At 34.4% G+C, this 72,089-nt stretch overlaps 2 protein-coding genes across 2 annotated transcripts; one reads left to right on the top strand and one right to left on the bottom strand.

The window, feature by feature from the left end:
* Positions 1-4,099: 4,099 nt before the first annotated feature.
* Positions 4,100-7,290, bottom strand: LOC124358692. Its single transcript, XM_046810993.1, has 2 exons — positions 7,073-7,290; positions 4,100-4,333 (listed from the first exon to the last, which is right to left on the bottom strand). Exons 1-2 carry the CDS (start codon positions 7,235-7,237, stop codon positions 4,160-4,162), a joined length of 339 nt encoding a protein of 112 aa, XP_046666949.1. The 5' UTR covers positions 7,238-7,290; the 3' UTR covers positions 4,100-4,159.
* Positions 7,291-32,789: 25,499 nt separating this feature from the next.
* On the top strand, positions 32,790-65,677 carry LOC124357204 (neurotrophin 1). Its single transcript, XM_046808743.1, has 12 exons — positions 32,790-33,030; positions 43,738-43,901; positions 45,344-45,461; positions 46,217-46,444; positions 48,730-48,808; positions 54,196-54,355; positions 56,116-56,235; positions 58,287-58,451; positions 61,270-61,393; positions 63,520-63,735; positions 64,114-64,289; positions 64,506-65,677. Exons 1-12 carry the CDS (start codon positions 33,004-33,006, stop codon positions 64,933-64,935), a joined length of 2,007 nt encoding a protein of 668 aa, XP_046664699.1. The 5' UTR covers positions 32,790-33,003; the 3' UTR covers positions 64,936-65,677.
* Positions 65,678-72,089: the final 6,412 nt, after the last annotated feature.

Genomic DNA, 72,089 nt, shown 5'->3' with positions numbered 1-72,089 from the left:
TGTGTAGTACACAATGTGTACTATTTTATAGAATTTCTTTCATGAGTGGTGGAATTAATTTTAAATACGTTCAGTCAGTAGACTGATGACGTCATTTCCATAATGGAACATTAGAATGACATAAAAATTAAGTTACGTAGTACATTTGAAATCTTGTTAATCACCCTTAAATGTTTTATTGAAATAATAGCAGTTACTTTATTTAATCACTTTTAATACAGATTAGTGTTTGATGAAATACTATTTTCCTGTTGATAGTGAGCGAATCTTGCACAGTTTAACATCGCATCCTGAAAAGGCATCCTGATTTCCTATCTTTGAGATACCAATTCTTCCAAAAAATCGAGGTCGCATTGTAATCAAAGTTTTCTCATCTTAGCTGTCTAATTTGCATAATTTAATTGTCTAAGGAATCAAATGCCAGAGAATAATCTAGAGTAACCAGTGTATTAAATCACTTTCTCTTTTGCATCATACAAATCACTAAATGAATTCAGAAGTGTTGTACATGTGCTATAATAATTAACTAAACCTAGACGGCAACTTCGAAAGAAAATTATTTATTTCAATTTACGTCATACATAAAAATAAATCTTTTCCCTAAAAGTTTGATATAATGACAGCCTTTTAGTTGGTGCCGGAGAGGATTTACTACCGTGGTCTTTAATCCTCCAGGAAACACGCCTTTAGTGAGAACAAAATTCACTAAATAATGAGTTAAAGCTGTTACCACAAATGGACTTGTACTTTTAACCATGTGTATGAAAATGGTGTCTAAGCTTGCCTTACATTGTATTGAGTTCATAGCTTCCTTTTAAACCATTAATCTGAAACTAATGACATATTCCTAAGCATTTTTTTAGCTTCTAAAAGTTTAAATATTTACATTATATTTCCCTTACAGGTCAACTCCATTTTAGCTTAATAATTTGTACAACCCATTCAGCACCATTAAATGTTTATACATTATTTTATTATTTTATTTTTATATGTTTTGGCCGGTATTCATGCATTAAATACTTAATTGATTGCAATATGCATTGACTTTTGATGTTATAAAAGTTAAACGAAGATTTTAATAGTAAATTTCCTAACATTCAATCTGGAGTAGTATCTAAAGGAATTATTCAGGCTCACTCTTCTTCCTGCTAGATCTCAATAACAACATAAACAAACTCTTGGTCTGATATACTCGTACTTATCCCTCTGTGGCGTTTTATGATGAGGATGTCAATTGCACCGATCCTCTCAACTACAGCTGACCTGTCCACAATGATGTGGTCTAGCAATGTCACGTGTCCACAATGATGTGGTCTAGCAATGTCACGGGATGGTTTGTCAGTCTTGTGAACTCACATAAGCTGGGTTGCATCATGTGTCTTTCCACATGATGACTGCGGCAGACGCACCAATGCCAACTGGATGGGTAACATACTCCAGATCACTTTATCACTGAAGGTTTTAACCACATTTATAGCTAGACTACGTATAATACCTGTATAGCTATAATATAAGTAGTTAAAATTGTAATTTTCCATGTAGTTTTAACGACAGTTACAATTTGAGAGAACTAGTCAGCGTCAATTAACAGTCTGGCCTGCATATCTGTGTGGTATTCTGGTTTAACTTGAGTAAAACACTCGTATATGAAACCTACTATGATCGAGATATATGTTTCTTCTTACTACAACTCTGTGTTTCCCAACATTACTTTATTCCAACGTGTAAACTTCGTTGATGGTTTAAAAGTAATGAGTGCTGAAGCAAGTAAAAGTGATCAAAGGGCTGCATCAAAGCAAACGTAGGCCTATACATTGTGATATTTTATCACTTGCAGATTACACTGATGGTGTAAGGTAGTGATGTAAGAGCATGACAGACAACTTCCATAAAGTGATTTGCTTGCAGCTAGGAAGCTCATGCTAATGCAAAAATTAACGAAGACCTTTTTAACCCTTAATAGGGCGTTCCATCTTTAAAATAACCAAATCACAAAATGTATTTTGATCAACGTTTTTTTACATATTTATGTGTCTGTGGCGATTTTATCATTAATTACATAGAATTTAACGGTTTTCTCTATAACTTAAGTATGAGTCCAGCCTTCATATCCCACATACGAGAGCCAATGAGTTACATATATGTCGAGAGCTTGGTGAATCTGAACTGTGAGTATGATGTCCAGCCTTCATATCCCACATACGAGAGCCGATGAGTTACATATATGTCGAGAGCTTGGTGAATCTGAACTGTGAGTATGATGTCCAGCCTTCATATCCCACATACGAGAGCCAATGAGTTACATATATGTCGAGAGCTTGGTGAATCTGAACTGTGAGTATGATGTCCAGCTTTCATATCCCACATAGGCGAGCCGATGAGTTACATATATGTCGAGATCTGGGTGAATCTGAACTGCGAGGAGTTCTAACATCAAGGCTCCATTATGAGGTCCAGCCTTCATATCCCACATACGAGAACCGATGAGTTACATATACGTCGAGATCTTGGTGAATCTGAAATGCAAGGAGTTCTAACATGAAGGCTCCATTATGAGGTCCAGCCTTCATATCCCACATACGAGAACCGATGAGTTACATATACGTCGAGATCTTGGTGAATCTGAAATGCAAGGAGTTCTAACATCAAGGCTCCATCATGAGGTCCAGCCTTCATATCCCACATACGAGAACCGATGAGTGACATATATGTCGAGATCTTGGTGAATCTGAACTGCAAGGAATTCTAACATCAAGGCTCCATTATGAGGTCCAGCCTTCATATCCCACATACGAGAGCCGATGAGTTACGTATATGTAGAGATCTTGGTGAATGTGAACTGTAAGGAGTTCTATCATCACGTCTTCTGATGAGGTCCAGCCTCCATATCCCATATACGAGAGTGAGTGAGTTGCATTGATGTTGGTGCCGTGGTCCCGTTCCTTTTTATATCCTTGCGTTACTTTCCTGCATGTTACTGGAGATGTACGAGTAAAATATAATAGTAAAACTAAACAATGCAAGATGTACTTGATACCGCTGGTAACTATGCCACCCTTTCTTTCTATGCCAGGAGCACTTTAATTGATTACATTAACATTTAATGTACACTTAATCACTTACACTGTATAAGTTTTCATTCTTATTAAATTTTAATACAAACGAAATTAAAGGATACTAATATTCTGGCATTAGCCATCGTTATATGTTGCTTGAGTATACAGAAAAATTTGTAACATTTTAAAATGCAAAAGCCTATTACTCTTTCAAATCATACAACGCCATTAACAGGCACATATGAAATAGACACGAATGGAATGTCAGGAGTTGATACGGAATGTTGGCTGTATCTTTTTATCTAGGCCTTAATTTTTTTAAATTTAGTCTTAATTATGCATATTAAAAAACGCATAAGAAATACAATGTTACGAGAATCATTAAAAGTATTCGCTTATATTAACTTTAAAAGTATTATCTGTTTTAGATGTCGATAATACTGCAACCACTAGATTAAAGTGTAGCGTTACATTTTAGTGAACACATTTCATAAAATGATGTCATTTATAATAGCGTTTATTGATTTATACACAGGATTTATTGGGAAGTAGGCACGCTCGCTATGGCACGCCTCGTGGGCAGTGCCGGCCGGTTCCGGCTCGGAACTAGGTTAGCCAAATCCGGTTTTCAGTCAGAGTCGATCTCATCGCCCATCGGATCTCTGAAGCCGCGAGTCTTTGGTGTTGACTATCACTCTTTATCACCCTCTCTACATACAAGTTTTTAGAGACAACACGGAATCTGGTGTGTTAACGTAACGTTCATCACAAACAAGAACATGAAATCCGGGCAAGAAACTTACGTATAGCAACTTACTCTTAAATATTTATAACATTTTCATGTTCACGTTGTAAGTGTGTATATGAACAGTACTTTCAGTATAATACACAACAGTATATACTGTAAATTTATAATTTTTTGTTTTGTTTTACTCCTGGGTAGATGTATACTACATTAAAACAACATTATCGATTAGTCAGGCACGCAAATTAAGAAAAACCAATATGAAAATCATATCCCCAATATTTTTATTTTTATTTTTTTTATTTTATACGAACAAATAGGGAAGATGTATTGCCCAAATTTACAAAATTACTCTTTATTAATTACTCTTGTTTATTTTAGGCTTGTACGTCTGTCTAACATTCTTGTTGATGCCTATCGCCCCCATCTTCTTGCGACGCCGCAGTTTCTCCGAGGCGAGCTTCTCCAGGCCGACTATCTCGCAGAAGAGCGCCAGACAAGACCCGGAACAGCAGTCAGCATCTGTTCTACACTGTACATACACAAATAATACTCTGTACTGGTCAGCTTGGTCATGTCACTCAGTGTTGGACTAGATATGATTACACTTACTGAGCTACTTACATATACAATAACAATAACCATATAAAATTACGACAGTGATGTGGGTTATTTAACAGAATCTAGAGTAGTACAGTTCTTCAGTTGAATTTATTGAAAATAACTATATTTAATTTGGAACTCTTTCAAGATGTATGTTTCTTATTTCTTGAACAAAACATACGAAGTTTGTAAGTGCTACATGGAGTTTATTTTATGATTTCAAACAGTTAATTTATGTTGATTGACAGTTTCCAACAGTTTATGATTTTGTTAAGTGTAGAGACTTCTTTGTACAACGACTGTGTAATTGAGATATATAGAACTTGATATAAACTAAACGCAATGAAAATTTAATCAAGCTCGGCGTAATTGTAAATTAACTAAAATTACTGACTCCTGATTAGAAGTTATTTCTGGAAGATATTTGACAATAAGATGTTTTAGAATTTAACGGGAGTATTTTCATGACACGTTAGCATCTTGATTTTTTACAATTATAATGAAGTAAGATTTTCAGAATTAATACGCGAATTAGTATTCCATATTGAAATTATAATGTGCATAATATTTGGTACACCGCTATAGAAGAATTCTGCGGATAAGCAAAGAGAGAGAAGAGTTGGAGAAGAGGCTACTCACTAAAACGTATGTCGAGATTTTTTAGAAATATGAACTATTCTGCACTTAGTAAGCAGATGCATTTTCCTGGACTCCTTTTAGAAATAAACGGATATGTGTGTGGTTTCTACCATTTGAATCTAAAATTAAAGATCAAACTGTTGACATGGCATCGTATCCTGAAATCGGATCTGTCAAAGCACAAACAATCTCCTGATGCAAATACCGAGAAGTTATTAGTTATGCATCAGAAAGGAGTAAAAGGCAGGTGGTCTCTGTACTGTTACTGCGTTAAAAATGAATTATTGAGCAGGAAGTATATTACTTAAGTAAGACATTTTCAAATAGTTTTTTGACGAAAGACAAGCGCAACAAGCATGAAACAAGTTAGGCTGTCTTTATAAAACCAAATGGTTCAATCTAAAAAGTTGTAAAGAGATACAATTTTAAGCCATTATATTATTTTAACAATTTCCACAGCAATATATAGTGCAGTAGTAATTTCTACAATAAGTTTTTCTACTGACATAAAATATTTCACCAAATGAAAATACATACATACGTAAAAGCTGGTAGTGAAATGATATTGCGCCAACTCGCTTAATTTTTTATTATGTACTAGCAATTTCATTTTGAAAAGCCGGGACAACACAAGCATATTCTTTTTAAATAGCATTAAAAACAATCCCAAGTGTTAGACACTGAAAGATATAGCATTGTTTTGCTACACTTTATATTTAAGTTTGAATATGGCGCCCTGAATTTGGAGAGTGACAGTCTCCTGTAAAATGTATAAGTACCTGTAAAATATTTTAAATTTTTCTCCAATAATTATTTTATGATATTTTATTGAATAGCTCCAACGATTTCAGTAATAAGTTAACTAGCTTAGGCCAGAATGAAGAAATCCTACTGTAAGTCTAAATAGAGTCTAAAGTCGAAGTCATAAGCTTTTCAGTTAACACAATTATAATGTAATAAATGACGAATATTTAGTGTAGTTCATTAAAATTAAAAAGAAATTAAATTTAAAAAAAAAACAGGAACTTGAAAGCTTCACACGTAACACTACGTTTATAAAGTGTAACTGCTTTTAACAGATGAAGAACCGAAAAATTTAATATTACCTGTTTAAATAAGTACATATTTATTAACTTGGTAAAAAAAAATTTCCTATTTGCTAACTAAGGCAAAAGGGAGTTTTCTAGACCAGTGGGGCGTAGCCCGAAGGTATTTTCGAAATAGGAATAGGGCAATATATTTTTTGAAATAGGATCAGGTAAACTAGGAACCCTAAGAATGTCCATGTAAAATGGCAGTACAATTCGTACCGTAATTTTTACATAATTGAGTAGCACAGAGAAATACAATTAGACTTTTACATAATAGTATAGATTTACAATACTTTATTGTCAATAGAGTAAAATGCCGTCATAAACAATACCGATGATACTAATTAGATTTATACTGTTAGTTATTGCACGTATCAATAATAATACAACCGATTCACAACTAGCAGCTAGACGTCAATGAACATCGCGACAGCGCCTGCCAACATGACTGTTAGCACGATACACATCAACTTGACAGGCTCTATAGAAACAACCTACGACAATTATGGATCAGAGCATTGTGTTGCAGAACACGACTGTAAGTGCGTGGAGGAGAGACGAGTTGAAGCTTTCCATGTGCTGGCTCGGAGTTGTCGTGCAAACCTTGTATTTTATTCTATATTTCATTTTAATATACTTTTAATAGCCTTTATTATTATTATTGTTATTATTTTAATATACTTTAATACTCAGCCTAATACGCTAAGAAACCTTTAGGATGTTTCAAAAAATAAAACGTCTAAAATTAAAAATTCCCTTTTTGTCAAGTATGGTCGGAAAGATTATTGAAGATCCGAACAAAATAAAAGAGCATTCTAAACTGAAAATTCTAACTGATAACATACAAAACTATTGGAATATGAGGAGTCCTGGCAGAAACATCACACAGTACGTGGGCTAAATGAGAGGCCTAAGAGCAACTATCTGAGGTTACTCACTATTTTGTTCCAATCCTCCATGCAAGGGTAGACCTTGGGTGAGAAGTATCGCCTAGTGATGACATCCTGTCGCTGTGAGATCCTCTGGATGTGGGACTCCCCGAGACAGAGGTGCGCGACTAGCAGAGCGCAGAGAGCCAGCTGAGCAGCGTGTCCAGGTGCCATGGTAGTGTGCCAGGTAGTGAGCTGGTCAGGGAATATATTCGTATATCTGTACTTACACAATGGCAACCGATTCACTGGTGTTACTCATGAATAATTTGGTAACAGAGTGAGTAAAGGTCTACTGAACAAACCGCTTGTAGATACCGTACTTGCTATCAGTAACTATGGTTGTACAAGAGATACAGTCCAGTGCTGAGCTGTCCATTTCAGTGAGTGTAAAATCCATACCCAGGACTGTAACAAACAGCAATAAACTGTAATTTTTTATCAGGTTAAGTTTATTTCTATCACTTCTTGTTATAGACATGTCGCCTAGAAAAAAAGTATTTATTGTATGAATCTATAGTAAATTTATCGAAATAGCCTCGATACTTATCTCGTGTCGACACTATAACCACACGAACGAAGTTAAAGTTTATAGTTTGAACGTCTAACTATGACGAAAGGCAATTTTTATGGGGAAAATATAGAAAACAAAAACGTATAGTGTCAACAATATATAACATTGCGCATTTAAATTGTAATTTCATCACAAGTTTAATACCTAGATGTAAAGAAAATAAATAAATTCTACACTACAGAAAATATTACTGAATGTCAATGAAGTATCAAATCACAAATGAGTACCAGTTTATATAAAAATATAACTATCAGTTGAAAGAACTAGGTACGTTATGCGAGAAATTGAGTGTTAATAAAGTAATTCTTAGAGACTTACATGTAATATATATCTTTGAAACCGTTCGAGATGCAAAAGTTTTATTAGTAAAAGTTTATAAAATGTTATAAGCATACCAAGACACTTTTATTTTACTATAGGATCTTAAACAACTAAGTTGTGAATTTTTTAAATATTAAACGGCCAACATATAGATATGAAATGGGGTAATGGGCAACGAACGTAACCGAGAAATTTATAAGACTGATTTATTACATACATTTTACCAACTTTCAACCTCTTTTGTGGGTTTTTAGGGACTATTAGCATTCTATAAGACCCGTTATATATAAATAAACTTCGGATTTCGGGCGTGACTTTGAGTTTGGGTCATTTTCAGTAACGTTACTGAATTTAAACATTTCCTTCAATGGCTATTTGAGGACAATTGCAGTGGACTAATTTTGTATACAAATTTTAGCTAAAAAGCAATTATATATTTGTTGGGACATTATCACCACTGAACGTCCAAACAAAAATGTATAAGAAATTCATTAGTAAAATTAATAAAGAATTAAGCACAAAGAAGCGACCAAACTGCGTGAGATTTTACATTTTAGAAATATACTGAAAGTCCTAAAATGGTTAAATGGGCTTTTGAATGTTATATGAGTTCAAATTTTCAGTTATGATTCTGGAGAGTTTCATAATAAGATTTTAAAGAACTAAGTGTGATACCATCCTTTGAAACTTCATACAAATTTTAATGTATATCATAATGTTGAATTTTGTTTATTGCAATATTTTTCCCTCCTATTTTCCCTATTTTTAATCATTTTATTAAAGTGAGCTTAAACCAATGTGGAGACACAATAACGAACAAAACCGCCCTAGCAAAACACTGGACTAGACTTTGGTTTCCTTTTACTAATTGTGATTTGGACTTATTTTATTTGTGCGAATTAACCAAAGAGAAGACACATGATTTAAAATATCTGCCAGAACAAAATTATTTTCCTAAGCCAGCATCAACAGCATGGCACCAAGCATCGACATTTACTGATTTACTAATAATTGTTGATGATTTTTAATCTTTTGACTATGTGGATACGCAAGAAGAACCACCTGCTCTAGGAAAACATTGGACTTAACTTTGATTTCATTTTTACTGAACGTGATATTTTTTTTACTCTTTTGATTTGTGCGAATTACTCAACTGGAAAACTCTTGAACAAAATGTCTGCAATATAAAATTTAATAAATGTCAGCCTAAGCATGACAGCATAACACCAAGGATCACCTTTTACTTATTTACAAATCATTGAAGAGAATTTGTAATCTTTTACAACAGCAATAGCAAAAAATCTTGATTTTATTTTACTAAACGTGATTTTTAATCTTTTGATTTGCGCGAATTAAGCAATTAGGAAACACATGAAACAAAATTTCTGACACAGTATATTAGTCAAAATAGTTTTTAGAAACTTGTGAAAAAGTCCAAAACAATTCTTATGCATTTGAGTATACTAAATACATATTAAATTAAATAACTTTTAACTCGGGAGTAGAAGGACGATCTGAAAAACACTTTAAAATTATATTAATGAAGATGTCTAATTGGCTGTAAACCAAAAGTAAGATTCAAGTCGGTTAAATTGCCAAAACGGGCTATGAGTCCTCGGCCATACTTCATTATTGAGATATCTTTCGAAGCAGAGTAAGTACTAGACAGGATGGGGGAGTGCTGGTACAGACAGAAGTGGAGCAGTTGTGACATCTAACTCTATTTAAAAAAGTTGACTATGCAAATGTTGTGCAATCATTTCCTTTACCTAGTGTTTGATTTTATTTTCATTCTAAAACAAATATTTTATAGCAATGTTAGATAAGTGACTCTCAGTTTGGACTAACAAGTGGCAGCCGTAGACTCCATAATCTTCCACCATGTTTAAGTTTTCTTTTCTTGGGAGGAAATAGAATTCATGAGCCCCAGATAGTCTTAGGCACACTTCAAACTACGGAGTAGTTACGTCTAAATCCCAAAGTGTTGGAAGATACCACAATGATTAACAATTTTCAGAAATTGTGCAACCAGAGCGGTTTCCCAGACATCACTCCATCCTGGAATAAGCCGAGCCTCGATAACCGCTGACGAAGCCCAACAGCCGGAACACATCAGGTAAAGAGGTATTTATCCGCGGTATAACCTCATCATCATTTTCTGCCACATCCGCTTCCGGGGCCGGCTCGAGTAACTGACGCAAGCCTCCCTCCAGGCGTGAAATTCCTTTTCCATCTCAGCCATGGATCTGTAAATAAGTTTATCTACTTTGTTATGGAACCTGAATAACATTAAAACATCCCTACTTTTCATGTCTATAAAACTGTAAACTAAATTAACCATCATTAGTTAGAGCAAATGATTAATTATTTCACAATATAAACGTAGTTAAAAGTTAAAGGTTATGAACGACTGCACCTAATAAAGATGCGAGAACGCCTCCTTAAGGGACCCATTGTGCTAACCGGCTTTTTTCTGTATTCACCATTGGTGATGTATTTGAATTTAGGCGCTCAAAGTGATGTAGGAGGTTTACAGATATGATCGGTAAAGGTAACCGGCACATCCAGACATCGCCAATAAATAAAATTACCCTCACGAAAGACTTCCATTACTGTGGCCTATACTTCAAAGACACATTTTTTTATAAATGGATTCTGGATTATCGTACTATTGTAGCTAGGAAAAATGTTGGGGGGAGGTCCAGAAAACTTATATTTTTCCTTAGTGGAAACAGAGAGAAATAGTAAGGCCGAATTTTGTTCCTTAAAAAGGCTTTGACCCATTTGTTTGTTGAGAACGATCTTTCAGCAGTACATGTCAGTAATGCTGAATTGTTTAAATAATAATAATCGTTTACTAAAAAAGTAATTGAAAAAAATATAAAAACTGAGGGGGGTTTCAGACTCTTTGACCCTTTTGCTAGCTATGTCTTTGGATTATCAGTTTCCTAGTTTTATTGTTATAATTATGTTGAGGTAATTTTTAGACGTCACCTGGATGCAGACAACAGTTAGGTCTCATTACATTGGTTACTGTGACAAAAACAACACGAAGTAGTTACGTATAAATATATCCATTATCATCTGACGGATTTGAAACCTGCATTTACGAGAAATGTGCATCTTCTCCTTTAACATAATCGATTTAAAGTATAATAACTGATACCCGTTTTACACTAACGGTATCAGTGTAAAATACTAGAATACTAACAATTCTGACACTTAGCACGTCTTAGTTTTTTTAAATATCAGCCAAAATTGACGTATACTAGCATGCCATTCATTATAATAGCAAATCTCGTATTTCCGTACTTTCAAGATCTCTTATAAAAGATAAGATAAGATCTCTTATTTGAAGAATATTCTCAGTATTCTATATGTGAATATATATTTTTGCACCTGATCATGAAAATCACAATTCAACCAAAAACTTACACAATTATACCACGACTCCTTCAGATCATCAAGCAACACCCTATTTATAATTTCCTATACATTTAAGAAACTGCTAACCTAAATTCAATATGGCTTTAAACCTGGATCAATACTGAACCTGCTATAGGTAACTCCAAAAAGCAATAATACGAACTTTTGATCCCAAAAGTAATCCTTGGGCCTTCTGTGTGATCTTAAACGGATATTTAATGTTGTACGTCGTAATTTACTTTTATTAAATTTGAAAGTGATGGATCTCTTTGATTGGTACTTCAATTGTTTAAAATACTACTCATTGGGGTGGGCAGAGTTAGTCTAAATTCACACCAATACTTTTCAGATTTCTCTGAATTCAAGACTCGAATACTTCATGGATCTATTCTTGGATGCCTAATTTTCCTCAATTATAATACGAAGCATATTGATAATAATTTAAACAGAATCACCAAACTGATGAACTTTGCTCTTACTATGGCTTTAATATCGTTCTAGAACATTTTACATCGAATTCGTTCTTAATATTTGACTGTTCTGCATAAATAGACTGCTTTTAAGCTTTACTGCAACACAACACAAGTAGTACAGGGTGGTTATAAATTATTGTTCACATTTTAAGATTGAATAAATAAATAACCAATCTACTTAAAAACATGGAAATTGTTTTATTAAATAGCAAATTTAAAACAGTTTTATTACCAATGAAGGACAAAAAGATTACTGTTACTCATACTTTTACAAGGAAACTAAACTAATTCCACGTGCTCTCCGAGGTTTGCACGAAAAGTTTGTAGTCTAAATTCAACCTCACACCATGTGTTTCTGAGCATTGCTGGAGTTATGCTTCCAATAACCTCTCGAACTCTATTCTTGAGTTCCTCAATATCTTGAACTTTTTTGGCGAAGACTCTGTCCTTGACATAGCCCCACAAAAAAAGTCTAAGGGTGTAATGTCTGGGGAACGTGGAGGCCAAGGAATTGGACCAACCCGTCCAATCCAACGACCAGGAAACGTGTCATTTAGGTAGTCACGTACTATCTTACCCCAGTGTGGAGGGGCACCATCTTGCTGCCAGTAAACATTTGGTTGTCTATGCTCAATTTGCGGTATTGCAAAAAATTCAATCATGTCGAGGTATATCTCTTTAGTGACTGTCGGTTCTGCGAAGAAAAAGGGTCCTATCACTTCATCTATAGCCAATGCACACCAAACGTTTATTTTAGGGCTGTCTCTTTCTTGTTCAAGAACATTATGAGGATTTTCAGTACCCCAAATCCTACAATTGTGTCTATTCACCTTACCAGAAACATGAAAGGTTGCTTCATCAGAAAAAATTACTTTTTTTAAGAGGTCAAGTAATCTAACAGTAAAATCGTAGCGTCGAGGTTTATCGTTAGGTTTTAGTTCATGTAATAACTGAATTTTGTATGGATGGAGCTTAAGGTGTTTGTGCAAAATTTTTAAGACTGTTGATCGAGGTAATCCTAATTCCAAACTTGCACGCCGAGTAGACTTACCAGGGCTCCTCGTAAACAATTCTTTTACTTGATCAACAATAGCTTCAGAAACTGGAGGTCTACCAGCACCTTTTCTATGTTGGACACTTCCCGTCTGTTCAAACTGCCTATACCAGCGTTTTATAGAATTGTTACTCGGAGGATTGCGGCCATACTCTAAACGAAACCTTCTTTGAACAGTTATTACAGATCTGCTTTCATGAAACCAAAGAACACACCTTGCTTTTTCTTGCACACTAGCCATTTTGATACTGAGGTTAGTTTAGTGTTTGTTTAGTCAACTGTAATTAACAGCTGGTGTGGAAAGATCCATTGTTGACCAGCTGACTATGTCACAACACAAGTCATTAAGAAGACTCATACCTTACACCCACAGTTTAAGTGACATTTTTACTTTCTTTTTATAACTACTTTTTATAATTATTGTAATGTGTACAATTATTAATTTTCAGTCAGTATATAAAACTGTTTTAAATTTACAATTTAATAAAACAATTCCCATGTTTTTAAGTTGATTGGTTATTTATTTATTCAATCTTAAAATGTGTACAATAATTTATAACCACCCTATATATCATACTTGTTAGCAAATAACTGTATCTTTTGTAAAGCAAAATGTTTAGGGAATTTTATTCCATACCAAAAATGTTCTGTATTTGATAGCGATCCCACAACTTTTTCCAGCTCAATTTAGTGAAGTACGTAGTAAGTACGTTAATATATAGTAGTAATTGCAATATTTTAAACTTATTTTCGTTCCCTCAATAAATAAAAATCCGTTAAAGATAAAGAAAGTGTATACAATAATTTTTAGTAAATTTTACAAGCATTACAGAACAGATTTATTTCTTCTCTAAGTTCATAAACTGTTGTGAATTTTAACGGCCGTCTTGAAACTCATTTTCGTTTACGGAATTTATCAGAAATCTCCGGTAAGTCTCACCATGAAGGCAATTACTATAGGCTGATTGTTTATAAAAAGTCTGCCTTAAAGCACTTATTCTGTAAGTTTATTAAGGAATCTATCTTCATTTTGCCCTGAAATTTATATGAATAGTTATATATGTATACCATCCCGTGATAAAGTAGCTTTAGGATAACAGAAAAAAGTTAGGTTATAATAAATACAAAGTTTCCAGTTTTCATTTTAAGAGACACTCTTGTATTTAGTAATGCAAGAGAGAAAAAGAGCAATGGATGTTAAAATAATTCTCTAAAGGAAACAACCAACACAATAAGTTTATATTTCAATAGATCAGGAACACCAAGCAGGATTTCACAGGTATAAGGTACAGAGGTACAAACAATATAACTGGTACACGAGTAGGTGCATAAATTAGTGTATGCGTCCCGACACGTAATAGCCCACTAAAGATTTGGACGTAGCTTTCATCATAGTCGCTGGAAGAATTACGAAATCATCCAAATAGCATCCAACATAGAGAATTATATCACAGTATTAACGCCAAAATGCTTGAAATTCATTTGATAGTCTGGCACTGCGTGAACACTCACCACACAGTTAGTTGCAACAAATACTAAAGCCAGCACGAAACATAAATGACTCAGTATTCTTATCGCGTAAGTTTCCTATGCGTTATCAGCAGTTTCTACAGTCTGTCCCAATCACATGTACCAGTATATAACAGAGCTGCCGGCAAGAGGTTGACTCAGGCCACCAAGATGACCCGACTCACCATCTGCCTGCTTGCCGCGGTTGTGTTGACAGTCTCAGCTCGAGAGCTACTGCCGGTCACCATGACCTACGCCAACCCCACCGTCTACCCTTGCATGGAAGACTGGAACAAAGTGGTAAGTTTACAGCTCAACGGCACAAGTCATGGGTAGGGTACGATAAGCGGACCCGGTTTTTTATATCGAAGAATGTAGTCTTCGATACCTAATACTCGCATCTCAAATCCTAGACTATCAATCGATATAAATGTATCTATAGTCCTCAATAACAATCATATGTTTTAAATTAAAATATGATTTTAATATTTAAAGGTGATCAAACAAGTTATTATAACAAAAATTAGGAAAACTAGACGACAATATTTGCTCCTCTCACAGTTAAAGTTGTTTCTTTCCCACAAATTTCACATAATAGGGTTTTCTGTACAAGTCCATGTTGAAGCCACAAATACAATATATTTTATTTATGTTCTTATCATCTTTCAAAGCAATGTCGTGTAGTTTTCTAAAATTGACTGCCATTTTTAATAATTAAAATTACTTATGTAAAATTGAAATATTACCCTACGTGTATTATTTTAAAGCGTTTACAGCTGTTGATATAGACTATTTAAGCTAATAATTCAAAATAATTAATCAGTATCGATTGATTGTGTCAATGGTTATGATTAAGTAATATCGTTTGCCAATTTCGATATAAAAACCGGGTCCGCTTATCGTACCCTACACCAAGTCAGGTTTGTTTTCATTAATGAATTCCATACTATACTAACTTTTATTTGAGACAACTACAAAATTAACCTGTAACAAACTAGTTTGGCCACATGGACCCAATACTAAGTAAATACAGTGCTTACTCTAATTTCGATTATCTAATAATATTATCTGAGCTCTTCTTACTGGTTAAACTTGCCAGTATATCAGTAGTATAACCCGTTACAGCTTAGTGTAGCCATATGAATACAGTAGTACACACAGTACTTGCACTCTTATATCTCACCTTATTTTCTGAGATCATGCGGTTTAAACAAAACTCGTCTATATCAGAACTGAGATTTAACTTTCACTATCAATGATAATATCAAAGATTTTTTTCCATCGGCTCATCATGAACTCTTCTACAAAGTCAAACGCCTTTTACACCAGGAGGCGTTTTAATCACGATGTGAATTGTTTGGGATTGCATAATCTGACTATTAGAAATATATTTTTGTTTAACCTAATAATGTTATAACTTACCATCAGAAACAGTAACTACCCCACCGCAGTGACAGTACGGCAGACGTTTACATTAAACGCACTGGTAAAATAATAAGCCTTTTTTAATTAGAATCTCCAAGTAAAGATACATAGATTAACTGTAATATTCACAAGGTAAAATAGGTATAAGCGTACTGTTTTAAATCGAAAAACAATTTGAGCAAACTGTAGCCAAAACTAATTTAAAACATAATGCACAATTACTACGGTGTAACGGAAATTCTCAGCGTATAGATCCCGCTTAATTGGTGATTAACAATTAATACCATTAATGTTTAAACTACAATTAATGCCATTCCTTACGAGATATAAATGTTGGCTTATAACTTTCAAGTTTATAATACTCGTATTAATAACGATTTAATTCTGTAATTATATACTGCACAAGTTCTTATGTAAAATAAGGCACTAAAATAGTGTTATTTAAATATTCTTTTACTTTGAGGAGTGATCTATAACTAAAGATCAATAAAACAGGGTCTTTATTATCATTCAAGCAGCTTAGTGTTGGCGATAGACTCTGAGGTCATTGCACTGTTCCGAACTTGCTCTTGCACTGAAATTTTAAACACACAAACTTAAATTTTACAAAATAGATTTCAGTTGAGATTAAAATTTTAACATGAAAACTTTTTTACTTTTGAATATTCTACATGTATTAGTAGAAATCTGCTGTCTGATATGTGTTGTGTTTCTAAGAATATATTGTCTAACCAGTACTAGCCAACAATGCTCAAGTACACAACACGTTTAATTATTTGTTAGAAGTAATTATGTATTGTCGATTTGTATTTCTTCTTAACATTTTATCGAACATTACATCTTTACAGAAGTATCACATTCCTACGAAATAAGGAGACATTTCCGGAGAGTTATGCTAATTTAAAACAACAAATGTTCACCGTTTACACTACTAATGATATTAAATTATAAGCGCGGTACAGTAAATATACAATTACTTTTAATCTTTTTATGTTGAATATCTTTACAAGTTATTATTTTTACTGGTTTTCAAATCAAGAAAACTGAACCGACCTCTGGGTACATTTTATACAGCACCTGTCTATTTATTGTATACATTTCATATTCAATAGCAATTAAAAACATGCATGATATTATAATTCAACCTAAACAACAATATTACTTTTTCTATTCAAGTCAATGTTCTCTTCCCTTTTTTCATGTTCTAATTGTGTCAAAAACTATATTCTACAAATTTAATTATCATTTATTTTTCCTGTAATTTAGTTATAACTGTTAGAATGCAAGTTTAGTTTTATTTTTTTAGTACTGAAATACTTAAAGTCTACTTTCTAGACGCACAGGACACTATTATATTTTCTTTTATGAGAAAAATGAATTTGAGTGATGCTGCCCTACTCAATCAAACCTGCCGGTTGGAACCAAATCCGGCCTGCATGATCTCACGAGGCTTGTCACCCCAATCTAGAGAACTCTAAGACACCATGCTGAATTAATTGAAACATAAACCAAGCTTATATTACTTTTAATAAATTGTCTAGCAAATTATTAGTGACTAATTAACGCCTTGAGGGCTATTTGGCTTTGCTGCTATCTGCGACGTAACTGACCAGGTGCGTGACAAACTACTCGTATGTCTCAATACATAACATTTTCAATTATTGAGATCCCATGCAAACACGGACGGTAAATCCGTTTCCTTAATTTCGGATTCATAATTAACGAAACCAGAACTTAACGTGGCCGTACCCTTTAAGGTTCCGGGACAGCCAGCTTTGATAAATTACTATTTATTGATATTGAAAAGATTATTTTTAAACTGTAAGGATAGAGAAATATGTAAGCAATGTTTAGGTTAAGTATCTTTTTACACGAAATAAGAAACAATAATAAACCCAGTCTCAAACTGATGTAGGTTTTTGATAATGGTTTGGCATCACCACTATAACCCTTCCCTTGTGGCACCTTAGTTACTGTGGCGCTAAAAGCCTGAACCTTTGGCAATACGCGTTTGTGGTGTCATGCAAGAGAACAACAGAATCTTGGTGGCACAGAGTAAATCCATAGATTTGTTATGGTGACGCAAAGCTCAACTATAGGACATTTGATGGAACAGATCCGAATCGTTTTTCTTTTACACATGAGCAGGTTGAGGTGGTTGGCTTGACCTTCACAGAAAACCTGTATTACACATGTATTACCAAATTTTATTTTAGTCAATTTTGTGACTTGTAAAATATTTTTAATATTAATTGAATACACAAAAAAACCAAGATAGCGTCTAAAGATATCAAATTTTAGAACTAGAGTCCTCCCTGCCAATAGAGTGATGACGTCTTGGTCTTGTGGATGTTAAATTTCCATTGAAATCGATATATAATTGAGTAAATTTGTAATTCATGATAAAACAAACAACTGATACAAAAATGATGTTACTTTAATGTAGGTTAAAAAGCTAATACAGTGTTCAATACGGAAGAACAAAAACATTGCTGTCGTGTTATTAGTTTTAAAAGACCCAAAGCAGTGAGTTGAATTTTAATTTTGTAATAAGTTGTAAAATGTTTAATACTGAAACTATTGTCATAATGTTGCAGTGCCGGAAGAATGAAGAGTGCTGCTCAGGCTCATGTGTAACGTTCTTCTGCAAGGTTGTCGGCATCGAGGTGACGGGGCACGGCCCTCTAAAGAGCAGGAGGAAGAGACCGCGCATCACCATCAACATTTCTAAATGAGAAAATTGACAAATATAAATAAATATATCAATGCACGTATATAAGTAAAATAATGTAATTTAGTTCATACAAAACGTTTTATCAACACTATTTATTTGTAGCATTATTTCTACAGCGTAATCATTACTTAAATTATTCTACTTTTACTGTTTAAGTAAATTAATGACTTCAAGTCAAAACTCTTATGCTACAACCAGTTCATGCAGTTCCAAGCATGAAAAATAAAAATATTTCCTGTCAATATTGAAGCATACAAATGGCCGCATCACAACAAACCATATTTCACAAAATTAAGGACATGAAGAATTTCTTCCAAGATTACCTTTAGGTCAAACTGTAACCCGAATGTTTGCAAAGGTTACCTTACCAGGTCAGTACCCAAAAACGACCGGTTCGGGAGATCAGCTGAGAGGCTCTGCAGCGCGCCTTCGTAGCCACATTCTTGTGACGTCGGCCCCTGACCTCCATCCTGCTGCCGCCACCATGCTCTCTCCTCGCCTCTCTTCCAGAATATGTGTCAGACCTCCGTCACCCATGTGACTCTAAAATCCTGGAATTTTTTTCTCTGTTGGACAATATTTAAATACAGTTGGTGAATTTGATCGTCATGTGATCCTAAACAATAATATGTGATGTGTACTTTATTTGTAATAACATGATTAATTATTGTAATTATATAATTAATTCAAACTTGTTTCATTCTTTAATAAAACTACACCTTGATTGTATGCGGTGAGAAAGTAATCTTTATGTAAGCAATTTTATAAAAAGTTATTAATTATTTAATTAAGGGTATAAGCCATAGCGGCCGGAGTGTCCGGTATATCAAAAAATATAGAGTTAATCACAAATAAACAATTTACACTAAAGTTTGTTTTGTGATCACGAGAAATAATTTAGGCCACGGGATTTTTTGCATCATTAAGTGAAAGGTAATAAATACTAGTAATGAAAATATAAAAATAGGTATTACTTAAAAAATGTTTCTTAAGTGCAAAATTGATCAACAAATCAAAATAAATAACACAGGGAGTTTGTTTTATATACTATAAGCTAATGGTTTGTTTATTAATTTTATTTTAGATATTCATAACAAGTAGTGAAGAGTTTCTAGGAGTTCCAAGTGTAAAATTGTTGGAACCGTAATGTAATATTTAAACTATAACTAATTGGCATGAGTCAATAACATTTATCTTCCTTTGTAGCAGTTTGCCAGATAAAACAGCAGAGATAAAAATTCCAACATTAATGGTTGGTTAATCGCACAAACTAAATAGGATTATTTGAAATGTTGACAAAGGTCATTAATAAGTAAACAAAGAAGTTTTTCAATAGGCGAGTGAAAAAAGTACTCGTACTATTAAATTGTTTTCATGAATAATGAAACAATTTATTTATTCATAACATCGTGTTATCGATTTTATGCCATAGCTACCATAATCATAGCTCCACATTTTTAGTTAAGATTTGTGTTATTTACTTTCTATGATTTTAAATGTTGAATTTTCATTTAATAGAACTAAAGAAGTCTCTCTTGAATCTGGATACTAAAGTTTTTGCTCCTCTTATAAAGTGGTTCTAGAATTGACATTAATAAAAAGTTCTGATCTCAAAAAATGTAAAATTCTTCCCTCAACAGAATTTATTCAGTTCATAAATAAGTAACTAAAAAGGGATTATCACTCTTTTTTGCCGTTGAAACCTAATAATTGTGGAGCATTTGGTCATGAATTACACTAATCAGAGGAATTTAAGAGTCTTAGAATAAAATATGACGTCTGTTTGGTTGGATTGAAACGATCAGACAGGAAACAGTAGTAAACAATAACAATACAATACAATAACTCTCTGGTTCGCAGCCTTCTGTCATAAGATCTTCATTGCGCTTGTTGGATAACCTAGCATTATATCAACTGAAGAGAATTTGAAAATAATCGATAAATACAATTAACTTTATTTTAACTATAGGCAATCATAAGAAAGACTACGTCGATGTGTTTTTATATTAGCATGGCAATATCAATTGTAATTTCCAAAACAAGAACCGAACTTACATGGATTATATTCAATAGAATGTATTGTATATTTTAAAAAATATTAGAAGGGTTATGATGCGGTTGCAAAGTATGACGTAGGTCTAAGATGTGGTGGCGGAGGTGGAGGCCGTACACAAACACAGATCAGATGTAGAAAGTGCAGGCTGGTTGGCTACAGGCACTATATCTGTGAAAGTCACTGACGCCTCACCTTTCTCACGACTTATTCTAATGGCATCCGTAAACGATTGTGACTAATTCAAATGTCACGTCCCACAGCTACTAGCTACCGCGCCTACACCTGGAGCGGGTTCTCTGCTTTCCTGCGGTTTATTTGATCATCACTCCTATGTGATGTCCTATGTGTTGATGTCAACTTATGTTTGATGTGTCAGTATTATGTGTCTGCTAACTTGAACCTCCATTGAGTAGTGCAGGAGAGCGTCACACTAACACTGATAATGTGACTTTATCGCTGGTCACCGTTCTTGTACTCTCTCTCTTCTGGACGTGAGGAAGTTCTGCTTTCAGTGGCTAACCGATTCGGGTCCTGACGCGCTGGAACAAGACAAAGTGCCAAGAAAGTCCTAATTTAATTCTGCAAACCCTTGCTCGTCAGAAGAAAAAACACTATAATATAGAACATTTATCACGTTTCACAGAAAAAAATACTGGTTACACATAACCCAACACCTGTTAATAAGAATGGAATAATGAGGTTTAAGTACTATTTATAGGTTTAACGTACACATTGAATTTCTAAATGTTTTCAAATTCTACAGAAGCATAAAACACTAAATTAATATTCTCTCCAATACAGTTGGAAGAAAGGTAGATTTAATGTGTAGGTGACATCTCAAAATATAAAACTGAACAGGCGTTAATAGTTTTAATTTCAACTTCAACTATAACTATACGACACAAGTTACGTATTTTGGAACATCATGATGTATTATTAAAATTAAAATTTACTTTTACAATACAGAGAAAAAATTTTCTTTGATTAAATAATATCATCAATGCTGTTACGATCCACATGTATCCCTCGAAGCATTACTACTAGTGTTTTTTTTATCCTGATCTTCCCTCGGTTCGTACACCCAGTTATTTTTTTTTCAACGAGTGCAAGAAGCTGAGATCATTGCTTAGTCCTTTAAGGACCAATGCGCTGCTTTAGTACTGACCGAATATTCAGAACACTTTAAAGAAGATGAAACTAGCTCTAATAAAAATCTCAACCAATTAAAACTGGCAGGAGGCAGTAGTATCTCACATTTACACTTACAAACACCTCTAATTCTAAGAGAGCTCCTGCCACTCCAAAAATCATCCTCCATAGTAAACTAAACTATTAACCTTTTACAATATTTACTAGTGATGTGTTACTGGACACCATTATTTGTGACACCTTAGTTTTTCTGTATCTAGGTAAGTGATACAAGCCAGAAGTGAACCCTTAGACGAAACTCAAACATCATGTACGAGCAATCTCTACACAACCAGCAACTCTGTGTTACAAGACCGGTGCCGTTGTTCCTTGGGAAATTGACTCACTAATGGAAGCCGAGCCGCCAAGTACCGGTGAGTGAACATACACGGGAACAACAATGGTGTGATTCACTTCCTACTCAGCTCAACTGTGGTGACACACTCCGGTCCACCCACACTGATAATAGCTGTTTGTTATCGCCAGCAGTATTATAGGTCCTCAGTTCAGCTGTGGTGACACACTCCTGTCCACTCACACTGATAATAGCTATGTTTGTTATCGCCAGCAGTAGTACAGGTCCTCAGCTCAGCTGTGGTGACACACTCCTGTCCACTCACAATGATAAAAGCTATGTTTGTTATCGCCAGCAATAGTACAGGTCCTCAGCTCAACTGTGGTGACACACTCCGGTCAACTCACAATGTTAATAGCTGTTTGTTATCGCCAGCAGTAGTACAGGTCCTCAGCTCAGCTGTGGTGACACACTCCTGTCCACTCACACTGATAATAGCTATGTTTGTTATCGCCAGCAGTAGTACAGGTCCTCAGCTCAGCTGTGGTGACACACTCCTGTCCACCTACAATGATAAAAGCTATGTTTGTTATCGCCAGCAATAGTACAGGTCCTCAGCTCAACTGTGGTGACACACTCCGGTCCACTCACAATGATAATAGCTGTTTGTTATCGCCAGCAGTAGTACAGGTCCTCAGCTCAGCTGTGGTGACACACTCCGGTCCACTCACACTGATAATAGCTATGTTTGTTATCGCCAGCGATAGTACAGGTCCTCAGCTCAGCTGCGGTGACACACGCCGGTCCACTCACACTGGTAATAGCTGTTTGTTATCACTAGAAATAGTACAAGTGTCTGCTGCGGTGACACACTCCGGTCCACTCATACTGATAATAGCTATGTTTGTTATCGCAAGCAATAGTTCAGGTCCTCAGCTCAGCTGTAGTGATATGGTTTGATCCAGTTAGTGTTTGTAACAGCTTTGTTCGTTATCACCAGTCTAGTTTCCAAGTAGGTTGCTTAAGTATAGTTGCTTAAGATTTTCCTGTAAATGAATATGGCATTTCTATGGCATTGGCACTCCATCCTAATGACTATACTTTAGCCGTTTCGAAGGAGTAAAATTCAAGTTTCACAGTGTCAACTGGTTGCTAGTACACAAGTTATTGCTTGAAGGATCTCAAGAAGCTAGTAAATTAAGTCTTCACGTAAACTGTTACTAATAACAACGTCCGGGACAGCGAACAAATACCTGTCCTAATTACCAGTATAACATCGAATATTTTACTCCATCACGACGTCCTTATCCTGATCACATATTTGCATAATACACAGACAAGCAACAGGGTGATGTGCAGAGCGCAACCTATTTCAACTCCGCTAAAAAGCAGAGGTCAGAGGTGATGCACGCACGAGACGGCGCCGGCCGATCACGACGCTAGGGACACTGCAAGAACACCTCTCTTTGGCAGCCATCACCTCCGCTTTCTCACCGTGACTTGAATACTGTTTCCTGTCCATCACCGGAAGAAAGAAGTTTATATAATATACTTACGGGAAGTGAAAGTGAAGTTTACACATTTATAAACGATGGAAAGCTTATATGCAAACTCCAATAATCAGGATAAGGAAAATGCTAAATAAACTGTTGCATTTGACAAATAGAAAGTTTAGCACCGACAGGGAAGTTTGAGTAACTTAACTCTTAGTTGTGTGTCTATTAACAGTTTTTGCTTTTACATCGGTTTGTTTTACATGTAAAATTTGGCATAAAAATGTCAAACGCCATTAGAATGATTTTCCCAGAAATTATTACAAGATAATATTGTAATTTTGGCCGACGACTGTTCTTTACAAATTTCATGCCCAAAATTGGTTCTCATCGAATGGTTTATTAATAAATAATTTTCTTAACTTTCTTTATTCCTTTTAATAATTCTGAAACAATGTGTTTTACATCGGATTAGGAGTTTACTCGTATTGCTTATAATAAACCAATTAAATCAATGTTTTCTTACATGTTTTAATTAAACCCATATTTCATGGACCTTGCATGTTGAGGGAAGTCTGTAAGACAATCCGTTCAATGTGCGAATATTAAGATAAGTTCACCTTCCTCTTACTGCAATCTGAAACGCAGACTTGATTCCTAGAATTTGAAGTCATGTTCGTCTGGAGAGATAAAAAACACTTCCCCTGCTGCCTTTCCCTCGTAGGATGTGTGTGAAAAATCCGTTATCAGTGACCAAACACAATACGTCAATATTTAAAGGAGGCCCTTACCATACAAATAGAGCAATGTATAACAATCTCCCACGCTACATAACATACGAGAACTCTACGATAAGCTCGTCATCTTCATTGAAGAGAAAAACATTGTTGTTAATCTAATTAATCTTATTTCTTACTTTACAGGACGTTTTCAAGTTGTAATTATATACACATCATTCAATTGTGCATACCGAACAAACAAAATAAATAATAATAATTATTATTAAACTATACTATGTTTTTTCTCATGAAATAAGTAATTTATAGTAAAATAAACAATTTGTAGCAATATAACTAAAATGCTTAGTTTTGCGATATTTTAAACTAAAATATAAGCAATCTAGTAGGAGAAAAACAAAGTACTAGTATTTTGACAATTATGAAGGAAAACCTATTTTCTTATATAGTCTCTATGGACCATATCGTTGTTTCAGCACGTAATTTAAGTACACCCTGTGTATAAAATAATGTGGCAAATTACTAGAATATATTTTCTTAATTTTATTCGATTTAAAGATAACATATTTTGATACATGTTTAGTCTTTATTATCAAATAATGTATGTTAATATGTAACGCCTAGGCCTTGGGTTTGTGAGTAAATGATGAAGGTAAATTATCGCTATCAAATAAATATTTTACCATTAAAGATCTTAAAGAAACAATAATAACCTTTCCGTTGATTTGTACAACATTTAACCAATGTTTTATGATTTAGTAATTTTTAAAACAAATACCATTATGTATAGACTTTGAAAATCCAAAATAATTTGAAAAGTTAAAACATTTATTATAAAATTAGTTATGTATAGACTTTGTTGTGACCCACAAATTCGCCCGTGTTTAGTATACTCTGGAAAATCTCCCAATAACTTGTCTACACATCTAATTTGATATATTCTGGGAATTTATTGTATAACTTGACTTATGCTTGTGACTAAATGTTTCTACATAAATTTTGTTTTTATTTTTTAGTTCAAGTGATTCATTATATCTTGTGTTATGAGCATGAAGTCTCTTCTTTTCAAGGATATAAATTTCAGTTTTAAGTCTTAAAAAAATTGTTTCAAAAATATTTATACATGGTATGGTCAGAGTTTGTATTCTCTCAGAGTATATTTATATGACTCTCTGAACTCTAGTTTAATTAATATTAATTATTGTCTTTTTTCACCACCAAACTAAAGCATGGGGCATAAATATTACAGGACAATTATAAGTATGAGAAACAAAATAATGTGAAAAAACTAAGTTTATATATTATCAACTAACTGATGCAAAATAACAAATTAATAGACGAAAGGGATAAAATAACATTTACAGACAAGAAAACGATAAAAAACATAGTAAATTAAAACCAGTTTCTTGTTTAGCTACGTCTCGTCGTCGTTCAAAAACTCATTTTAACAAAAGAACGAGACAAATAAGAGAGAAATTAAAACCTATCGCAAGCGAACTTGAGGCTAAACTGCGAAGAGACCGGAGGTAAGTGTGTCACAGAGTTCCCAGCGTGCCACCCACCACACAATCTCGTATTATACAGCACTGGTCCCACGGCCTGGACTCGCGCTCGATGACACACACCATCGTCTCACTACCGCCAGTGTCAAATACTTATCTGAAGCTCTTTCAATAACGGAAGAATAAACACATAAAAACACTTAAAAGGGTTCAGAAACGTATTTGTGCGTTAGAAATGTTGAGCTAAATAAAAAAATATCTAATGCGTAGTTAAAAGAGGTGAGTTTTATGGTAAAGTAATGAAACAGAGGGCACACCGTCCAATTGACAAATCAGGCTTCCAATCAGGTGTCTGGAGGTCAGTATATCTGTAGTGGGTGTAAGTGGAAGGGACGAGTTGTTATGGTAAGGCAAGTGTAACAGAGGGCACACCGTTAAACTGACAAATCAGACTTCCACTCAGGTGTCTGGAGGTCAGTATATCTGTAGTGGGTGGAAGTGGAAGGGACGAGTTGTTATGGTAAGGCAAGAGTAACAGAGGGCACACCGTTAAACTGACAAATCATACTTCCACTCAGGTGTCTGGAGGTCAGAATATCTGTAGTAGGTGTAAGTGGAAGGGACGAGTTGTTATGGTAAGGCAAGTGTAACAGAGGGCACACCGTTAAACTGACAAATCAGACTTCCAGTCAGGTGTCTGGAGGTCAGAATATCTGTAGTGGGTGTAAGTGGAAGGGACGAGTTGTTATGGTAAGGCAAGTGTAACAGAGGGCACACCGTTAAACTGACAAATCAGACTTCCACACAGGTGTCTGGAGGTCAGAAATATCTGTAATGGGTTTAAGTGGAAGGGACGAGTTGTTATGGTAAGGCAAGTGTAACAGAGGGCACACAGTTAAACTGACAAATCAGACTTCCACACAGGTGTCTGGAGGTCAGTATATCTGTAGTGGGTGGAAGTGGAAGGGACGAGTTGTTATGGTAAGGCAAGTGTAACAGAGGGCACACCGTTAAACTGACAAATCAGACTTCCAGTCAGGTGTCTGGAGGTCAGAATATCTGTAGTGGGTGTAAGTGGAAGGGACGAGTTGTTATGGTAAGGCAAGTGTAACAGAGGGCACACCGTTAAACTGACAAATCAGACTTCCAGTCAGGTGTCTGGAGGTCAGTATATCTGTAGTGGGTGTAAGTGGAAGGGACTAGTTGTTATGGTAAGGCAAGTGTAACAGAGGGCACACCGTTAAACTGACAAATCAGACTTCCAGTCAGGTGTCTGGAGGTCAGAATATCTGTAGTGGGTGTAAGTGGAAGGGACGAGTTGTTATGGTAAGGCAAGTGTAACAGAGGGCACACCGTTAAACTGACAAATCAGACTTCCAGTCAGGTGTCTGGAGGTCAGTATATCTGTAGTGGGTGGAAGTGGAAGGGACGAGTTGTTATGGTAAGGCAATAGTAACAGAGGGCACACCGTTAAACTGACAAATCAGACTTCCAGTCAGGTGTCTGGAGGTCAGTATATCTGTAGTGGGTGGAAGTGGAAGGGACGAGTTGTTATGGTAAGGCAATAGTAACAGAGGGCACACCGTTAAACTGACAAATCAGACTTCCAGTCAGGTGTCTGGAGGTCAGTATATCTGTAGTGGGTGGAAGTGGAAGGGACGAGTTGTTATGGTAAGGCAATAGTAACAGAGGGCACACCGTTAAACTGACAAATCAGACTTCCAGTCAGGTGTCTGGAGGTCAGTATATCTGTAGTGGGTGGAAGTGGAAGGGACGAGTTGTTATGGTAAGGCAATAGTAACAGAGGGCACACCGTTAAACTGACAAATCAGACTTCCAGTCAGGTGTCTGGAGGTCAGTATATCTGTAGTGGGTGGAAGTGGAAGGGACGAGTTGTTATGGTAAGGCAACAGTAACAGAGGGCACACCGTTAAACTGACAAATCAGACTTCCAGTCAGGTGTCTGGAGGTCAGTATATCTGTAGTGGGTGTAAGTGGAAGGGACGAGTTGTTATGGTAAGGCAAGTGTAACAGAGGGCACACCGTTAAACTGACAAATCAGACTTCCAGTCAGGTGTCTGGAGGTCAGTATATCTGTAGTGGGTGGAAGTGGAAGGGACGAGTTGTTATGGTAAGGCAATAGTAACAGAGGGCACACCGTTAAACTGACAAATCAGACTTCCAGTCAGGTGTCTGGAGGTCAGTATATCTGTAGTGGGTGGAAGTGGAAGGGACGAGTTGTTATGGTAAGGCAATAGTAACAGAGGGCACACCGTTAAACTGACAAATCAGACTTCCAGTCAGGTGTCTGGAGGTCAGTATATCTGTAGTGGGTGGAAGTGGAAGAGACGAGTTGTTATGGTAAGGCAATAGTAACAGAGGGCACACCGTTAAACTGACAAATCAGACTTCCAGTCAGGTGTCTGGAGGTCAGTATATCTGTAGTGGGTGGAAGTGGAAGGGACGAGTTGTTATGGTAAGGCAATAGTAACAGAGGGCACACCGTTAAACTGACAAATCAGACTTCCAGTCAGGTGTCTGGAGGTCAGGTAACTGACTGACTGCCCGACAGGCCTCACTGGGCGACAGAAGGCTACTGCAAGTGCACTCCACTGGCTTATATACGTGTGTTATCGGTGTTGTATTGCAGGTTTCGTTGTACTTAATTAATTTTATAGTACTTAATTAAGACCATTTTCTCAATATGTTAAGTGTTATTTAGATCATTTTTAAGATATACTCCGTATTACATTCTATTTTTATTCCATTCTTGACATTTGACCTGTTCGGATGCCACTATAGGTAAGGCGGATAAAAGCAATACGATGCTATCTACATATACGGTATAAGATTATAGGACACGTCTCTGGAGTCAATGCGAAGGCCAAGACTCCTTCTGAACTCTGACCTCCGAGCCGGCCGAGGTCGGGGACCTCAATTACGGCTAATTTTTGGCCTCTCCTTTGTGGATGCGAATACGCAATCGTATATTCCCAAACAACATATTCCTGCTTCAGTGTACCATTACAAAATATCCCTGCTATTAGTCTACTAATACAAAACTCATTTATTTTATCGGAATTAATCGTAACGCGTGATAGACACTTAGGATAAGGAGGTTAAATTTTATCCCTTCCAGTTTAAACATTAAAATATTTTATACATTAGTATTAAATTACATTATTCCTTCAAACAATCTTTCCTATCATACATATATGCCAATATGGAAGTTTGGTTGGAATTGATTTAAACATTTTGTCTAAACAAATTCAAGTTATGTTCCATTGTTACGGCACTAATATAGGGTGTTACTGAACTAAACTGTATATTTAGTTCAGAAAAATACTAACACCCCAGCAGGAGAAATAGGTAAACAGCAATTTTCTCGAGAGTAATTATGGTTTTCACTCTATCGCTGATTTGGAATTAGCTGTTCCTTAAATATGGTAAATTCTTTTTTACCATGGAGGAGCCGATCCACTTTTAAGCCTTATACTTCCCGTCCTCATGGGCCATTGGCATGTGCGAGGATCATATCAAACAGAATAAGGGGGAGAGTCGATACAGTACAAGGTCAATGGTACTGATAAAAAGTGCAACGGTCACAGACAGGATTCGAACCTGCGCTATCTCTAACTCAGACTCAAATTCCAACGTCTTAGACCACTCGGCCATGGCACTCCCAAAATATATGACTATTGTATTTTATCTCGAAATTATATAAAAGATGGTATTGAGTTGAACAATAAGTGATAAGCTTATTTTATCTGTTTCGGACAAAAGTTATTTTTAGAAATGTTTATCAACTATCAACTGGAAGACCGCCCAATTCGATGACTGACTCCAGCGCTGGAAGTTGGTTGAAATTGGCGAAGGATGAATTAGACTGGAATGTATGAAAAATTATGTAAGTTTGAACGTGGTGGTAATGTGGTATGAGAGTAATTTATAATTAATTAGGACGTTTGACATACAATGTGAAATTGTTACGAGCAATAAGTACAAACACGTACAAACAAACAACACTCCATTGCTCATAATTGGAGTGTACAGGTCTCCAAACGGAATCGAAGAACTTTTTTTTCTAAATTTGAAGATATACTGACAGACGTAACAAGGAAAGAACAAAATTTCATAGTCATGGGCGACTTCAATATCGACATTTTAGATGTGGAAGCCCCTTTGACAAAAACGCTTCGCTGACTTTGCTGGGGGTCTTTCGGTCTCGTCTGGTCAATAGAGGAAACCGACAAGAGTAACCGCCACTTCGGCGACAGCTATTGATAACATCGTCACCAACATAACTGACTGTAAGGTGTTAGTTATCAAACACAGCCATCTCGGACCATTACGGCCAACAGGCCATAATCAAAGGTCACGAGTTAACACGGGATCCAATCAACAAAAAGACAATCAGAAACACGAGGCCCACAAACATCGCGCTTCTAAACTCTCTGCTTTCGCGAGAGAGTTGGAAATTTCTAAATTTTTATGATCCCTTAGAACAGCAATTTGAATCTTTCGAAGAAACGTTTAAATTTTTACCTGAATGTGAGCTGTCACTTAAAAATAACACAACAAAGGCCGAGAACACGAAAGTGCTTATGGATTACCAAAGGTATATTAATTTCGCGATAGAAATTATTGTTTCTCTCAGAAAATTTCCAAGCACTCAGCAAACCTAGAATTTAAAATATTTTTTCAAAATTACAAACGTATTTACAGAAAGGTGATCAGAGCTTGCTAAAAGCATATGACACCACCAAAGCATTGCTCACGTCCAAAAATGTTTCAAAAACCACTTGGGCCATAATTAACAATAAAAATGCACATTCCGACAAACGAATTGAAATACAGATTGGAAATGAACGAGTCAGTGATTTCCACTAGGGTCGCGCTGATGAATTCAACAAATATTTTGCTTCGGTTGGAGGTGACCAAGGACTCAGTCCGCGCCAAACCCAGTCGTTCCCCCCATTAGTACGGAGCCCACTAGCCTCCATGGTTTTGTCTCCGTTACAGAGGAGGAAATTGCCACAGTAATAGGAGATTTTCCATCAAAAAAAAATCAAATGATTTGAGTTACGTGTCAACGTGGCTTCAAAAACAGTGCTCAAACCGTTTGTTGAAGCCACTTGAATACCTAACTAATATTTCTTTTCGCTCTGGAACTTTTCCCTCCTCTCTCAAAACGGTCAAAGTCACCCCAGTATTCAAAAAAGGCGACCCATATTCCGTACAAAATTACCGCCCGATTTCGATCTTGCCGTCTTTCAGCAAAGTTTTTTGAAAAGGTCTTCTTAATTCGGATCGTGAATTTTTTGGAGAGTCACAAACTGCTATAAATAAATCAGTTCGGATTCCGAAGTAGAAAGTCAACATTAGACGCAGTCGTGCGTCTAGTTGACTTGATAGTAGATGGACTTGAAGGTCAAAGAGACATACTTAGTGTGTTTCTAGACTTATCGAAAGCTTTTGACTGCGTTGATCATTACAACCTTGACTAACAAATTGGAATATTACGGGGAGTGCCTCTCCATTGGCTCAAATCGTATCTTAGTGATAGAAAACAATTCGTCAAAATTTCAAACGTGCAGTCGGGGGAGGAGTGCCTGAGTTGTGGAGTCCCTCAAGGTTCCATACTCGGTCCGCTTCTCTTCTTATTGTATGTCAACGAACGCTGGCTCATCGCTTAATAAAGGGCAAATTGTCCAGTACGCAGATGACACGACTCTCTGTTTCAGCTCAAAATCAATCCCAGAACTGGAAATTATGACATTACAGAGCTCAACAATACAATCCTGCACTTCAAACGAGCTCAATCTCAAAACAAACCCATCAAAGTCAACTTTCATCAAATTTTGTTTGCGAAATACAGACTCAAATTGGAATCCAACAGTCATGTTGGATGAAACTGAAGTCGAACACGTCCTCTCGACTAAATTCCTTGGGATGTACCTAGATAGAGGGCTGACATTGAATTCTCACGTCGGCAGTGTCTGTTCAAAGCTGTCTTCAGGCATTTATGTTCTGAGGCAGCTCTCCAAATACTGCCCAATTCAGGTACTGATGACTGCATATTATGGAATAATTTACCCACAATCTCTCGTACGGAGTTATCTTGTGGGGAGGTTTTGTGCAAACACACATTTTCAAAGAATTTTCACCCTGCAGAAAAAAAGCAGTTAGAATAATTGCAAAACTTCAACAGAGAGAGTCGTGCAGACCAGTATTCAAAAATCTCAAACTGTTGACGCTTCCCTGCCTCTATATTCTGGAAACATCTCTTTTTTTCAAATCGAAATGCGAGGTCATAAGAGGTAGTGACGTACACTCTTATGACACTAGAGGCGGGAATAACTACCGTACTGGAAGACACAGGACGGTGGCTTATAAACGATTGCCTTCGCAGGCAGGAGTTCAGTTCGTCAACAAATTACCAAATTCGATCAAAAATGCCACAATGCCTAAGGCATTTAAAACTCGTCTGAAAACCACGCTGATCTCTAAAGCTTTTATAGTACAGACGAGTTTATGGCAAAAACGGTTGGGGGACCACCTAATTGGCTAGCCATGTGATTAGAGTGGGAAAATTATGAAATGAATGAGAATTTGGGTGAATGAAAAACTGTAAGTCTGAATGAGAGCCACTGTAGTGATGAATGCAAAATGTAATTTGTATTGTTTTTTATGCAATAAAACATTGAATTGAATTGAATTGAATTGAGCAATTAAAGATTTGATTTGATTTGAACTAGCAATATCACGTTTTAGATTACAATTTTTTATATACTAAATAAACAAACCTTATAGACAGATACCACCACAGAGAGGCAGCAAGTAGTGTAGGATGACGTCATGCCAAGTGAAGTGGAGAGAGTTGAACGGTCGGGAACACAAGACACGCGGGCAGTCAGGAAAGTACCACCTGTTACCCGCGAGCGCGCGATCAGCGCACTTCTTCGTTTGTTGGTCACGGCCAACTTTCTTCCCACCTTAGTCGGTTCCCCGCCTCCTGTCCGTCCGTCAGTCGACCCGTGTCCCCGCTCTGACATGGACGACGCTGACACTCGTTCCTGCACGTGCGTCCCGCACGATCTGTGCCGCGTTCTGTGTGCGTTGTGAACAATTGTGTGTTGAATACCCGGACACTATGGATATATTAAAACTGTGCTTGTTGGTAAGTTTTAGTCCACTACAATATAACAGCATTCCTGTGTGAAAAGGATGTATTCTGAGATGTACGAATTTGGTATTTCAAGCGTCGATTTTTAACTAAGGAAACGTGAATCGTAAATAATGAAGAATCATAGTTTTCTTATAGAAAAGTATGTTGAAATACAAACAACTGTGTTTGTAAGTTTTAAAGTACGACATGTAGTCAATTTTATTTTGTTTGTGTTTTGGACTCTGTTTTCAAAGGAGTTTTGAATGTTCCACATAAACATTTAATTTCTTGGTTTGGTATGATGCCTTACACACGCGCACGGTTAAGCTTAATGTCTTGGAACCTCCTTAGATTGATAATCGGTGCTAAATGTAATATTCAATAATATAACATTGAATGCAATCTTTTCTGTTCATACTCCATTGAAACATTAAACCTTTCAACATACAATTCAAAATGTCTGGAGATAGTAAAAAAAAGTTCATTTGAAAATTAAGTATTATAAACATTTCTGGAAGGAAACGTTCTAGTTTAAAATATAGGGAGTGACAGTAATTATTTACGTATATCGTATGTATCAATACAATTAATTGTTATAAGGGTTGGTTTGTAAAAAGAACTACTAATTATAAAACTCGAAATTCTTGTAAAATCATTTTACCCGTATGGTGTGTAGCAAGCTGTGCAATCTGCCTACGGATCAGTCAACAATTGGTTATGAATCTAAATATACAAAAATATCGTTAAATTTTGCATAGCTACTGGCGTAGGCTCGAACCTGTACACTGCTTCTACTCGTGCATTTAAGTCTGTCAACCAATCGTGGTTGCTGATGAAATATGAAGTAACTCTGATAACCGAAGATAACATGCCATCAATGTACGGCCGCTTACTGTTTCTGGATCTGGCTGCACCGGGAGATCCACATTCCATTCCCAGCTACCGGTGGATGGTACAAGTCAACTGTCACATGTCGATTTCATTATTCCACAAGCGTACAGTATATATCGAATCGAAATTCATCTGCTCTGCCTATCTCAAACCTGTTATATATCCAGGACTGTGAGCTTATCCAGTACTTTATTTCGAGGTCGAGTATTGTACTGAACTAGAATATCGTTTTGCCTGAAGTGTCTAACTCAGGAAATATACAAAATAAAACTGATTTTGATAGCGGCACTGGGCCTTATAAAGGGGCGAAGGTTTGGGGACTCGAACACAATACAATACAATACAATTTAATTAGACTCTAATAAATTTTCTTAATTCAAGATGTCTACCAAATATACAATATAAAAATGCATAGCTTAACTTAATTGAGTACAAATATTAGACTACTTGATATTGACTAAGACCAAATAATAGTAAACCATCAACAGTCAAATTTATTTATATAGTAAAATAAAAAAAAGATAAAATATGAATACATTTTTGGCTATCCTAGAGTTTCGAAATTTTTAACGTAACTCTGAATTGGATAACATTTTTATAATGTGCAGTAAAATTTATGTGCAAGATACACATTTTCTCTTAAAAATGTCCGGTAGGCCTTTATGGGTGAAATATAAAGAATTAAGAAAACAGAATCTTCCGGACATTTACAGAGATACACAACATTTGTAACACTACGTTTCGAGATCTGCAATTTGATATCTTCCTCAGTGGATAACTAATGTAACGCACAACTACAATCTAGTTTAACACATTGACTGCGGTAGACGCATATACCTACTATTCCGGCTATCATAGTCAATACATGACTCATTTTGGACTCATTTAGTGGTGAAGGTGTTAAAATAAAGATATCATACCAAAGCGTTGTAACACATATAAGTAAGGAAACACAAAAACCATGTTGTGAGTCAATTCGAAGCACATTATTTCTAAAACAAGCACCCAATAAAACAAAATACGAATTATGAAAACTGAACTAAAAATGCAGTCACAACAGGTCTCCACTAACCAACCAACCACAGAGAACGAGTAGAGGCCAATAGTAAATGGCGATCATCATAGCACAAACGATAGATAACGGCAATAACGGCAAATAAAGAAACGGGAGTGGGTCCTGTTTAATAATAGTTAATTATATATGATCTTCTAAAAACCATACTGTGAGAAAATATTAGCTCATTACATTATTTTTTCTTCGATTTATTTGTTGCTTTAGGTTTTCTAGTTAATTCATAATTCATAAATTACAACAAAATGTGGCCTAATTTTGACTGATGGTTTAATTATAGGTGATTTATTTGTTTATTATTACGAACGGATTAAACCATTTATACAAAAGTAATAATACAAAACCATACTAAGTTCAAGAGAGTTACAGGACGAAACAAATGTGGATACAAATGCACTGATGATTGGAACTAATTAATGAGCAATAGAAATATAAATTCAATTATATAACATAGCAATAAACATGATAAAATTGATAACGTGAAAATATAACAATACTATAACCAATACAATTGATTAGTATAATAATGCAGTGATGAATATATAATAAAAAATGTAACAATATTAAAAACAATCAAGCTCCATATGATTACTACGACTTATAGCTAGACAACGATAATTTAGAGGAGTGTTAAATAAAAAAAGTATATGAAAAATTATACACAAGAAAAACAGTTCTACAAACCTTAAATGATGATCTGCTAATTTAATGTATGACGGCTCGGTTAATCTCCTTTGAAAGAAAGGAGGTTTCTATCATCCTAATCATTCTATCACTCTGATCGTCGTACGATGATCTCGGATCAAAAATAATGCGCAATTTTTTTTACTTTTTTGTTAATCCTAACGTTTAATGGTATTTTTGTCTGGGCTATGCATTCCAATTGCAACTACGTGTTATATTGTAATCACAGTTTTAGGAATACTGTGTGTCATCTTTTGGTTTTGTTATTTGTGTGTCTAAGAGTGGCATGTGTTTTAAACACGCTTCTAATGTTGTACTTTCGACTTACTCTTCTAATTTTCTCCAATAACCCTAGCGCATAAGAGATTTACATAAACGCAAATATATTTCAATTCTTATGTACTGATTCAGGAATAATTCTTCTGTTTCGTTTGCATTTATTAATTACTGATTTAAGGTATCCATTGAGTATAACATCCAATTCAACCATTGGAAATTCCATTTTTAATCCATCTTTATCTGATCATAAGCTCTTAGATATATCAAGTAACGAGTAATCCATTCTTTCTTTGACTGATTTTGGATAGCTTGATTGATAGTTTATATATTTCCCTGTGTATTTTTTATAAACTTAGTCTTAAGGACACCCCTTTCTCTCAATACGCACAAATCCAAAAAAGGAAGCTTGTTTTGGACCTCCATTTCTATTTTGAATTGGATGGAAGGTGCAATACTATTAATGTGATCGAAAACTCATTAAATTTAGAGACTCTATGAGGTAAAACACCAAAATTATAATTCACATAAATCCACCAGATTTTCGGTTTAAGCTGGGCTAAAGCCAAGGTTTTGTTTAAATACCTCCATAAATATTTTTTTTGAAAATAGGAGACAATAGAACCCATTGCTATTCCCTAATCTTAACAGTAAATTTAATTCAAAATAATTATAATCAGTGCATAGTACGTATTAACAGTTCCCTAATTACTGGTACGGGAAGTTTAGTACTTTCCTTTAAAGTTTGGTCTTCTTTGAGACGTGATTCAATAATTCCGAGATTATAGAGCCGGTACATTTGAAAATAGACTTTCAACGAGTCAAAATTTACAAGGTTTGTCAGTTCAAGCCAACTTTAGGGATTTTGACTACTTGACAAAATCACTAGAATTTTTCATGAAAGAGTAAGTTTTTCCTACGAACGGTGTCAAAATTTGCAATAGGAATTTCCAATTCCCTGCAAGATAAACCACGAGAGAGATGCACCGAGATGATGATAGGCCGAAGAGAGATCTTGGATTTGGGAGTTTTTGGAAGGCCAGTATATAGGGGAATTTTGAAATAGTGTGGAGTTAATCTAGATCTAAACTTTATCTGAGAAATGCTTTTTGTGTTTTCTTAAGGTGTTCACTCCCTTATGTACAAAGGCTCCAGTTGGGTCTATATTAAAGATGGGGATGAGATTAGATTTTAGATCTCGAAACGTAGCGTTACTGATTTTTTTGAATCACTGAACGATGGTAAATATCCTGAAAATTCTGATTCCCTTACAGACTTCCATCGTCAAAAAAACTTTAAACAATTAATACAGAGAACGTTGATATAAAAAGTAGTTCTGAATTTGTTTAAAGAAATATAATATGAGTTTTTAATATACCTCGGATAGTGCCCTTAAAACAGAGGGGAATGTTTTCTGTTACTTGAAAGCCTATAGTTTATTGCGACTGGACAATGCAGTTTTTATTTATTTGCATAATTTCGTAGACACAAGTTAACTCAAGTTTGTTTCGGTTTCTTGAAGAATATAAGCAAGGGATTGCGACTGTAAATTTTATGATTTTAAAATCTGAGATTATTCCCTTGAAACGTATTCATATACGAGTATTTCGACATCGGCAACTTCGAAGTTTAATTGTCAAAGCGTTAGCGGAGTTTCTCCTACCAGAAATGCAATTTCTGTCCTTGTATGTATTATCTGGTGTTATCTGTATGAACGATCGATAACATTTGCAAGCGTTAATGTAGAGGGACGAAGTGTTGTGAAACTCCAACTCTGCTACCTCTGCATCAAAATTCAAAATAATGCATTGGTCAATTTAATTTCGTTCACCGGGCCAGGCTGTCGTCCGTTGTGGGGTAAACGCGAAGCCTTCCAAGTTGACCTCGAGTTTGGTGTGCGTTTATCCTTTTTATAACCAACGGTTTTCCTTACTTCCTGCTCTTGGGGTTAGAGAAGACCGATAAATTTATCTTGACCGTCTGGAGGAAGTCTTGCAGATTTGCACGTAGTGTGGAGACCAATATTCCGCTCCTCAAGTCATCATGTTACACAATTTTAAACTTCACCAAATCAACAATTTCATTACAAAAGTGAGATGAAAGGAATATACTCAATATATCATTGGGTTTATGCATAATTCGAACTAATTGTAACCAACGGAGTAAATTAAAGTATGAGCCGTATCCAAGACACCGATCTATTAATGGATAATTGGATATTTAGAGAAAGAGTATTTACTCTGATATACAAACTATCAGAGTAAATAATCAATAACAATAATAAATAAACAATAATCTATATGATTTATATATTTCAAACTTGTTCTAGAGATACAAGAAAACAAATAATGGGTTTGAATACAACATAAAAACAGTAAAGGTATACTTTGAACTGTATATAATTTTGCGGCACTGTATTACCTAAAATGAAGGACGAGTTTATTTCAAAGTAAACATTATAGATTATTCATATGTATTTTGAAAAAAGGAAGAAATTAAATATTTTTATTCTTACGTGGAATTGTCTGAAAGACGTTATTTTAAAACTCTGCGTCATAGTGTTAATGTAATAGTGTTAGTCATATAAATTTATCACGGAAAATCGTAAACTTGTTGCCCAAAAAGTGTTGGTTATAAAATAGTAATGAGTAAACCTAATGGATTTGATTAAACTTAATTAAATGATGACAGCTATTTTCCATACTTGTTCCTAATTGTGTCCAACAATTAATGAAGGTGTAAATGTTTTTATAGAATGTTGGTATCTTCTTCGAGACATTATGTCGGAACCTAATGGACTGACGGTTAGGAACAAGCCGCGTAAAATTAAAACTAATCATTATTAAAACATGAACACATCTTTCTATTACGTCAACGAGAGTACAACAGAGGAAAGGCCCACCCCACAGTCTACAGTTTTATCGGAATTGTGGGTGGAATGAACGAATTAATGTTTTATCGATTAAAAAATAACATTGAGCTAAATAACTTTAAAAATTACGTCAACTTCCGTCATACAGATTTTATGAGCATTACCTGGTAATGAATAGAGAGAATGGGTGAATCCCAACATTGGATTACAACAATCCTGACGTTTCACAATTAAATAGAGAAAAGTGAAATTTAAAAATGTCACTAAAACTAGTACAAGTCCACTAGTATTATCACATCGAATTCCCTCTTGATATAGCAGAGTACTTATATAAGTGCCAATGGTGTTTATATAACGGGTTCCGTCGGCAGGATACAGTAAATGGTAAAACAGCGCTGCGAGGCGATCGAGCGGCCAGGACAGGACGGAACGGTACTCGACCACACAAATCCATTAGGTTTACAAGAGAAGGCAAGTCTCCCTGTTCGTATAACGAGTGTTCAGCACTAGTTAATTATGTAAGTGTTTGTCAACATCAAGTTTACCGGTTCACTCAAGTCGAATCATTGTTAACACTATTAAATATTGATATATTACGGCCTTGTTGTGACGTGTCATCTTCAGACAACAAGAGTTAAACCGAAACTACCAGTAATATATATCCGCTCTACAGTCCGCTTCAGCGCCCAAACAACGTCTAACACGACCAATCGGTATAGCCTCTTTATCACACATTGCAGTTTTTTATAATCTGATACTGTCTCATTTTTTAGGTTGCTTTTTTATTACTGTACATATTTCTCCTATTATGATAATAATATGACATTTTTGCTAGTAATTAGGCCTATGTTTTGTCAAATTTATCGTATTTTGTCACAACTATGTCCTGCTACTATTGTGATTTCCGCGTCTTAATGCTTTTATGCATAACTGGTTCATGAACTCTTGTATGTAGACACTTCAATTCCATAATCTATACTGAGCTGAAAATGCATAGAATTTCGTAGATCCTAAGCGTATATAGTAGAGGTGTAACCTTTACTCGTATGAAACCGCTTTTCAATGTTTTAAGGCACTGTGCATAGCGTTTTGATATTATGTATTGTTTAATATCCTGTCTACTTTAGCAATCGCTCTCTGAATGTCAGAAAAATAAATTAGTTTTAAATAGTGATGAATTGTGGCTCAATATATCATATATTTTTAGTATGTTTTTCAAGTATTTTATTCATGTGATTTTAGTGCACAATTTCCCCTATAACGTTTTCTTTACTGCATTCTAGTTAGTTTTATCTGTTATGTATAGAGAAATAATTTACTATATCTATATTTATCTATATAATATAGATTATCTATATAATATATTTACTATAAGGCCAAACTGCCTAAACATCATATACATAATGAACCCATAGCTTCGGCTTCTGCGCTCTTTCCAATGCGATCTTTTCAAAGTTTTCAATCTTTAAGTTTGCCTTTTTATGTAGAACTTTATAGTTTTATTTGATAATTTGTATGCATAAATATGCTTATATAGTAGTTTTCTATGCATACATTATCAAAAACCTGGCATTCTGTCACAAAACAGCATGTTGATTGCTGGTAGTGATTGCATGTACTAGTAATGAAACACTGCACGATAAAAAAAGACTGTACAGCAAAATTTAGTGGTCCAATGGTATTTTACAGTTTCTTTTCTTAAGAAATGAATGGGTTGAATATAGATTTACATATACAAAAACTGAACTATATTAGTGCATGTAGAGTTACAGTTTTACTAATCACAAGGTGTAGGTTACACCACGTGTCGTCTAACAGGATTTGCTCAGATTGCAGACATAATGTCAATACTATAGTTCATTTCATTTTTATTTCCTGTAAATAGACAGAAAGTCAATCTTATTGAAAAAACAAAAATATTTACATCTCCCTGTTAGACAAAAGAGAAATTTTTATGATCTACTGAGTAATAGGCTTCAATGCCACTGAGACAAATCTAATGGATGGACATGCGCCATCGTAGAACCTATTCTTGTCTATGTTGAAATGAAGTTTAATGCAAAATTTGAAGTCAATATACAATCTTACCCGAGATATTTTACGTATAGTTTGGCTACAAGTATCATACTGTTACATGTGATTGTATTCAGCATCTTTACAAATATATTTATTCAGAAATCTTCTCGTTGCCCATGGTTACCCACAAGACAAATGTAAAAATATTTATTAACGCTCAGACAAATCCCATTTAGTGACATGTACCAAAATCAGTGTTGATCTATATAGAAATAAAACCTCATGCAAAATTTCAAATATAGACGAAAGAATTAAGCTTTATTCTTATATAGAGGTCGATGCGTTTTCGAGATTTCGTTTTGACATACAGGAAAACAGAAAAAATAAGCTGAGATTGGCAAAAGTATATATGAAGTATAGAGGCACATGTTTGTAGCAGTCGGCCGTGAATGTTTGGCATGTTTACTTAATTCTTAACAATAACTACTAACAGGGTATCAGTAATATTTTAAATTTGGCTTTATTTCCATGGTAGATTCGTAAATTATAAGTATAATATGTTTGTACCATGTGCAGATAACATAGGCAGTCGCCGAAGTGTACTCGTTGTGTTGCGGGAGTACGTTGAGCGTTGAGCGCTGACAGGCTGTACAGTTGTACTGTCGCTGACTAGCTATTGCACACAACTGTGATTGACTAGATATTGCACTAGATATTGACTAGATATTGCACCCAAACCATATATTGAATGGTTTGGGACCATTTTTTACATTCTATAAAAATCACTAACACCGTTCTAAATGAAAATTCATGGAAAGAGACTAGACTTCACTGTTTTGTCACTAGTACTTCGTGTTTCAATCTTACTGGATCTCTTCAGGTAGGTATGGATATCAAATTGGAATGATCCATCCTACGAAATGGCTTTTAGGATACAGGAAGCTTGGGGGTGACGTGGAGGCACAAGAAATTGTAACCTTAAAGACTATTAGTCGTTTAGCATTGACTAAACTAAGTTACTTAGTACATTACACTTTTAAGAAATATAAACATAGAAGTATAAGACGCATAATAGGTGTTTCTTGCCAGTAAATTCCTCTTTTTAATTTTTATTGATTGTGAATTTTCTAATTTCCTTCGGCAATATTTAGCTTATAATAACCGAGGAAATTTTCGATAAATTTAAACAATACTTCCGTCTCCCAAATATGGAAAGTGGAGAGGAAATAAAACTATAAGAGGAAATATCCAAGAAATAATAGTTCAAATAAAAGTCTCAACGGAACATACCAATGACACCAAGAAAATATTTTCTGATTACTACGAACGAAACCCTATTTTAGCTCTAGGAATAGTCAGAAAGGAGGTAAAATTTCAGCTTCAGTTCGATGACATAGAAACTATTTCACGCCTGATAAACAATGGGGAAATTGTAAACTTTCTTTGATGATACTTACAAACAACAATGTTTATAAAAAGGGATAACATATCAAGGACTAATGGAATATAAAACGGTCTGAACATCAACAGTTGGTAGGTCCGGAGCTGTGTTTCCTGCATGAATGTGTTACATACTGCCGTTATACATGCCCAACCGCTTCGTCATACACTCACATGTCGGAATAACAGGTGCGCACCATTCCACAGTGCAACGTACTATGTTGTGTGTTTTAGAAATGGTTGTATTCCTGGCTTAAGCGAATCACAATGCTATGTAGCTTCGATAGCGGGTCTCTGTCAAAACGTAATTAATTGTTTCCACTATTTGCAGCTAAGTTCTAGATATTGGGAGAAGAATGACAACTCAAAGGTGTTTATTGTCGTATGTCACCTGCTAGGCGCTGCCACTGTCACCTTATGTCTGGAGATGACGATAAGAGTGGTGAGGTTCGTAGGCATTAATTGTTGTTTATTGAAAGTTTTAGTGTTTTTTCTCCTAGGACAAGAAGCTGAGAAATTGCACTTAGTCCTAAAAAGACCTTGGCGCTGCTTTCGGAGTGACAGGATAATCTGGATGGGTAAGGTTGGGTGCAGGGGCTGCCTGCTGTCGATATTCATGAGAAAAGATTTGAAGCATTACTCTCAGTCATGTCACCTTGGAAGAAAGGGAAGCCAGCTCTTGTACCAGCCTCTCCAGCCAAAGCGTGCAGGGGTGGCACGCCCTTATGTCTAGGCTAGTATTTAACTCTTAGGGCGCCCCATCAACTCCAACATTTCATTTCCCGTAAAAACTAGACCTATCGATCTAGACCCTTGTGCCCCAGTATCTCGACATTTGCGACTCGTAATGTGCTGCTCCTGGACATCCATAGGGTTGCCCAAATTTAAGTGACACATCGGTTTTAGTTGTACCAAGTGTAGGATCAACTGGAAAATTATAAGCTATAAACCAGCCATAAGTGAACCCTCCTGAACCTACTAACCGTTACTATTGTTTCCAAAATGGTTTCGATTTATAACTACTGTTGATAAGTTTATGAGGAGGGAGAAACGTGATGACAGCTTGCAGGCGCTCACTGTTCCATCAGCTAAACTATAATCATACGTGCATTGTTCTGATTCATTCGGACATGTAAGCCTATATGTATTATTTTCATAATGGTTCTTTTAGATTACCACAAACCAATTTTCATGCTTACATTTGCTGCTTTTGTAGAGTAAAATATAATATTAGCCAAAGTACAAATATTTTACTATAACATAAATTGAATGCTCCATGAGAATGCTTACAAGAGATAGCTGACAATGCCTGGTGTCAGGGCAGTCAGTGGTAGGTTGTACGCCTGGTGCCAGGTTAATGCACGGCTAGGTCACAAGGTAGTGGTTAGATAGTATAGGCGATTTTTTGCTATTTCATGTAGTGGCAATTAAAACTGTTTAAATTTTTATTTGCATTCTTCTTTTTTAGACAGCGGCACTATGTACAGCAGCAGGAGCAGATGGCTTGGGGGAGGTAGAGGAGGTGATGGAGGACTTCCCACTGGACGATCCTGGAGGGGAAGGTGATACCAGCAGTGAAGATGGAGGAGGACAAACAATGGATGCTTCATCAACTAGTGATGATGATAACGGGTAAGTTAAAAATATTTGATGCATCCAACTAGTGGCTGTTTCATGACAGTTCTAGAAGGCTGATACAGCCATGTCCACTAATGTCCGCTTTCACATACAACCGCGACATCATATTAGCACAGACTAAGGATTATAGAATTGTTTTTTTTATTTGTGTGTGTTATTAGTATACAGTATTCTATAAGTCGCAAAAATAGTGCTCTAGCACTTTCACCCACTTAAAACATCAATACTTTTAATAAGTAAAATAAACAAGGTCAAATATAATTCCAATAGGTCGTAGCGGAAAAACCATTATCGTAATAAAACACTAAACATTAAGAGCAGATGTCAGGATTTAGTACTACATTTTACTACTATCGTATTCAGATTCAGAAGATTTAATTCATAATTAAGTCGTAATCATAGCATTCAGAATAGGCCTTAACATTATTTGCTAAATCGAGCATAGATTATAAAAAGTAGCTACAGTTCATTCAAGTAAGGAAATAGTACTATGTAATTAGTCCTCTAGAGATCACAAAGAATGTTTTCAAGGCCAGAACTCACTCTAAAGGGCAGTGTTCTGTCCTGCAGCTACACGGTCTCGTGTTGCGAGCATTTTACCTTTGGCTGCTTTTACCACAATAGTGTACCTGAAGCGATTGTTCTAGAGCGATTATGTTTGTTGTTTGTTGAATTACGTGTAAACTGGTACCATTTGTTCAAGACAGAAGAAACTGTTTTAAAAACACCTATTAATTAGCTAAAAAATGAGATATGCATATTGTATGAAGCTTTATAACAGATGAGGGGAGGGGTGTCACTGATAACCAGTTTTATAAGACCCAAAAAATAACAAAATAATTTTTTTCATATGTGGTCTACTGATGCTGTCACTGACCATATATTGCCTGTAGCACAAGCACTCAACCTATTTACAGACAGTTGTTTAAGTTGTAAACGGCGGGATGAAATGCTATCACCTTTAGAGACTGCCCTCAGCCTCAGACCAGACTCTGCAGTCGCGCACGCGACAGTAGCAGTGGCGTCAGGGACAATGGTGCCATACGAAACAACACTAACCAGAGTTAAACTACTATCGCTCGAATACTATCGGTGAGTCACTATCGCTTCAGGCACAATGCCTATTTTAGCAGCAGGTAAAGGAACTCGGTCTCTTAAGTAGGAAGAATTCCACAAAGATGGTCGAACGATGTTATCGCAGTGTGAAGTTTAGAGCTTTTCGAACCATGCGTTTTACATATGTGTATCAGTATCTCTCTAACTGTAGAGTGCTAATATTCTTGGCCACCTATAAGATGTAGGCTACTTTCATTTATTTAAATTTCTGTTGACAAACGTTGCTGCTGTTGAATTTTGCAAGCTCTCTCATAGATTTCTTCTGGTGGACAAAAATACGTCCCAGATTTGTTGTTGATGAGATGGTTTGTTTTCTCTAGGCTGGAAGATATCAACCTGTCAGAGTTGGAACAGACGGAGGGTAACCGACAGGAGCTTCTGCGCCGTGTGATGGCAGCGGCCATGTCCAAGCCTGGGGCGCGCCAGCGTCTTGCTCAGGTAAACATTCAAGTATTGACTCTACCAGGATAATTTAACGAGTGTTAGCGAAATCTATCATCATCAGTGAGGCTGGCAACTATTCACTTCTGTTTTTATCTCGACCTATCTGTTTTTTTACTGCCTATCAGCACAATTTCTCTAGAACGAATTGACCTACAGACTTGACAATGTGCATGTAGCTAGATTTCTATAAAGGTAACGTCATGTTCGATGATGGTGTTTGGGATTTAGCTGAGCAATTACGTAACCAAAATATCCGCAGTATATCTTGAGAACGATCTCGTTTTATTCGTAGACTTTAAATTTTCCTTGAAACTTCATTTATACATAGACGAGAATGACTTTAGTAATGGTGCATATCCAATGAATAATGTGAAATGAATAAGAGAATAATATTAAAATAATCATGAGATATTTATTTATTATATGAAAGAAATATCATAAACAAATATAAAACTTCATATCATTTAGGCTGATTGTTATTGAAGCCTATCACTCATTAGGCTGACACAATTTCTCTTTTGTTACAAACTTCTTATCCGTATGATTGTCTGTTCGTCTATCTGTCCACATCTCGAGAATGGATTGAGCTGTTACGTCCTTTTGACATTTTGATTGCAACCTCAGCGAAGGCTGTTACGCGACACGTGGTGTGGTGTACCTACTCCTAAATTAGTTTTCAGCAATGGATTTGGTTTCATTCTTGTTCAAAATAAAAGAATTAACCACTAAAAGAGATTGAACCTGACCAGGTGATGCCTATTCTCCGGACGATGTCGGCGACACAGCGGCTGGCGCTGGCGGGGCTGGTTACAAGTCAGCTGATGGCTGCTCCCGGGGCTCCTCCCCCACAGATCAATGCCACCAAGACCAACCTGACCGACGACCTCATGATTCCCATCAGCATGGACATCGCTGCCATGTTCCGGGGTCTGGGCCGGGACGCCGCTGCCGCCAGAAGCAATCTCTTCAGAGGAGACGTCAGTACTTGCTATCTGTCTGGGGGAATCATAGTCTTACAATCGCTTTACAAGAGAAGTTTATACTTTTACATCTCTGACTTCAATAATCTATAGTATTATATAAAGTTCTATTATATAAAGTTCTAATGGTATCTCCCTTTGTGTTTCTGTATATTTGTTAATCAATCACGTAAAAACTACTAGATCGATTATACTGAAATTTTACATAAACATTCGTAGAGTCCTGCTTAACATAGACGACTATTCCTATTTCGAACACCGTTCCAGCCTACGCCTCACAGGTCTCTAAAGTTGCATAAATCCAAAAATAAATACATTACAGGAAACAAATAAAAAAACCTGTAAATTCAACCGTTCTGTATAAATTATGTTTAATAGCAGCCCAAATATATGTTTGATTAATTTAAATATTATTATAACTTTTGTTCACACTTATAGTTTTGAATGCATAGAGTAAGCTCAATAGTAACGTCTTATTTCCACCTTTTCCCAACAGCTGTTGAGCACAGAGAAAGAAAATATTTATATAAGAAAATTAAAGGTTTTGATAAAAATATACTTTTAACTGTACGTTTTAGCAAGTATTAAGTATTCAGTGCTTGGTCAGTACTGTAATGCAGATATCAAAGAAGTTACCACCTGACTTTTACTATAAAGTTTACTATAAGGACTCGAAACCAGATCTGTCAGTCAATCAGTCTTTATTACAGAGACATGATTTACGGGTATAGCTAAACTTTTATACATTCACATTCTAACCACATTAGGACCACACTTAAACATACAATTCAACATTCATCCATACTTTATCCATTTACCAATTTTCCACCTACAGCATCAAAGTCAATCTCCTGATTGGTAGATCTCCTAGTCAAATACCAAACATTTGGTAACACTATAAAAAGTGTTTCAAACGAGTGCGCCATTCTGTATCCCATTGGGCAACTTGTTATAAAGTGAACACCTGCCTATCAGGGCAAATACTCGTAGACTATCGTTCTGTGTTTACCACCAGTTTAGTAGTTTCCCCTGCCTCTAGTCTCATAGCAATAAATGTCTTGATCAGTTGTCATGGCGTATACATGCAGAACAGAGTTGTTTCGAAAATGTAGAGACTTGTCAGAGTTAATAGCGGAATTTTTTTTAAAGTTTCTCTACATGGCTCTCTAAAATTCGAACGACCTATAATTAAAATCGCTGAATTTGAACACTCTCATCAGCACGTTGTTTGCATAGCCACTCCACAATACCACAACACCCCGTCATCTGAACCTGAGTTGGATAATACTTGTCTAAATACCTTAAAACATAAATTCCTGAGGATAATTTCGTTCAAACATGGCCAATTTGGTCGTTGCATGTCAAATTCTGATCTAGGTGTATTCCAAGGAAATTAGTGCTGTAGACTTCTTCTAGAATCAAATCTGTTTACATGACGGCATGGCCACATCCTGAGTCTGCCAGCCGCAGAGCAAAGTTCATGACATTTTGATGTGTTTCTTTTGAGGTTGAGGCTGTTGAAATGTTTTGAACACAATTTTTGATTCCAACAAAAGTCCGTTCTTCCAAAAGAGATTTTGATTTTCTACTGAAAAAGACAGTCGTGTCATTAGTATACTGCATGACTCTTCCACGCAGTATTGATGACCCAGTGTTATTGACATTGAACAGTAGGCTTCTCAGACTTGTGTACCTACGTTTATATATTCTTTATCAGGGAACCAAGGCAAACCCAACATGGGCGTCGGAAATACAATTCAATCAAACCAGAAATGTCCATACACGTGCAAAGGCAACGAAATTGTGTGCAAAGCCAGAGAGAAATGCTTGTTCTTACCAACTCTTTACACTCAATCAAATGAATACTAATATATTTATGTTTAAACTTACTATACAAAATAATGGTAACATCAACCAAATGTATATTTAGAAGATAAAGCTGTAGAATAAATAAAAAATTGTATTTCAAAACCAGCGTACGAAAGTACGTATACATAATTCGTCTATCCGAGGTTTCATAAGATAACAATAAACCGTTATTCTGCTACACTGGAACTTATAGTGGTATGCAACGAAGTAATCTAACCAGCCAATTCAAATTAATTTTCATGAGACAATTTTATGACATACAAAATAGTAATGATTAGAAAAACTAAGTACAACTTTTAATAGAGAAATTTTATTGTATGCTTGTTTTTGGTAATGTCACCTTATAGCTGAAGTAAATTAAATATGTTTAGTACAAACATGGATGACATAATTGACTTAAGTTGCTTTTCTAGCTGTACAAGAGACATCCGCCTTACAGAAGAAAATCGCCTCACACACCAAACAGAAGAAAAACTGAAGTACCTCATGGAGGTAGGTTTATTTAACTGTTATTCAGGTAAAGGACTGGTTTTCTGTTGTTACTTTGCACACATACACGATCTATTTTCCTATATGAATGTTTATATATTATTCCAAAGTAACCTTCTTTTATATACTTTCACATAATGTGTGACGTTTGCCGTTATGAAAATTGAGAAATTATTTCAGAATAAAGTCACTTTCAGAAAGAAATTTAAATTAAATAGTAAACATTTTTCTCTTTTTTATAATAGCAAAGTGATTTTTTACACTGATGTTGAATGGGTTTGTTGTCATTCCAATATAATCAATTAAAGAATTGTTACGTGTTTATTATTAATTAAAATTACACTTTTTATTTTACAGTGTGTTCATGAATGCCACAATTTGTTTAAGTTCTTTGGCAAATTCATGAAAGAATTATCAAAAACCATTAATCAACTCATGTTTTTTACAAAATAATTAATAACTCCGCAACTATTTGAGTACTTGAGTGGCCATATTACTAGTTATCATAATTATAATTTTGTCTTCAGAACTGCTATAATTTTATTAAATTTGAAGGTTTTTATTGTTAATATAAGAGTGTATTGATGTATGTATTATGCACAATTTCAGCTCGTTTCTTCAAACTATTGTGCGGTTATTAAAGGAATGTTATTGGCTTACCACATAATCTGGAGAAGTTTGCGTTGTTCGTCGAGGATATAAGTTTGATACCACAATAAAAACAAACTAATTGAACCTCAATTAAAAACGTGTAATCCACCAGAGAAGAGATAAAACAAATGTATTTATCATTTTTTCAGATATATAGATATTAAGTTTAGTGTAGTAGATAGTACATATTTTATCTCTACTATATATTACCATTATAGAAAAATACTGAAAAGGTGTTCAATTTTAAAACTAACACGAATTAAAATTGTTCTAACAGCATGCTTTTTATACATTTGGTAAAACCACAAAGTACTCATTCTAAAGTACTGTGTAACGTAATACTAATTACAAGTGTTTAATGAGACAACTTGAAAATATATAATTATAGTTACACTGGGTTACCTTATAAAACACAACGGTAATACATCGGGACTTAAATTCGTTTCAATTGTCTAATACAGCTTGCAGTCCATCTTTTTCATGATGGGAATTCATGGATGGCATCACGATATTGATATTCTTATTCAGTATTTAAATTTGGTTGTAAACCGCAGACAATCGCGAATCTTTTTAAACTTAAAAACAATCTTTCCGCACTGGCAACAGTCATAGAATATGTTAAAATAATCTAATGCACAGGTTTGGAAACAGCAATAGCAGTTTGATTTTTCAGTAAAAATTATTGCTTTTTAGAAATAGGAACTTAGAAAAATTTTGCAAAGTTTGTATTACAATAACCTAATTTTTTAACTACATACTGTAATCTACTAATTTGTCTAGCAGATTCTTCTGATATTTTAGAACTGTCACTAGGTTTGTATTTATGTCTTCTTCAATTATCAATTGAATAGCAAAAGGACTGAGAATATCTAAAGAATGTTTTTAAGTGACTGAACCTAAAATTCAGGTCTTCAGTTACCTTATCTAAATGTTGTAGAACACATTTCTTTTAAATCCCGTTTTTTAATCGATCATTCAATGTTTCGTCAGTAAAGCTATCCATCATTTACACCTTATTGAATTGTTTGGTTCGGCCAAGTAATACTTATGGCTACAATTCTGACTTTACAATATGTTTTTCTTATACCTCACTTCACAAGCTCTGAAGTTCACGATCTAGATCTTTAAGGCCCGTCCTAACTGGGTGCAAAAAAATCAGTCGGCGACGAAACGGATGTCAGTAGTGTCCGTAGTGCTCTCAGTAGATGACAGCAATAAAGGGATGCGCGACGGCTGTACGGAAGGTAAATTCATTCTTGTCGCTGCTGTCTCTCTATTTAAGACGTGTTTTTCTTCAACTGCAAAAACCGGTGACGTTTCGTCACAAGTCACGCCGTGTTTTGTCGCTGGAGTTGCACCTGTATAAATATTTAGGTGTTAGTTTAGAACAAGAATTAAATTTTGTTATTACATATCTATATTACATAGCCTACTCAACTAAAATATTCTATTACAATGCTTTACTATTAAAAAAACCGGTTGTAAGAAACATTATTTGGAACCTTGTACTTTGATTTGGTACATACCAAATTACAATATGGAATATTCAGCTGAAGGTGTACTTTCATAACTTACTTTGATAGGTCTTTTTAAAAACGTTTAAAAAAAACATTCTCTGAAAATAAAATTTTAAAACAAACTAAACAAGAATATTATTTTATAAAAAAAGCTGTAATATCGAAACAAAAAATTGCATTGTAACACTAGAAGAACAAAGAAAAGTAATTTTTCGAACGCCTAAAGTAAATAAATTAAGTTTTTGGCATTACTTTAAGTTTAACGACCTAAGCTTTGGAATAAGTAATCTTGCATATGAAATAAGAAACTGTATGAATACAAATAATGTACTCGTCTTTAAATTAAAGTTTTGATTCCTTGTATGCAGAGCATGTTATCATAAAACTGATTGTATTAATTTGGAATGGAATACGTTCTTTTATAATTTTGTTTTGAATTGGAAGCCTTCAAAGGTGGTAATACGGCTTCACTCTCCTGGGGTAAATGACATATTTGTAATTTGTCCTGATCCATTTAATATTTAAATTTTAAGAGCGGTTCTTTGGGAAGTTGGAGGGAGAAACAGTTATTACAAGTACCTATAAAATAATTCAAACTTCTTATACTAATATTTCAGGATTTTAGGCAGCTTACCTTTTATTCGTATTTTTAAATACGTGGTTATAAAACCGTAACTAGCTGTCCAATGTCTGTATCGTTGAGTGTTCCTTGATTTGAGGACTTGAGTCTAGTAGTTACCCTACTGTTAAACTGAAGGTTTCATTGTTCTCAATTAAAAAGATGGAAAGTCTTCGAACTAAATCTCCATTCAAAACGTTCCGTACATCTGACGATTGTCGGGATTAATAATTTAATGATTATAATGTATTTCCTACATTAAACGTTTTTCAAAATCACAAATGTACGGTACTTTGTGTACTTTAGCTAATTGCAAGATCCGGTAATTGTGGTTGGATATAAATACAGAATCTTGTACATTTTATTATAAACAGTTCATTATTTTATTAAAAATGATTTATTGAAGCTACCAATACCACCTTTGAAGGCTTGCAAACTCCTTGCTACAGCATCGGCAACCTGCACAACGCATATGTAATGTTATAGCTACAACAAATGGAAGGCGCACTGTACTGAAAAGAATAACTACACTGGAACATAATAATTACATTTAAAATCTGTGACGGTCCAGAACATCCAAGTACTCCATCTCTAAGAGTTAAAAAATAAGAAACTAATAATCTCCACTAAGTAAAAGGCGAAGTTTACACTGGTTCTCTTAAAAAATATAACGTTGGAGCCGGTGTATTGAGAACATTAAACACTTTAGCACTTAAACAAAACGTGTCATGTACACTTTTAGAAGCACTAGGCTTATATTGAAAATGGTAACACTTTTATTTTTGACATTATATACCATATACCTAGTGCATAAAACCACTGGAACGTCTATTGTTTATTTTGTTCTTTCGCTAGCTGTCATATAATGTGAGAATTAGATTATTGTCACTATCAGTTAGTTAAAATATTAAAATCTAATTAATTCTTTGGTACTGGCTTTTTCTCCATTCAGAGGAATTTATTCAACTATTATTAAATGTTATAAAATTTTTCTTTATTTTGCAATCCACACACTGGTATTATACCGAACCAGATTTCAATATTTACTTTAGAAATTCTCAGCAGAATAAAACAGAACGATACGAGTCACCCAGTGTGAATATGCTTCATTAAAAGTTTTACATTGAACCATAATCAGTTATGAAACTTAACCAGTTTTTAAGACGTCCGATCTGTATTACATTGTTTCACCCGTTGTAGGGTCACCTTAGTGACGGTTGGAATCAATCTTGGTGCATTTAGAGTGACATACAGGTAATTTATTGTTGTGTCAAAGCTGATAACACACTTAAGTGTGATAAGTGCTGGACGCAGCTTTGCAGTAAATATGTGAGGAAAGCTGTGTCAGTGTCGAAAAACACAGTTATTGTTCCAAGTTTCCGCAGCCTATTCTTGTTAAAGAAAAACATTTCATTGGTATGGCTCTATAATTCTTCACAACCGTCCAGGACACAATATATTAAATCCTCCTCAGTTGACTTAAAGGTTATTTCTATAAAATGTTTCATTTGATAAACTATTTTCAAACATCTCTGACAACCTTAAAAAGTGTTAGACTTATAAATATTATCAATGGAGAAACTGATTATAATTACCAATTAGACTATTATAAATAAAATTAATATTTTCATTGTATTGTAACATACTGTATACAATGAGCTAATTTGCCTATAATGCAATACATAAAGGGTGTAAATTAAGTCCTGATGTGCTTAGATATATTCTAAACAGATTGTAATATCGATGCACAACCTTCGCCATACTTGTTAAAATAATTTTGTGAATTCTTTTAGAAAAAATTCACCCCCCTACCTTTTCACTTTCAATTTTCAAGTTGCAACCCCTATCTTGTGACATGTCCTTTTAAAGGTCATTTAAATAGAAACAACGACACTAAGAAAACACATCTACGAAGTTTCTAGCAAAAGTTATGGCAACCTCTTACATTGTAATGCCACCTAGAAAATGACATCTTACTAAAACTATGCATGCCACAAAAATTAGATACTAGGTGCAGGTATAAGATGGACGCCTCAAAGTTTTACTAAAAGATGTCACGCATGCATTGTGCTGATATAGGCAACACATTGGCATTGTCCCTGTTATTATTTTTTGCATTATTTTCCTATAACTTTGTATCAAATTTTCTAAAATAAAAAAAATAGAAAGGTTGTGATCATTCGCTAAGCATTCTGCTAAGTATTTTTGTTTATCTTAAAATAAGAGTACCACAAAATATAGGCTGGAGATATTAATAGTTTTAAATAAGAAATTGTAATTTCCTTATTAAATTTTTTGAATTATTACATGTTATTCAATCATAAATCGAAAAAATGTTATCCTCTGATATGTAACACTACTAGCCTTGTAACTCTAATCTTTGGCCGTTTTTTCTTGGGCTTGGTAAGAAATATTGAAGCATATATTCCTACTTTAAATGTATATTATTTCACGTTGTGAGATCATAAACTATTATTGCCATTTTTTATTTACAGGAAAATTAGAACGTGATTCTTAATTAAAATTAAATTAACAAAAGCATAAACCGCCATGAATGAACAACTTGCAGATTTCCAGTTAACAAGTATGTCCTGGTGTTGCAGACATGAGGCCTCCTCCACCGCCACGAGGACAAGTACACAAGCTACGGCCAGGTGTTGGCCAGCGACATGTCAACCGCTTCCCTCCAGTCGCTAGACCAGAGGGCGGCGACTGCGAGTACTTCACCAACTCCGTGTGTCTTCAGGTCACCGACTATCCCATGTAAGGGACTGCTCATATCACTGAAACTTTACATAGTTCGACCTTGTTTAAGTTGACGTAATATAACGGTACGCAGTAGTGGATTCTTGCTACGCATCTTGTAGCTGAGAGTGACACTGTATTTGTGAATATATTTGTTGCTGATAAACTGAGTAATAATAATACTTGTTCTACAGTCAGACCTCCAATTGTATGTGCAAAAGGGACGATTATCTGAGTAAACATACTCATGTGTTATCCTGTACTTATAAAACAGATAGCTTAGTATTGAGGTATTAACTTTGCTATTCCTGTACTATACATATGACCAAGGTAACCATGTACACTTATGAAAACTAATTTGCTCTAAACACATCATTTGATGCAGGTTCTCGTACATTAATACTTTTGCCATCTCACACAATTTATTAAATTTTGAGTAGGAGACAAGCAGAAGAATTTGTTGGCATTTTGAATAGATTGTTGTAGCTCAATATCTACAGAACTATAGCCAGGTAGAATTTCAATGAGACCGAGAAGTCATTTTCCAAAAAAGAAAACTTATCAATAAACAATTTCTTGAGAGGGACCCAGCCCATTCTAAATTGTACAATATTTTAACTAAATCCATTCCTTATCATGTGTCCTACTTATTTAAAAACTCCTAATAAGACCCCACAGCTATTCTGAGTTTTCTTTTGAGTCCCAACACTGATTAGCTACAAGGTAATATACTTTAAATTTTACTCAACAATTACAATGTACATCTTCTGTAGTAAATACAAATATTGATTTTACATTACACTGTTTCACAACTATCTCACAACTGTTTTACAAGTGTTGGCTATCTAAACTAGTACCTCGATAAAACAAGTGCGAGGTATCTTCTATAATATCTATCTTCATATAATGTAGGTAGGAAGATCACTATGATGGGAAGGGTTAATTCAATATGAATGTTGAGTTTAGCTCCAGTTCACCGCTCTTTTAGTGCAGCATCTAGAATCTGATGCTGTCACAGAATTGACTCCAGGAATCTGAACTCATGCTCATCTGAAGAGATCCAAAAAACATCTGTGACAAAGAAGCTCAAAGTAAACTCTTTACATCATTTTGACATTAGGAACACCTAGACCACAAAATATAGTGTGATGTAAGTGAAGAGGAATTCTCATTGAATTATCAGGTGCACAATGGAGTCACAAAAATGTTTTAGACACAATCGCCAAGCACGATGGAGCACCCGAGTTTTCTACACATAATGTAGTGTGGGAAGGTTTGATTCAATTTGAATTTTGTATTTAGTCCATTCCACCTTCCTCTTAGTACAGCATCTTGCAACTAACGCTGTCACAGACTAGAGAACAATGTCAAAGACTATAGAACAATGTAAAAGACTATAAGAATACCTCTTCAAATATTTTTGTCATCACATTCAGTGTACAGACTATTAACCTACCTCATGCAAGGTTAAAGTGTTTACCAGAGTATATCGGAATACAGTAAGTTTCAGTATTAACAGTAATATATATATCAAGATTGTTTATTGTGAGCGGGCTGATTAGCTAGATCTCAGATACAGCATCATTAACATAACCCAAGGTGACTATCAAAGCTGTACTGACAGATATCAAGCCACAGGTTGGAATAATGTGACAAGGAGCTATGTAAGTTCCACATTCTCCTGGTAGTATATTCCACGCTTATGGGAGGAAATATGAGAAAGTTGTGGAATATAAAACACTTATTCACATAATATATTTGTATGAATTTTGTTACAGGGAAGCGATACTAAAAAGTATCCAAAGCACTCCAAATAAGGATGCATTTGAAGCTCTCCGAACAGATGCCAATACTGATTTTGGAGAATTCAACTCTACCGTAGAACAACAAATGGAAAGGTGAATTAATTAGGTCTAAGGGAATAAGAACTCAGGGTTATGTCTGCAAGCATTTATGCTTTAATTTATTATTATAATAACTTCTAATGTTTGCTGTAATAATTGTATTTTAGAACAACAAACGCAACCCATCCCATATAAGAAAAATCAGTATGCAATCAGTATGTTTTTTGTATGCTTGAAAAATGAATGAGAGAAAATTAATTGTTAGTCATTAGTATTATATTGTCACCAAGATGACAAATTTTGAGATGGACAACAGTTTGAGATGGTGGAACATAAGAATAGTCTAAATATTCTAGAATCTAGTTTTCAGTTGTTATATTACAATACTGAAAATCGAGTTTAAAAATAAACACCTTAAAGGGAAAAAATGTTTTTATTGCTACTGAGCTCTTATTAAAGAAATCTATAATATGTCGACCGTATAAAAAATAAACATACACATTGTTTTAAAATTCTACTTCTTCAAGCAATTAGTATACAAAACAAAAAAATTTCTATTTTAATTTCATTATTATAAGGCACTGGTGTTATACCTCGCATGAATTATTGACCAAAGTGGATTTCACGAGACAAGTAAGTCATGCATTTATTATTGTGTTATTTATATCATGAAAGATATTTAAAGTTGTGTCTTTTTACAGGATATAATAGTGGTGACTTGGGTATTTTTGTACTTTTGATCAGTTGTTATGAAATTTTTAACTCAACATTTTTTTTTAACTCTAAGACATATAAACTTTGAAACTATTAATGGTAGATTTTTCTTTTAATAGAAATAAATAACAACTAATAAGATAATACACACATGCAAAACTTCGGCAATACTTAAACCATCTGAGTTATAGTTTTTTAAATGAAATGTAAACAAACAAACTAAAAGATGTTAAACGCAGTGAAATAAACTGTAATTTAAGAGGAAATGTATTGTTTATTTTTCTCATTTAACCATATCTCATTTCCACTTGTTCGAACACCCTGTATATTTATAAAGAAAATCAACACTAAACGACACATTAATGCTATGTGGTTCACTTAACCCCTCCAAAAAAGTAAAATTTTCACAGTTTAACCGTTATAATTTTTAAGACCAAAAGTTATGAAATAAAGTTAATAAAATTGAAAAATTTGAGTTGTTTAATGCTTATATAACTAAAATGATGAATAATACAATATAAAAAAGAATAGGAAAATCTTTGAAATAAATTCAAGTACAACTCACGATTAAAGTAATATTAATGAACTGGAATTTTGGATAGTCTATTTCTATATAACCACAGAAAGCAATAAAAGCTAAAAATTCAAATATTATTGTATCAAACTCCAAAATTAACTCAATCAATTATTCAAGAATCAAGAAGTTTTTATTGTCTTTAAACACAAACTGTGTAATTGACAAAGTCATAGTCTATGTACTTTAGAATATTGAATATTAGAATATACAAAGAAGTCAAATAAATTAAGAAGAAAAATCAGGAACTTTAAAATTAATTCTGACTTTAAATACTGTGGCCAGACAAAAAGAAAGTAAAAAAGAGAGTTAAATAACATTAACCAGGTTGAAAATATCAAAAGGAAGAGAAATCAAAATAATTTAGTAAATAATAAACCTGAATTTTTTATTTTTGGTGTTGTTTTCATCTTGGGTTTTAGATTTAGCATACACATTAAAACACTTTCTTAATTTTATCTCCATATAATTTCCAATAGCATGTGTTTTGTTTAGTTTCAATTTTTTTTAAAATCATAACAGTTTTGTTTAGTTATGTGGGTGTGTGAGTCTGGATTGTTTTAACTGGAATGGATTGTTTGATTCAAAATTAGTAAAGAAAAAAGTATAATATATTTGAAAAGAAAGGAGCGTACGGAGTGAATAGTTGTAAACTGTTTATATTTATTAATTTTGTTGATGATTCGATTGAAACATTATCCCTAAGAATGAATAAGATTTTTCAAAACACTATTTATGAACTGTTGGTGTTAATATAAATTAATAGTCATTATTAATTGTGTTTATACCATATTGCAACAGATTTATATTGTATCAGGCGAGTAGGAGATGCAAGCAGAGAGGACCAGGAGAACAACGGACATATGTGTAGCTCCAAGGTAGAGATAGCCAGACCTAAACGAGCCAGAGCTACTAGTGGTCAGTGGAAATATGTTGTCAACACAGGAGACTACACTCAGACCCTCAGGCTGGAAATGTGCTTGTAAGTGATCATGTTGTAAAATCTGGATTTTCTTGTTAATCACCATGTTCTTCTAAGGTTATATAGGTGCATGATTGGATGGTTTAAATGGTTTGTTTCGTTGTTTTAAGTATTCATATCAACTACAAAATATTGATGGTTATTAAAATATTTTTGAGTTTGTTATGTGTGTTCTTAAAACCTATGACAATCGCTAAGAATGGTTCTAAGAAACGTGTAATTTAATGCTCAACGATTTAAAAAACCAAACTGACAGTCATTAAACTACAGGAAACTGGAGAATAAGCCGTTCAGTATGCAGGAAAGAAATAACACACTCCAATACATATCTTAACACTCAGATATGTATTGGAGTGTGTTATACATACCATAAGCACAATACATATGTCACACTATCCAGCCCTGAAGCTGTATTCCATATGCATTTTTCTGTTATATGCTGTAACAACTTATATTTTCTACCTATAATGATATTAAAACTGTAAATATTAAATTTAGCTTCATTTAATCTTCCACTTAGTGCAGTTTCTTAAATGTGATAGCATCACAGACTGTAATTTCCTTTTTTAATTTGGTTTATAATTTCTTTAATTTCCCAATATTTTTTTATGACAATATTTTGTTTCTTAAATTGCTATTTGCTATAAAAGATACATTGTTTCCTCCGTATAATATAGGGTTTTTCTTCCAAATCTATCTACTGTAATTGAAACTTTACATTTTAATAATTACTATCCCTCGTCTTTATAAACTGTTTATTAGTTGGTTTACTTTCTATAAATCCCACCATGGATTGTTTTATTCCCACAAATTACTTTGCCGGGCCAAGAAACCCAGCAAAACTTATTGAAGCCTTTACTTGAATAAGTTTGAATACAAATTTACTTGAAATATATACAATTCAAAAACAGAAAAGTAAGTAACATAATAGCGTAAAGTGTGTTTGTCGTCTTATACAGGATTTAATGGATTAATACGAGGATACATTTCAAGAAGTTAGAATCTTAAATTACTTACAAATTTTGTGAAAACTCAACTAATTAAATATGGGTCATGGTACCCCTGAAGGGAAGTGTTTTGGGCATAGTCAACACAGACTTTGAATGACCTCTTCCTTGCTCACCTATTTTTTTACATTATTATTTACATTATATATTATGCCTACACCTCTAGTTATGTTTTTTGATGAGGTCCTTCTATTTCTAACTTGAACATTAACAGTATAAAGATAATGTTAGTAAAGTAAAACATTTACAATTCTACAAAACATTTAAAAAAATTAAAGGCTAGTCCAAAGATGGTACACTCTAAGGCTAAAGGATCTCTAAGACGTCACGCATTTTAATTCTAAATTAACTAAAGTCAACACATATTTTATAGTGCCTATGGAGTACTACATTAATAAACCCTTTTGGTTACAAAAAGTAAAACCAATAAAAAGAGAAGACAGCTGTGAGCCCATTAATTCGAACAATATTTTCATTAGTATAGTTAAAAGATCAGAAATGTTATTTGTCTCTAGACCATGGCTGGCAATTGACATTGTCATGACCGTTTCATAAGTTAAATTATAATGGCTACCAACAATTAAAATAGTAAATAGATTCAGTGATAAACATTGACCAGGACTATATTAGCAGTACATTTCTAAGTTAAACCAATAAAATACTACTAACAATAATAACAAGATGATTTATATCAATAACACAGTAGATATGTCAAAATAAACTAAAAATCAACAGTACATTACAAGTTTAAAACACATTTAAATCAACAATAAACAAATAAAAGGCCAACAATGAAATGTACATCCAAAACAATAACAGAACAAGGAAACAATTTAAAATTATCAGAAAGGCGACATAAGAAAATCAATTCTTGGCTACTTTTTCTACCACCCATTAACTACAATCACTGATATCTGAGGTGGCGCCAAATTTGAAAATAATCCTCAGAGGGGGTATGAATGCTGATGCTGTTGATCGCAAACCGCCTAATTATTTGCTGTGTGAGTATTGTACAAAAGTCCTAGCTTGGACACCACTATACGAAGTTACATTAGGTCCCACCCAGGCTGAGGAAAATTATGAAGATGAGTAGCTTCATTCTTTGTGCCAGAGTTTGGGGCCCTAATAGTATTATTGCCAAACCTGAATCCCCAGAGAATCCATTCACCTGCCGGTCTCACTCTCATCAAATAGGTAATTTAGGTCTACCAACATCTATAAGTGTTGGATATCTGTGATCTCATCAGATGACTATTTTCAGTTAGTTTCCGACAATGGTTCCTAATATCACCATTGATAAAGCACAAGATACCATCTTTTGTGGTATTCCAAATGTTTGGAGTTTACTTGAGCTTCAAGTTCTAAGATTCAATTAAAAGTTTAATCAAATGTTAGTCATATAAAATATTTATTTTTATTAGTTTCTTATATTTTTTATTTAACTGATTGGACTTTTAATTCAGTTTCCTTTAAAATTTAACATTGTTTCTCTTCTGAATGGCATAATCAAGACTGAAAAGTCTTGAATCGTATAAGAAATAATTTTTTTTTATTTAGCAGGACTCATTTAATAGAAAAGATTTTAATGCGAAAGAGATTATAAAAGTCACATGTACGTGAACCATTCCACTTTAGACTTCATTACCGGAACCACTCTAACACATTCGTTGGCTAAAGCAGTGGGGGGGCTAAAGCATAGGGAAAAGATGAGAGAAAAGTAATTTTGTTGATTATTTACATGATATTCATAACTGGATGGTAAAACTGATTAAATGTAAAGTACTGTGGTACATTTGTTTCTGGTTTTTCAGAAAGCCGCAGCAGCCTTGCTCGTACCTGGCGGACAACTTCAAGTCCGAGTGTACACAAGTGTACAACTACCACAGACTACTCACTTGGGACCAGAAGTCCGGACTCTCTATGGATATTTTTAAGGTGACACAATTTTCATTTCTTTATATAATTGCACTGTTTAGGAGACTGAAATGTGTGAAAGTTAATTTAGATGGAAGTAACAGTCTTGAAAACAGAAACAATAATCTTTTCTTTTACATATTCTTTGTTTGGAAGAAACAAACAGTATAGCTCCATTTTGTTAATGTACTTCATATTTTGTCAATATTCCTTAAGTGGTTAAAATCACTGGAAATATATACTAATCATGGTTTTTGAGTATTGCCTACTCACTACTGTATGATTAATTCAGCTATTGATTATTTTAACCAAATTATCTGGTTGTATTAGATATAGACTACATCTATGTTGAATGCAATTAAGAAAATAATTTAACTATTTGAGCATGAGAAAGAATACTCATATGATTTAGTTAATAAGTATTGTTATATCAGTACGTAAGTCATACATACAGTATATGTGTAGCTAAGAACTGCCTAAGGAATATTTAGGCAGTGTTAATAAAGTTGGTCGAAATAACACAGATGATTCTGTGGGCTCATCCATTGTGTTATTTTGCTATTCTTAACATAATTGTGTATGACTGTGTTGTAAATTAATAACTTATTTATAGTAAATAGTTTCATTACCTTCTTCACAACATTTTATTTATTTTACCTATACTTGGAAGAGCAAGTTAGCAAAATATTCCTCTTAATGATTAGCTTTACAAATTTGATATCAATTTTCATAAAATGTTGGATCAGATATTAAGGCTTGCCACTCAATACTCGTTTGTGGGAAATTGTTTAAGCATTCTTTTATGTTAGATAACTTCAGCAGTCAATATAGAGATATATTGAGATATCTGGTATTCACATGTTCCCAAGTGGTTCATGATCCATGTTACACTAAAGTTAAACTGTAGGTCTAGTAAATGTCTCTCATCACAGAGATAACTATCACAGAGTATGGTACCACTTGGGATATATCTTGTATATATATATATATGTATATATATTTGAGGACATGAGAGTTGAGATTATACAGACCAGTATCAGGACCTGAGTGGTTCGTTGTTCTTGATAAAGTGTAGGTCTCCTATCACTGGGATAATCAATTAATGAACCTTTATAATGATCTGTCGAGCGTAGACAGAATATGTCTACACAGATCATTCACACTAATTCTACACATGATTAGTCTCACAAGCAGGGCATTTCCAAAATTTTGCCTTATACAATTTCTGAATATGTGACTAAATGAGGTTTACAAGATTTTCTGAGGTTTACAAAATAATAATGTAAAAATCCAACAAAATTCATTCTACTCTATGATATACTTATATCTTATTTATTAGGAGATATTAAATTGTATATAATTTTTATTGTTTAAATAGTAATAATAGTAGTAGCATAATAGTAACATGGAGAAAGGTCTAATTTTAAAATTATAATTCATATGCATCCAAACGCTTTTTTATTTCTATAAAGTGTGTACGTTTTGAATATGTAAACGATGAAGTACAGCAAAGTTTGAGATTTTTTCAGAGTACCTCATAAAATCATTTAAAATATTTTACAACTAAAAACGAGGGCGTAAATCTTTAGGAGGTTCAATATTGTTCTAGGGAAAAGTCAAGGTCAATTTAATACAGCTGACATTTTAATGCTCAACACAATTATTGTCTTTGTTTTCATAAATTTGCTAAGAATTATGAGGCAACTATTATACATCTGAGAAGTTATTATACTTTCCCACTTCGAATTCAGTGTTTTGTTTAATATATGATATGGACATATGTTCAGACATATTGTGTTTCTTATATAGACTATACGCAGTATCACAGCCTTTTATGACTTTTAAAAGTTTCATATCAACAGGAAGTCATAGAAATAGTTTATGAGTGTATGTGTAATACAAAAGTTGTATATTTCATATTTATTATATTGTACACATATACATAGGCCTACATATATATGAAAGATTTATTTTAAGTGCGTACATTTGTTGCATTAATTTCATTGAACTGTTTGAAACATGTACTGAAACAAAGCTTATACTTTAAATAAACATGGGAACAGAAAAGCGAATGATCCCTAGAAACATTCTAATAATTATTACTCACAAGGAATAATGGACAAGAACTAACCAGGTTTTGTCAACAGGTACCAACATGCTGTTCCTGCCACGTCCACAGCACGCCCTATCCTTTCTTGCCGACTCAAACAATGAGTGAGTCAGTGAGGATGCCGAGTCAGCCAGTGGAGCCGGTAAGACATGCTACGCCACCTCCTCGACTCAACTATGTGGAGTCTCCGGAGAACAATTTTGTGGCAGCAGATGAATCTCCGGTCATACACAGACTACCACCACCTAAACAGGTCAAATCACGTTATCATACAATATTGACTGTTTCAAAGTAGGGATGCGGTGTTGGAAATATTTCTATCAGGCATAATGTATAATTTTGATTTATTTTATTACATAGTACTTTAAATCACAAACACTTTGTTTTATTTTGTATTGTAAAAAAGTAAAAAAAAACACAAGATTTACAGATTAATAGATATAACATACCATTTATATCACTCTCTATAAATCATATGATCATGTGATTATGTGATTATTATCATATTGAGAATAAATATTTCAGCTTTTGTTACGGCTCCAGCAAAAATTACTAAAGTAAATTACGTGTATCGTTAAAATATTACACTGCTCCTCTGTATATCTATTAATATCCTGAATCATTGAAGCAGGTGTTACACAGACGACCTCTTGGAGGGCTTCACAATATCCCCAAAAGGGAGTCCCTGTCCCCTCCCCGGGGAGTGCTGGGGAACAGTGAAGAGCACGTCCGGTACTCCTACCCACCTTACGAGAATCTACTGAGGAGAACTCTGTCCAGAAACGTGTCAGAGGTCAATGACATCAGGTACTGCGAGACATTGTTCAATATTATAGACTTAAAAACAAGTAAAAATATCTTTCTTTATTTATTTCTGGTGGTAATTTAACATAATTCCTAACCTAACACTCTAACTAAATTAGAGAAAATTTTGATTAATTTATTAAAATACAAATACAAATACAAATACAATACATTAAATCAATACCAAGTACATAATTAGCTTAAAATTAAACTTTGCAGGCCCAAGTACCACCCGGTTCAGCCAACTCTGAATCAGAGGCACCCAGAGCTGCCGATAGATAGTCTATTGGCCGACAACACCTTCTCCTTCGTGACTTCCATGCCTGACTACAGGCCGACGAGACCGCCTTACCAGGACTCCAGGTTCCGCAGTACCACCCTCCCCACAACGCCCAGGAGGGTGGTCACCTACCCTCCTTCCACGACCAAGCGGATAGTCCCGTCCTCTCAACCTACCCCCACCACTCATAGAGCTGTCACACACACGGCGCCCACACAGCAGACCTCCTCCAAGAGAGTCAACTACAGCTACCACCCCATCATTGACTTCTTCAAGACGAGCGTGTCTGCGGTGGACCTCGGTGAGGACAAGCTGAACAACGCAGAGTGGACTCCCATCACTGATGGCCCCAAGCTGATGCCAAAGTAAATTTCACATTTGCATCATAAAATAAATAGGAAAGACTCACAAGCTTTATACAGTGTTTTGTCTAGTATTCTTGGGAATGTTTAAAAAAGTACAAAAATTTTAGTTTTTTTTATATAATTTATACATTTTTATATTTCAGGAAACATATTTTTAAACTGGTTTAAAATTTTCACTAAAACATCTTACATAAAATGGATGTTTTGAAAATAAAATGCATGATATATGTGTCTCAAATGCGTACAAGGTGCTATTGTAAATATTGTAATATATAATTTAAGACTTTTGTACAAATTAGAAGCTCTCTAAATATTTCTTGAATGGTGTTCACTAGTAATACTGCATAAACCCAAAAGCGGCAAAAATCCTAGTATTTAAAACAAACATTGGTTTTTGTGTTGTATACTAAACAGTATTTATCACTGCATGTTTCATTCACAGAAATAACACGCTTGCACTATTCAATGCCCACCATGTACAACATGATTAATGTTAATACATTACATACTGTAGAACATGTAAAAAAGAAATATTATTTAGTCTTTAATCCTTTTACTGCTTATTTCATCCTCTAAATAAGTAGCATGAACTCTTAGAAGAAAACATTAACTTTTATAGTAAAATTCTTATTGGAACTATGAGTAAACAACTGTGAGTAAATAATTACATTTTGAGTTTTAGATCAGAAAAAACCTATATAGACACAAAGATAGATTTATTAATCCCAGTACAGCGACACTTTTAACATAATCTTTATTTATTTGTAAATATAAATAGTTTTAATCTTTCTTGTTGAATTTTGTATTTAATTAATTATTAATTGAATAAAAAGATCAGTTTAAGTCTGTTTCACTATCCTTCTTTCCTTGAATTTAATGTAAGTTCTGAATCTTGTGAGGAAATCCCATTAGTAACAACAGAAAGTGGCACTCACTAATGATCCATAGATATTTTAAAGAAACTATGTTGTCCATGCACAATTGTTTATTATAAGTGTTATATTCCGTATTACTGAGTTGAAGCTTGACACCCTAATTGTGATAAATGTGTATTACTAAGTTGAAGCTATGATAAATAAATAAATAAAAATGTCTTTATTGGTAGAGCGTTCATCAAAGTACAAACTCTGCTTTTCATGACAAGTCCTGTCAAAGTAAACAAAATTCATTATACGTAGATCACACAAAAATAAAAATAAAGGTAACATTTATAACTTGAACATTTTTGCAACACTTTTCTTAAGTTTTAAGTAAGAGGCTGAGGGTTTTTATTGCAGAGGGCAGAGCATTTATATTCTTTTGTTCCAAAGTGTCTAAATCCCTTTTTCCCTGTCTCTAAACTTGTCCTTGGTAGGTGTAATAGACAATCCTGTCAACTACAGCGTTAACTCAACTCATGTCTAAAAACCAGATTTCTCCTAAGATATTTTGATAATAATGATAAGTGTGTATTACTGAGTTGAAGCTTGACACCCCAATTATTATAAGTGTGTATTATTGAGTTGAAGTAAAGTAACTTTTAAACAGTAACGTAAAATTTAAATAATACTGCATAAAAATAGCTATAACAAGAAATTTATCATTGAAAGAATAACAATTAAAAATGTAAAACATATCAAAATTGTCACTCTGATTTGTTAACATTGCCATTATAACATATAACACTAATAACATTGAATGTCAGAGGATCATACAAAAGCAAGTACTTCTCACGCCTTGTTATCCTACTACCATTAATTATATAACAAAGGCTAAACTTATTTAATTATTTCTACCTCTATGAAACCACAATATGCACTTTTCTTCTCATCTTCCTGGTGCAGTGGTTATCACAAAGTTTAGGTCTTTTGTTCGATGTATTTGTGTCTTTGTTCAATTATAGCAGGAACTGTCAAAGGATATTCTTTCCATTGTCTTGCTTCGCATTCATATGTGATATTAGAATGTTTGGATGACACCATTTCTACTTTGATAATTGGAAAAGATATAATATATGTATCGGTCATAGATCGAATACAAGTACAGTAAATAGCTACACTTATGGGTAAACTTATATAGAGGTTGAAGGTAAGCTATTTCAATAAAGTATAGTTTCAATGTTAATGAGCACCCCATCACTGATAGACCAGGTCAACAAAAGTCAAGTGATGAACAAATGGATTACAGACCAGGTCATCAAAAGTTAAGTGATGAACACATGGATTAGGAAAGGGACAAGGTAAGCTATTCCAATAAAGTACAGTTTCAATGTTAATGAGCACCCCATCACTGATAGACCAGGTCAACAAAAGTCAAGTGATGAAGACATGGATTACAGACCAGGTCAACAAAAGTTAAGTGATGGACGAACACATGGATTATGAAAGGGACAATGTAAGCTATTCCAATAAAGTACAGTTTCAATGTTAATGACCACCCCATCACTGATAGACCAAGTCAGCAAAAGTCAAGTGAGGAAGACATGGATTACAGACCAGGTCAACAAAAGTCAAGTGATGAACACATGGATTAGGAAAGGGACAAGGTAAGCTATTCCAATAAAGTACAGTTTCAATGTTAATGAGCACCCCATCACTGATAGACCAGGTCAACAAAAGTCAAGTGATGAACACATGGATTGGGAAAGGGACAAGGTAAACTAATCCCTTAAAGTACAGTGTTAATGAGCACCTCATCCTTGTTGGGTTAGATCAACAAAAGGCAAGTGAGGTACACATGGATTGAGAAGGGAATACTGTATACTATTCTCTTTAACTATGCGTTCTTCGTTAATGTGTACCTCATACTTGTTTCTAAAAGCACAAATTTATTTTAATCACCATTACTATTTCCAGAAAATCCTTGATAGGAATTTATTAATTATAACATCATAAAGTATCGTGTCACATAGGATATAACACCATATAAAATATAAGCCATTACATAGATATGTTTAATAATATGATATTGGATAATTTACCATTGATGAAAAACGCCAAAAATCAAAATGAAACTGACACATTTAAACAAAGAAATTATCAGCGTTATAAATTTAAAATTTTTTGTCGTATTTAAAACACATTGTTCACAATGTTTCATATAACTTCATGCAATTAATTACTCCAAGTATATTATTGGATGATAAAATTTAAATTTAATATGCAAATAATCATTATATTTTGATATCAATAATGGCCTATTATCTTTAGCCAATAAGCAAACTAGAATAACTTTAAAACTTACCACAATTATTAGTTCAACCTTTTTCTATAATCACTATTGAGCGTGAAATTGATCTAAATAAGAAATTTGTGTTAGTAATTTATATTTTAAGTGTAAATGTGACCAAATATTAAGTATGCTGTGCGTAATCAGTATTGTAATAAAGATAATTTAAGACAAATGTACTGTTTTTACAACAGATTTCAAGAAATAACCAGACGTAACCTATTATAACCTCACATAACCTAAACTAGCATAACCTAACCTTACCGGTTGTATATAGTAATACATAAAATATGATAATTAAAACTCTAACACCCTCATTGAGATGACGTTTATAATACTGGAAACGTTATAAATAAAATAATATTAATCTCTTTGACCATAAACAATAGCTATTATACATAATTGCCGAATATTAATAATAAGTAAATGAATTACTCTGGTTGTAAAATATTTTTATTTGCATTATTGGGGCAACAATAATAATTGAACTACACTGTAGGAAATATAATTCATTCCATCCTTTAATGTTAATGCACACGTAAAGCCTAGAAAAAAAACCATTCATAGTTTTGCTTATCATCTGAATCTCTTAACAATGAACACTGAAATAATATATCTTTATTATGCCTACTTCCGTTTCAAAATGACACAGAGTCTCATCATATATTACATCATAAGTGCTATAACTGAGAAGCTAAGGACTTAGACTTCAGTATTCCTCCACGCTGCCCTAAATAGTTCTTTTGTTTTTTAAATCGTTGAAGCTATTCCATCAGATATCATAGTATACTGGAGAGAAATTTAAATTATTTCACAGTTACTTATAAAAAATTGTTTCAATCGATTTCGGGGATCCAAAACATACTATTTATCTTGGATTCTATTGAAACTAGTAGCGTTGTAATTGCAATTAAATTCTCAAAATAGTTGGTGTTTATTACAATTTTTATAACTATACTCGTTTTTACGTTATTTGACTTTAAAAATTTTCAACAGACGCCATTTTGTTAATATTAAAGAAAATAACAAAATTGTTTTTTTCATTTGCCTATTCAAACCTATGTGCCAAATTTTGTTTCATTACCTCTACTAGTTGTAGAGGCAATAATTTGTTAATAAAAAAATACAAAATGGCGGCTAGCGGCTAAACAAAGTGGAAATTGGAAAAAAGTTATTCTTCATTTTCAGCTCAGAATCACACACAGAGTTTGAGAAACATAGCCAGCTTAACCTCTTTGTTACATCCTGTATAGGCAAATGTTTCTCTTACGGATTTCAATTCGTAAATAATATAAATGTGATTGTTTCAAGTTTTGTAAATCGGTTATTCAAAAAGCTACTGTGTACGATTGTGTTTAAATTTCGCATTACCGTTGGAAAAATACGAGTATGCTTCTCAAATATGACTACTTCCGTTTTAAAATTATCATAAGACTCTTTCATAATACATCGTAAGTAGAACACAGTTTACTCTCCTCGGATTCCTCTCCTCGGTCTAAGATAGTTCAACTAGGCTACTACTGAAATCTTTTAAGGTCTTTAATTAAAACATTACGGATTGTTGCACGGACATTCTAATAGAAATATCTTTGAATGCTCACTTACAGTATCTCTACTGTATTATTAAAACTGCCTCGTGCCGCGAGAACGTTTCAGGTTAGCTGAGAAAATAAATAAAATAAGAACTGTAACAGCCTCACACCCTCTTCTTCATTTCCCCGAACAAAACATTTTCTCTTGGCAACATGTTCGTTTGCTGGCCAAAGTAACTATTGGCCCTCATAAGTATTGCATGTTTGCGAGTGGCTTTAACTTTTCTAGTCTCGGTTGCTAAGAGATCAAATCTATCAATAACTTATTTACAACATAGATCGTTACGTTCTTATCTGTTTCTACATTTATTGCCTGAGGAAAATACATTTGTCAGTCAGTACGTCTGTCTATCCGCACTACATCTCGAAAAGAAACTAAAATATACACTTGAACATTTGCTTGAAGTTTAATTTCTGTATAGGCAAACCCGAGTTCAATAAAGATGCATGTAAATCCATAGGATTTGGCTGAACGTTTGCAAATATTTCTACTTTAGTCTGTTAGTATTTTTTTTTTTTTTTTTTTTGTAATTTTATGGATTGCTCATAAAGAAGCAAGAGCAACCGTCGTGTTACTGATTACGGAAAAAGCCTTAGTCAAACCCTTGGGGTTTAATGACTTACGTTGATCGAGGCTAAAAAGCCTTCAGAGATAACTTAAGGAAAATTGGAACCAATGACTTTTTTCGTCCATATTTTGGGAAGTTCCATGATATTTCGGATATTCAAGAGATGTAGGAAGCGTGACAGAAATCTGGTTTGTAATTTAGAGAGCAGAGAGTACGAGACATTATATCTCCAGATTGGGAGTTTTAAGCTCACGGAAAAATAAGAGGGATCTAGACGCCCAAGAATCCGCCGATCTAAAATAAACAAATAAGTAAAACATATGAATGACCAAAAACTCGAGACATTTAATAGGCACAGGAAACCATGGATATTTAGGCCAAAGGATGTAAAATGATGTCAGTAATGTAATTTTTTACACACCCTAATTGAGTAAATCCCAGCGCCACTACTGCCAAATAACTGGATCTTGAGACCAATAGTAAGTATTAAATGGGAAACTTGGCTGTCAAATTAGGTGTTCAGAATCACCCTGTGTGTGTGAATCAATTTTATCACAGTTTTACTCGTAAAACACCAAAGTAAATATTACTTTGTTTTTGTCTTGTGCCATGTCAGTTTAAATTACCATTGTCAAAGTTCTCTTGTGTTTTTCCATTCGCGTATTTTCTGCTGCCTTTATTTTCTAAAGGTGAAGTGTATCGAATGCGCAGTATGTGTCGAGCGAGAGCGGGTAGCCTGAGCTGGACAGATAATACAGTACGGCTCCATGTCCAGTAGTTCCGCATTGCTTTCACTGCCCGCTATAATCATGGCCGCAGTAACAGCCAAGCCTTGCGCACTTTAACAGTCGCACTCGGCCACTCCAGGCCGGCAACAGTCTTGCGACATTTCAAAAATACCCGCAATTTAAATTGCATGTTCCAAGCTGAAATATTCATGGAAGCACGATTTATAATTAATTAAACGTATATTAAAATATTGAATAGCAACGAAGAAATATTTCCCAAATTTGTGATACAATAGAAATAACATTAACTAATCCCAAAAATACAGTATGCCTACACTGGACTAACAAATGAGTTTAAACTTATTATAAAAAATTCATTTATAATCCAATGTTAATATGAATTGTATGAAGGCTTCTACAAGGGTCTAGTATGCATATAGTTCATAATGTGAATATTTACACCATATTTCTCTACACTGGAGATTCAAATGCCCCAACCATCACTGTCGTAAACCTTCTCAATGAAATGGTTTTGAATCAGGGAGAAGCTGATGCAAAAAGGGTGATAGCGGGGTATTTTCTCCAAGGATAATCACAAAGATTATCTTGTTCACTGTTACGCTCGATCAAAACCTCTGGATATACAAGAGATAGTTACTCCCTGAACTGTTGCCTGAACAATTTTGCAAAATTGGCATTTTCTGTTTAGTTGTTTTACATTGTTCTTTGAAATCCTGTCTTTTAAACGATTTTTATTGTTTGGGGAAATGTTTTAAATAGGCGCACACAATCATTTTCCGTTACATAACACACAGGCCTATGGTGTGGAAAGAGTCTTTTAAAAGGTGTAAAAAAGCTAGAAACAGCCTGTTGGCGTAAGCCTAAAAAGCTTGAAACTTGCAGAAAATATTAGAAACCTAAGGACATTCAAGAAGAAATTGGAGAACATGTTTAGTGAGAACAAGTTTTCATCTTGAAGCGCAGGAAGCTGTTAGGACCCCGTTGCTTTCAGGTGGACCACATCTACACCATCCTAGGGTTTTCTTGACTTCCTGAAAATGT

This window comes from Homalodisca vitripennis, chromosome 3 (assembly GCF_021130785.1).
Source record: "Homalodisca vitripennis isolate AUS2020 chromosome 3, UT_GWSS_2.1, whole genome shotgun sequence".
Lineage (NCBI taxonomy): Eukaryota > Metazoa > Arthropoda > Insecta > Hemiptera > Cicadellidae > Homalodisca > Homalodisca vitripennis.
The sequence above is the reverse complement of the archived record's forward strand: the minus strand, read 5'-3'. Positions and strand labels throughout refer to the sequence as shown.

Bases quoted from the DNA above. Each gene is read 5' to 3' on its own strand.
- LOC124358692 (XM_046810993.1), bottom strand. From the start codon at position 7,237: ATGGCACCTGGACACGCTGCTCAGCTGGCTCTCTGCGCTCTGCTAGTC. The intron at 4,334-7,072 runs GTGAGTAACCTC...GTGTATGTACAG, and splicing joins TGGAGGATTGGAACAAAATA to TGTAGAACAGATGCTGACTG.
- LOC124357204 (XM_046808743.1), top strand. From the start codon at position 33,004: ATGGATATATTAAAACTGTGCTTGTTG. The intron at 56,236-58,286 runs GTGAATTAATTA...ATATTGTATCAG, and splicing joins GTAGAACAACAAATGGAAAG to GCGAGTAGGAGATGCAAGCA. The intron at 63,736-64,113 runs GTCAAATCACGT...TCATTGAAGCAG, and splicing joins GACTACCACCACCTAAACAG to GTGTTACACAGACGACCTCT.